The sequence below is a fragment of the Grampus griseus genome (assembly GCF_964374135.1).
Source record: "Grampus griseus genome assembly, chromosome: 9".
Lineage (NCBI taxonomy): Eukaryota > Metazoa > Chordata > Mammalia > Artiodactyla > Delphinidae > Grampus > Grampus griseus.
Genome location: NC_139003.1, coordinates 50,914,777 through 50,986,865, shown reverse-complemented (window position 1 = coordinate 50,986,865; position 72,089 = coordinate 50,914,777). Strand labels below are relative to the sequence as shown.

The 72,089-nt window shown below is 39.6% G+C and overlaps 1 long non-coding RNA gene across 1 annotated transcript; it reads right to left on the bottom strand.

The window, feature by feature from the left end:
* Positions 1–43,552: 43,552 nt before the first annotated feature.
* On the bottom strand, positions 43,553–50,962 carry LOC309826984. The gene is made up of 3 exons (XR_014297159.1): positions 50,791–50,962; positions 47,315–47,430; positions 43,553–43,657 (listed from the first exon to the last, which is right to left on the bottom strand). It is a non-coding gene; the product is annotated as an uncharacterized lncRNA (long non-coding RNA).
* Between the last annotated feature and the right edge of the window lie 21,127 nt (positions 50,963–72,089).

Genomic DNA, 72,089 nt, shown 5'->3' with positions numbered 1-72,089 from the left:
GTCATGTTACCAGACCCATGGGAGGAGAGAACATTCCAGGAAACCTTCTTATATTCCAGCAGTGTATGTTGACTCAATATGGTAAATAGCCACTTGTCTGGGAAATAGTTATGCAGGATGAATAGAATAAACATTGATTGTGTTTTATCCTGGTATCCATACAGCTCAAGGACAAAGGAGACTCAGTACGTGAATTTTAGAAACAGTATACGTGCTGCTCATATTTTCAAGTCTGTATTTGTAATGAATGAACACTTTTCTTGATGAAACAATGAACAAATCATGTGTAAGGAAATGACATAATCTCTATTCCAGGGCAGCATTAAAATGTTTGTGAGTGTTGGGCTTCCCTGGTGGCGCAGTGGTTGGGAGTCCGCCTGCCGATGCAGGGGACGTGGGTTCGTGCCCCGGTCCGGGAAGATCCCACATGTCGCGGAGCGGCTGGGCCCATGAGCCATGGCCGCTGAGCCTGCGCGTCCGGAGCCTGTGCTCCGCAGCGGGAGAGGCCACAACAGTGAGAGGCCCGCGTACCGCAAAAAAAAAAAAAAAAAAAAAAAAAATTTGTGAGTGTATGTGTATGCTAACTTATCTTAAGGTAGTTGACACAGTTGGTTTCATAATGGTGTTATGCAGTCATTACTACAAGACGACTTCTTGCTCCAGTACCACACATTGAACTATTGCCCACCCAGCAATGGATCAGTGGTGAGCCCATCACCACTCTAGGAGACAATAAATGCTCAACTCAAAGAAGACATACTCTACCTTAGAGAGTGCATTTAAAAGCTCTGCTCTACCGTCTAGAGAGTGGATACAGAATGTACATCCTCTTTATAAGTTAAGTCCAGGATTAACTGCTGGGACCTCTTCATGCAGTTATACCAGCAAGTGTATTTGTGGATGTATCTATCTGCCTGCCCAGGCAAAGTAAATTCATGGAATCAAAGGAGTACAAGCCCACCTTGATACACGGAAAGATTTACCCACTTCGAGTCAAGTGAATGGGAATCAGAGTGGAAAGATCAAGGGACTATAACCTGAAATGAGAACAGTATTGGGGTTTGTTTTATTTACAGTGATTCTGAGCTCTTGGAGTCAAACATTTTTTTCTCCCTTTTGCTCTCTTTTTGCACCTTGCTTTGAAGTTGCTTTGGACAAACCAACAGTAATAACCAAATGGAGGGTTTAAACAAACCCATGTAAAACTAGTCTGATATTTGGGGTTCCAGGTACCTGAGAACTGTGCACCAACACAATATACCAGCTTCCTTTGCCCTTCATGAGCGAATGACTTATGTATAGACTTCAGGGGATGTAGTTGAATGGTTATAGGACCCAATTTAAACTTGTTTTTAACAGCAAGGAATGTATACTGGGCTGAAGAATCCATCTTCCAGCTGCCTACAGCCATTTTTTTAAAATCACTCTTTTATGCAGCATCCCTGGAAAGTCATCCACTTACCCAACAGAGGGAGCAGGGGCTCCCGCAAGAAAGCATTTCATTGCTCACGGAACACATACTAGAAGCACTCTTCCGTGGCTTGAAAACCTTCATTCTGTTGCACCCTTCAAATCTTGGCTGGTGAAGACATGGCCTAACAGAGTGCATTCCCAGAGTCTTGCTGGCAGTACCGACAAAATGAAATGAAGAAGCCGGTAAAGCCATACTGCTAGTATGTGGAGCTCAAGAAACCCTTGTCAAAAACTTAATGTTTGTTAAGTAGGAAGGGAAATAAAAGTCTCTCCTTCAGTACCCACTGAAAGCATAATGATTTTCCTGGCAGACTCTAAAGATAGTTCCAAGTTCCATTTCCTATGCCCCCTTGAGAAAGAAAACTGAATGCAGAAAAAAGCAAAAATTCTGATCAGGAGCAAGATTTTTGCTGCTGCTTCTCCTTTTCAGCCCATGTGAGCCAGTGGAAAAAGAACTAATATTAACTTTTTTCTCAGTGCCCATGGGAGGCATTACGAGCCCAAGTGAGGTCCCAAATGGCAAGGCGTTGGCCTTGAAAGTCCAAGCTAAGCACTAGTCGGGTGCTTGGAGACGGGGCTGGCAGAAGCTCAGGTCGACAATGTTGTTGGAAGCCTAAGTTGAAACTTAGATGAGAAGAGGCTGAGTGACCCGCCTATGGACCAGGACTAGATTGAGGGGGCAGGGCGGGGGTGAGGACTGTAGTCAGGCAATAAGAGTTCATTCTTATTGGGTACTAGCTATACACTAGGCATTATACCAAGTACATTACACCGATTATCTTTTTATTTCATAGAGGTTAGTTACTACTATTTCACTTGGTTTACATATGAAGAAACTGAGGCTCACATAGATGAAGAGTCTTTCCCAAGGTTGCCCCTGCAGTGAGCAGGGAAGCCAGGACTCAAGTTCCAAAGCATATGACTCCAGAATTTGGCCTCATCGTATGGTGCTGGATCAGGCTGCTGGGACACACACAGCAGCTGAGTTCCTCAATTGTGGAGTGACAATGGCATCCTCCTCTTCTCTCCCCTTCCTCTTCCTTCTGCTGCACTTCTGCAGGCCTGGCCATCACCCAGGCTCAAATGCTGACAGTGGGAGAACAAAAGCAAGTGGGACAGCAAAGGGAGTCAGTAGATGGGAAAGAGATAGGCAGTGCAGGGCCCGGGGAGAGGAAGGCCAGGCTGCCAGGAACATGACAGCTCATGGGCAGGAGGAAAACACACCTCACCTCCCATGTTGGCTCTTCAGAAATCTGTTCACTTTAACTTTGAGAGAAATATAACATTTTTCTCTACAGTTGTTGAATTATTTCATCAAGAAGTCAAAGTAATGAAACTAGGACAGGATAATAGTCAAATAGTGAGTCAAAATCCATATTATGAAATAGTATATCTAAGAGTTTAATTTAAATTGGCATATTGGGACACAGAAAGGAAAAAGTTACAGTTAATATAGTCTAATATGTTGCAACTTGTCTACTGCCTTCAAGTTTTGGAAGGGCTAGCCAGTGAAGGAGGGAGCTGGTTGGTTCTGTGTGGCTTCCAGAGAGGCATTAATTCCTGTTAATTCTAATAGAAAGGGCTGTCCATCAGTGAATCTCCCCTTCTCACCCCCTCCCCAGCAAAGCAGGGACTCTTCATCACAGGGTACAGTTAAGCAGAAGCTAGATCATTGGTTAAAATTTAGTTGTATGTGACAATCCCCAGGAAAGTTTTTAAAAATACTAATGCGTTGGCCTCATTCCCTAAAATTCTAATTTAATTGATTTGGGATATAGTCCTGACACTGCAGTCTTTAAAAACTATCCCTCTCCCCACTTCCAGTCCTGGTGATTCTAATATGCAGCAAAGTTTGAGAACCACTGAGCTGGATTCTCATCAGGGATGCTGGAGAACAGATTCCCACTCTGAGTAGAGGGTTAGTCCAGATTCTCCCCCACCTCTTTCCCTTCTAAGATCCTAATTTGCTAGCTAAGGCCCTTCACTGTGTGTTTATTGTTTATGATGGCTATCAATCATTTTATGATCAATTATTAGTGAAAGAGGGGTCCCATTTTTAACGTGGAGGAAAGTAACAAGCTGCAAGCAACAAAATACCACATCCACTATATTGGATTCCTTTCTCTTCAGAATTATGTTCAAAGAAAAGAAGCTAATAAAATGCATGATAAATTTAGAATGCTATTACTCTGAAACCACCCCTCTTCCCTGGCCCTATATCCTTGCACACTTGTATGAGAGTTTCTGGAGACTAATAAGAACAGCGCAACGGATACACTTGCATCCTGAACATCCAGTCTAATTGTTTCAAGAGAAAAATGAATTTGGATTTAGAAGAATTTTCCAGAGGAAGAAAAGAGTAAGGGGTATGCCTGCTAGTTGAAAAGCAGAAGAACCGTCCTGTTTCAGTCTGCACTTGATATGCCTGTCACCTGGCATCATTTTTCTCACTCCTAGATCTAAGTATCATATTTGGCAGAAACTGTCAGAATCCCTTCAAACCGCAGTCTGATCTTTACACAGGGTCTGAACTAATCCCACAAAGGGACTTACAATCGTGATTGCCAGTGGTCTGTTTAAAGACAGAAGTACAGGACTGGTATCAACATAACTGTGTCCAGGAGACACGAAAAGATTCAAGGAGTATAGCCTAGTGGAAACAAGCTCTTGGCCTGATTTTTGCCTGCCATGATCCCATAGCGTGACTTTGGACAAACTATGTCCCCCTGGTGCTTCAGTAACCTTAGAAGTTAAACAAACAGAGAAATGCTGACTCACATCAGAGGGATCATTGTGAAGCCAAGAAAGACTCCTAAAGAGGCTCTGCCTTAGTAACAGAAAAAACTAAACTGAGATTTCATGATCCTGAACTAGGATCCCCAGAACTTTTAACTTCATACAGCTTTGTTTCCTGCTGCAGGAAGGACTGTGACAGAGAGTAGAGGTGAAGTGGAGTTATTCGACATTTGTGCACAGGAAAATCCTAAAGCTTGATGTTTGGGGATAAAAAAAAAAAAATACGAGAAACTGCACTGTTCCTCTGTGGGTTAAGAGTTTAATATGTTATACTGATGAAAAATCTATCTCAAACTGTTCATGTTGAACTTGTCAAGCAGCTTTGGCAGGAGCAGAATGGTTTGGCAGACAGACAACTTCCTCATGTGCAGGGGTAAAACCATTTAAAAACCTCTGAGCCTATAGTGGAGAAGGATGCCGGGGAAAGAGGAACAAGACCTGGGCTCTAAAATGCCCACTCCTATATGAAAGTTAAACTATGGCCCCTAAAATATTGAAATCAGCTCCTCAGGCAGGTGATGATAATTGTCAAGAGCAGAAGATAATTGTGGATGAACCATTCACCAGCCTCAGAGAGCAGCAAATGATGGGGAAACCATAGGGCGGCTGGGAAACAGAAGAGGGTGAGCCGTAGTACCACTTATCAAAGAAAAGGGATCATTCCCAATCCTATTATAAGGAAAGAAATGGAAACGTTTATAGTAGGAGATTATGGCACATGAAACCAATTGGCTAAAGAGGATTCTTAAACAGAGAGGGAACTTTATTGAGTGTATTTTCTTAAATGATGATTTGGAACCTGATCCATAATTTCTACCTTCTCTAACTCTCCTGCTATCCTGAGCAAAAGATCTCTGGGGAATGCCCATCTCTCACTCTTATTTGAAAGTTTCTAAATCTACTCACTCCATCTACCTGTGTCTATGGCCTGCTTGAACACCCCACTCTGGTAGCCACATCAGAATCTTGATATGACTCCAAACTATTCCACCGCTGAGACTTTGAACTCTGATCACTTCCCAGCCATATCCCCTTAGGCAAGTACTTCCCTCTTTCTCTTTGCTCTTACTGTACTTGCCTATTGAGACCTCCTAAGTCTTCAGTATATGTATTGTGAGTCCACCCATTGTCCCAGACCCGTCAGTTGTCTGGAGGCTCTACTTCCTTTCTTGCATACTCTGAATTAGATCAAGATGGTTCAAGAATAAAATACCTGAGAATAAATTTAACCAAGGAAGTGAAAGACCTGTATTATGAAAACTAATAAGACATTGATGAAAGAAGTTGAAAATGACAAAAACAAATGGAAAGATCTACCATGCTCGTGGATTGAATGAATTAATACTGTTAAAATGACCATTCTATCCAAGGCAATCTAGAGCTTCAACTCAATTCCTATCAAAATACCAATGGTGTTTTTCACAGAACTAGAACAATAATTCTAAAATTTGTGTGGAATCACAAAAGACCCTGAATAGCCAAAACAATCTTGAGAAAGAAGAACAAAACTAGAGGTATCATGCTCCCTGATTTCAAACTATACTACAAAACTACAGTAATCAAAACAGTATGGTACTGGTACCAAAAAAAGGCATATAGATCAGTGGAACAGAGAGCCAGAAGTAAACCCATGCTTATCTGATCAATTATTCTATGACAAAGAAGGCAAGAATATACAATGGGGAAAAGACAGCCTTTTCAATAATTGGTGTTGGGAAAACTGGACAGCTACATAGAATAGCTGTCCAATAGGATCAAACTGGACTACTTTCTCATATCACATACAAAAATAAAATCAAAATAGATTAAAGACCTAAATGTGAGACCCAAAATCATAAAGCTCCTAGAAGAAAACATAGGCAGTACACTCTTTGATATTGGTTTTAGTAATATTTTTTTTTTGGATATGTCTCCTCAGGCAAAAGAAACAAAAGCAAAAATAAACCAATGGGACTACATCAAACTAAAAAGTTTGGCACAGCAAAGGAAACTACCAACAAAACAAAAGGGCAACCTAGGGCTTCCCTGGTGGTACAGTGGTTGAGAGTCCGCCTGCTGATGCAGGGGACACGGGTTCGTGCCCTGGTCCGGGAGGATCCCACATGCCGCAGAGCAGCTGGGCCCATGAGCCATGGCCGCTGGGCCTGCGCGTCCGGAGCCTGTGCTCCACAACGGGAGAGGTCACATCAGTGAGAGGCCCACGTACCACGAAAAAAAAAAAAAAAAGGGCAACCTATTGAATGGGAGAAGATATTTGCAAAGGATATATCAAATACAAAATCAAAATTTTGTATTTTGATATCCCCCCAAAATACAAAACTCATATAACTCAATATTAAAAAACACAACGACAACAACCCAATTTAAAAATGGGCAGAGGACCTGAATAGACATTTTTCCAAAGAATACATACAGATGACCAACAGGTGCATGAAAAGGTACTCAACATCATTAGTCATCAGAAATGCAAATTCAAACCACAATGAGATATCACCTCATACCTGTCAGAATGACTGTCATCGAAAAGCCAAGAAATAACAAGTGTTGGCAAGGATGTGGAGGAAAAGGAACGCTCCTGCACTGTTGGTGGGAACATAAACTGGTGCAGTCACTATGGAGAGCAGTATGGAGCTTCCTCAAAAAATTAAAAATAGAACTACCATATATGATCCAGCAATTCCACTTCAGGGTGTTCATCTGAAGAAAACAAAAACTCAGCCATAAAAAAAGTATGAAATCTTGCCATTTGTGGCAACATGGATGGACCTACAGGTTATTATACTAAGTGAAATAAATCAGAAGGAGAAAAATACCCTATGATTTCATTTATTTGTGGAATCTAAAAAACAAAACAAATTAACAAACAAAACAAAACAGAAACCAATGCTTAGATACAGAGAACAAACTGGTGGTTGCCAGAGAGGAGGGGGTTCGGGGGATGAACGAAACAGGTGAAGGGGATTAAGAGTTACAAACTTCCAGCTATAAAATAAATGTCACGGGGATGTAATGTACACATAGGGAATATAGTCAATAATGTTGTAAAAACTCTGTGTGGTGATGGATGGTAACTGGACTTATTGTGATGATAATTTCATAATGTATAAAAATATCAAATCACTATGTCATACACCTGAAACTAATATAATAGTATTATATGTTAATTCTAACTCAATAAAAATACATACATAGGGCTTCCCTGGTGGCGCAGTGGTTGAGAGTCCTCCTGCCGATGCAGGGGACACGGGTTCGTGCCCCGGTCCGGGAAGATCCCACATGCCGCGGAGCGGCTAGGCCCACGAGCCATGGCCGCTGAGCCTGCGCGTCCAGAGCCTGTGCTCCGCAACGGGAGAGGCCACAGCAGTGAGAGGCCCGCGTACCGCAAAAACAAAAACAAACAAAAAAAACAATACATACATAGATTTTTAAATTAAAAACTAAAACAGTTCATCTAGTCAACCTCTCCCTTTCAGTGACCCTCCCTTCTTCTACCCTTTGACCCCCTCTCATGAGCCCTGCTCATCTTCCTAATCGCCTGCATCTGTAGTGCCAAACACTGCTTGGGCAAAAAATAACACAAACGTGTAAAGCTCAGCCACCACAGTTTGTGGTTTCCAGCTTCTGCTGGGCTCTCAGTGCTGCCTGGCAAGTTTGCCTGCCCTGTTTACCTCTCATAGCCATCTCACATCCCCAGTGCTCTTGTCAAGCTCCTCTATTTCATCCTCAACCCAACCCATCTATTCTCCATGGATAACCTAGCTCCCACTCCACAGAGAACAAGAAATGCAAATCAAAACCACACCAACTTCCCCCTCATCTGGGAGGACAAAGGAAACTCCCTGGAGTTTGGAACCACTGTCTCCTTCCCTCTGTGTGAGGGAAGGAGCTTGTCCCTCCCTTTCCCCTGGTTTCTTGCTCTCAACTTCACACCTACTCAAGACTCTCCACTCTTTCCCAACAACAAAGGAACCATCACCTTCCCTCCAATTCTGCAGGCCCCTCTAGTTACCCTATATCTCTTCTTCCCTTTCCAGGCAATTGCCTTTAAAATTATTAGTATGTTCTTTGCTTCCAGATCCTTCCCTCCCATTTGAGGCTTGATCCACAGAAAGGTGACTTCTGTCCACTCCACTGGAACTGCTCTTGCTAAGATCACCAATGACCAACTTCTAGATCTGAGGGATAGTGTTCAGTTTTTAGCTCACTGAACTTACTTCACTTTTTTGAAGCCTTTTTCTCCCTTGACTTCAGTTAGCTCACTCTCTTTGGTTCTTCTGACTCCCAGACTGCTCTCATGCCTTAAACATTGCAGCTTGCTAGGATCCTCCCCTCTCTACAGGTCCCCAACCACTGCCCCTGCTTCTGCTAACACCTGCTCTTCATCTCTCCTCCATGAAACCACCACAGTGGTCTTTCTTATCCCAAAGCCGATCATGTCACTACCATACTGAGAATTCTCTAGTGCCTCCCCAGCATACAAAGGATGAAGCCTCTTCTTGTTGCTATACCCAGGGCTCCAGGAAACTTGTCCAGCTTCATCTGTTTTTCTGCTGAAAGGCATCCTGTGCTGCAGCCATTCTGAAAAACTTGCAAGATCTTGAATAAGAACAAAATGTGATAAATATTAATTAAGTGACATTCAATGAGAGGACATTCTAACAGGAATGACTTACAGAAGGTTTGACTTATGTCTCCTTATCTTAATATTATTTAAGATTTAAATGATTTATTTTCTCCAGAAAGGCTTTTCATACCTTTTTGTTTCTGAATACTGTTTCCTCTGCCCAGGGTGGTCCTTCCCAGTTGGTGAATTCCTCAACCTTTAAAATCCAGCCTAAATTCATGTCACGTTCTCTACAAAGCCACTCTTCACTTGCCTCTTTCTGGTTTTCCCCTCCTGGTATGGTAGACTCACCGGCTTCCTCTTTCATCCATAGCATCTTATAGTACTTCCTCTGTAACACTTGTCCACCTGCGTTGCAATGTTTTATTTAAGCATCCATTTCTCACACTGGTCTGAGAGCTACCTGAGGGCAAGGATAATGACTTAATCATCTTCAAATCCTCAGAACCAGCCCATGCCTGATACACAGCAGGCTGGCTGGATGATGAATTTCATTCGGTTAACCTGTAAGAAATTGCCATTTTTATAGGCTCTCACTGGTCATATACCAGCAATTTGACTTATTGCCATAAATATTTTGTGTCTTTCTTCATGCAGCTGAAAGCACCTGACAAGCATTGTGTAGTTAATCCTGGGGAAAATCCTGTAGGATAGTATGAGAAATCATGGTCATCATTTTATAGATGGTTCGGTGGGTTGGTGGCAGAAGTAGAGATGGAACCAGATCTTTTTACAGTCATACCCCTCATCCTAGGGTCTATAGTTCTAGATTCATGAAATTCTAGAATGAGAAAGAAATTCAGAGGCTTACCTACCTGGCAGCTCGAAGCAGCAAGACACATACCTTATCCTTAATGGCTTTCTGTCTTTCCTATCATGTGTCTGAAGTTGAAGATGGTATGCTTTCTCACAATAATAATTTAATATTTTCTCTCACACCCTCACCAGGTAGTCCATTTCTAAGTCATCTCTCTCTCACTGCAATATGTCAATTTCTGACTTTATGGAGATAAAGCAGCTTTGATGTACCTGGCTTATAATAACCCGCCTACTACTTATAGCCACTTCTTCTCCCCTCAGTTTTATTTTACTCCCGAAAAAAAAAATCACTTCTCCTTTCAACTCTATTCATAGGACCTTCACATAATTTTAATCAAAAGGTTTCAGGGTCTTCCATAAAAACATTTCCCAGTCTCATTAGACGATGTTAAAAATGGAGCACGCATTAACGTCTGCTGACCTAATGTTCAGGGGAATAAAATTTAGGAAACTGGGCTCCATGGTGTTTGCACATCCCTTTTTAAATATGAAGATAAAAGCTAGATGTGGTATCCTTGTAAGGGCATCATTTGTATCACACAGTATAAAGATAACTTCCCAGCCTTGCCAAGGCCATATTTCTGTTTACATATTCATGATTGCAATTGTCTCTTTAACCACAGACTCATAATGCTACCTCATGCTTAGAGCATACTTGTGCTTTTATAGTCTTGAATAATAATTGAGCTTTTATATTCTGTCTTGCATAATAATTGAGTTAGGGTATATTTATTTTGTATGCTATCTTCGTTGGGTTCTATCATCCAATATTTTCTCTAATTTTTCTCATCATTTTAAATTCCATCCTTCTGAAGTCTTAGTATCCACCCCCATCCTGTCACCCCCTACTCCTCCAACCCTGAGAATTGGCGATACCTACAGATTCAATTAAGATGCTTTCAAACATACTGTTTTCAGAGTCAATTTTCTTTTATTTTTAAATATTACATAGCTTGAGTTGGAAGTTTCTTGATAAGTTTCAGCAGGCACTTTTTTTGCACACTTGCTATATGTTTAACCCTGTGCTACATCCTGTGACAGCTTTCAGAGCTCATGGTCACTGGGAAGAGGTTCATCCACACAAGTAGTTGACTAAGAATAGAAGGTATTGTCTGATCAAAAAGATAAAGGAATAATAAAGAAGTAAGTGCCCTGCAAGTCAAGAAGAGAGATGTCAAGATTGGACTTGATCTATGATGTGAAAGCCTAGGAGGATTTAGGTGTTTAAAAATAGTAAAGAGGTGGTGAGATGGACCGCGGAAGCAACAGCAGATGCAGATATGGGCATTCGTGGCCTCTTGCTCTGGGGGCTACACACTTGGCTCATTAATCACTTATAGCCCCTATTCCTCTGTACTGCAGTTAGCTGTGTGTAAGTCTGACATCCTCTCTGGTTTACAACTACAATGATAGCAGGGACCATAAGGAACTCATCCTTATTCGAATACTCAATGATTTTAAGAGTGCGTGGTCTATAATACATTTGCAATAAGTATACATTTAGGATTTTTTTTTTAATTGGTTCTAGTGAAAAAGCAAGTTAATATAAGGCATGGTGATTGAATTCAGGTTCTGGAGGCCTCTGAAAGGCAACTGGGCCATTTCAGTTTCATTGGGTGGGAGCTACTGAAGTATGGAATAGGAATGACAAGATAATGTGGTACTTGGGGAATTTACCCGGCAACAGTGTTCAGAATGAATTAAAGGAGGGGAAGGGGGGAATTGAAGGAAACTATTGTTAACTCTGCCTATCACTCTGTCTCTCTCATCTCATTCAAACTTCTAGAAGGATCTTTGGAATCTCATTATCTTCAAGCCCCATTCACTGCACAGCTTGTTCTAACCTACCTTCTGTTCCCACTTCACAGTACTTAACTACTCAATCTCTCTGCAGTATTTAATGTCATTAACATTTTATCATTTAAAACCAGCTTTATTTTTAAAAATTTTATTAGACTTTATTTTTTAATGCAGTTTTAAGTTCACAGCGAAACTGAGCAGAAGGTACAGAGATTCCCTATCTACTTCCTGTCCCCACACATGCAGCTTTTTTTTTAAATTACATAATTATTGTGACAAATTTAAGCAATACTTAAAATGCAAAGAAGAAAGTAAAACTTAACCCAAATCTCCACTTCCAGAGATAATCACCATTAACATTTTGGTGAACGTTCTCCCAAACATCTCTCTAGTCTATGTCTATATGTACAAGCAGATGGCTATGTGTATAGAGATTTACATAAATTAGAACATATAATACTCATCTGTCAGTAACTTGCATTGCTTTTCCTGAACAAAAAGTGTAATTGTCAGCAAGCGTAAATTTGTGTAATTTTGGATAGGGGCATAGTCCTCCAATGACTCTGTGTACTACTATTTGTATGACACACTCCCTAGAGGATGAATGTTAAAGTTTGTTTTCAGTTTTTACTGTTATTCATAATGTTGTAATAAACATTTTTATCTTTTTTGCCAGTTTGCCATTATTTTAGTAGACACCCTCCTTCCTAAAATTCTCTGTTGTACCTTGTACATTCTTATGACCTGTCTCTATTCCACTGGCTCTAATTCTTCCTGGTTCTCCCACCTGTCTGGTGGTTTCTTCTCAGCCTTCCTCATGGGTTCTCTCCCTGACAACTCTTCAAACATTCGTGTATGACTGGTCTTTATCCTGGGCTCACTCTTGCCTCCATTCTCCATCCTATTTCCAACCTATCTCATTTACTCTCATAGTTTACCAACCACATCCAGATGGACAACTACAAATTCAAGATCTCTATGCCTGACATCTTTCCTGAAATTCACGTAGATATCTGCTAGCTGCTGCCCCTGGACGTCTCAGCTAACTCAGTGCAGCTAGTATCTTCACTCCACCCTCAAACCCACTTCAATTCTTCTTCACTCAGCCATTTAGACACTTCATACAAATGCTTGGGTGGTCACTTCTTATTCATTCCTCTCTGTCATTACTCTACATCCAGTCGACCACCAAGTCTCTGAATTCTGCCTCCCCCAAATTTCATGAAATGCCTTAAAATATTTCTCAGGAAGCTACTGGAGGATATTCCACACCAAGACAAGGGAGTAAAACAAGTAGAGGAAGATATGCTAACCAGGGTACAGGGGCTACAAGACGGGAGGGAGGAGAAGGGGATTCCCAGAATGATGAGGGCAACAAGTTCCAGGACAATCGCTCTTCAACAGCCCAGGAAAGAAGCCACCAAAGGGGGAGTAGGATGATGGAGGATTCCTAGAGGGATGCCTCCAAGAAAAGAGTCAAACTGCTGGAACATGTGATGTGTTGGAACACACTGGGAGATGGTATTTCAGTTTAGCAAAGGTTTTGGGATGAATTAGCAACAGCTTCATAAGCATAAATCTGTGTAATTTTTGATAGGGGCATAGTCCTATCAAAAATATATAGCGTATACTTTTTTCTGTGAGTCTGTCGCTAATTCATCCCAAAACTATAAATAGAGAGAACTGTAATCACGCAAACCTACATGGCTCAACTCTGAATGATAATTCCATAATCACAATATTGTCAACGCTGAATATTGATTTAATTGAATACATGGGTATAACTTTACTGGAAATATAGGATAAAGAAAAGTGTTCTGTGTATGTTTGGGGAGAGGAGGGACTCTAAGTGAGCCTGTTTCTTATCTTCCATTTTAGAATATGAATAAATAACATCTAAAATTGAAAAATCAAGAAACAGCACTTAAAATAACCAGGAAAGTTGACAGGAGTTGCCTAAGAAAAGGAGGAACAGGAATAGGGAGAAATGGGATAGGAAACTCCTGTTCTTATCATAACCAAGTAGTGTCAATTGCTTTTTTAAAATAGATATATGCATTACTTTGACTTAGAAAAAAAAATAGAAAGTTGGGAAGAATCCAAATATGTATCAGTAGATAAATAGTTAAATAAAAAATGTTTTATACAGTAGAATATATACAGCTTTTAAAAAAAATAAGGTAGACCTATGGGAGAAGGCAAAAGTGTCCAAAATACATTGAAAAATGAAAAATACTAGTTGCAAAATGATGGTATTATGTGATTTTCACTCCCCTGCAACATGAATAATAAGTCATTTACATAATAAAGCAAATCAGAGGAATTGTAATCAAACCATTAATGATTTGGGGGTTGGGGGGAACGAAATTTCACTTTTCCATGTTATATGTTCAGCAGTGTTTGAATTTTACATAAGGAAAATGTTTTGTTTCCGGTTACAAAATTATACCAAACAGATGTTTCTCATATCCATTATGTCCTCTTCATTCCTAATACCCCTGCCTTGAAAGCTCTTAAGTGGCTTATTGGCAGCCCCAGAGTAAAGTTCAAGCTCATTAGGATGGCATTTAAGGCTTTCTAGGGGGGACCTCTGCTGAGGTGTCCTGCCTGGGCCTCGGCCACTTCCTGCCTGTGTTATGGGGACTGCTTACATAGCACTCTCGTGCTCGTCCCGCTCCGCTCTGGGAGACCACTTTCTGGACCACTGTCCCTCCACTGACCCACTCTCTACCCCCATCAGCCTCCAGCACAGTCTGGGCATCTCCTGCCTGCTTCAGGAAGCCTCTTAACCCTGAGCTAGGTTGGGGTCCCCCTTCTATACCCCTGACAGTGACTTATGCATGATTTACCTGAGGACATTGTACAGAAATGATTATTTTCTGTGCCAGCCTCCTGTCAACTAAAGTATTAATTCCGAAAAACAGAGGCCATGTTTTATTCATTTCTTCATCCTCAGAGCCTAGTGTAGTGTCTGGCATCTAATAAACATTCAATGTATGTTTAAGTTAATTGAATAATTCAGGCGCTAGTCGCTAAAAATCTGCTATATGTCCACTTGGGTTAACCATTGCTATTAATCTCTACTTTAAAGGCCAGAAGGCTTTGAAAAACATCTGTGTACTGGCATTCTAGGCTGTGGGAAAATGGAAAGGGAGCAGGTACCACTGTCTTCGTGCCAACCTTCAAGTGAACAAAGCAGCAATCACATGCGAACTGTGGAGAGGGTGTGGGCAGACCATCTGTGATTGCAAGTGGCAGTGCTCACTCTTTGTTGCCTGTTGCTTTCCTGGGTCTGAGATCGTCTCCTCATGGCACTTTTGCCACCCAGATGTGACATGCTCCAGAAGGTTGCCTTATCTATTCACTGAGGGATTTCTTAACCAGTTATGCATCCACTCAATGGCAATCGGATTCAGCACTGATAGGCCTAAATTCTTTTTATGGTTGTAAGGACATAACCAACGTTCTTCCTTAAGTCCAGGTAGAATCCATCTATAACCATAGTTCCTCAACTTTCACAAGCCTGTGGACTTAAATGGAGTCCCATTAATGGTAATATTCCAGATTTCACTGACCCTCATGCCTACCTTGACAGGCTACTGAGTGTGTTCCCCCCACGCCAGGTAGCATTCGGAGTCTTCGGGTGTTCTAGCACTCACATGTGTTTTTCCTCTAACTCTGTTCTAGCTGCCTCCCTAACTCACATCTCCCTCCAGATGGGCCTTCCCGAGGCAGACAGGCTCCAGAGACCATGTCACATGGATCCCTGCACTGGCATATGTTTACAGGAGTCCCAGATTACAGCTGCTTGGGCTGCAGTGTCATAGAGCTTTTAGTGAAATCGCTCATTTTGTTTTCCCTGTTTTTCCAACTCCCCATTGAGATAAATTTGCTCCCAAGAGGATCTATATTCAAAATATATCCAGAAACCAACCACTTCTCACCACTCTCACTTGCCACCACCTAGTGCAAGTCACCATCTCTCTCATTAGATCACTAACATCCTAACTGGTCTCCCTGCACTCACCCTTCCCCGTCCAGTCTATTCTCAACATACCAGCCCAGTGTTTCTGTTAAAATCTAAGACAGATCATGACACTCCTTTGTGCAAAACCTCCAATGGCTCCCATCTCACTCTGCATAAAAGCCAAGTTCCTCCCCTATGATCCTACCAACCTCATACTATTCTCTCCCTTTCTCGCTCTTTCACAGCCGTATTGAGCCTCTCTCATTTGTTACACATCTACTGTTAGAATCATCTCCTAGAACTTCATAATCTCAAAGATATAAATATCAAATATTTTAGATTTGGGGTTTTTTAAATATTATGTATTCTTGGTAAAAATAGAACATATTCAATCAGTAAAATAAATAAGTCCTAGATTTAAAATAAATAATGGATTAAAAGGAATACCTATAAGGCACTCAGGTAGAAATAATGGGGCTAAAAGCTAAACTTGTAAATATATATCTTGCTTTGATTTGAGTTTTGGACCATGTAAATATTTTGCATAAGTATAAAACAATTTTTAACATCCATAAATAAAAGTAAAATAAAACAGTGAATTTAACTGTGTATCTAATTGGTGGCATAACCACATAGAGTAAAAATTTTCTGAGTGGTTTTAAACATCGTAACTTATTGTACCCCTCCCTAGTGGAATATACCCTAGTAACAAAAGTAACTGCATAAAAAAATATTAAACTGTTTTCAGTATTCTTATTACCAGTGATAGTCTTGGTATCCCTATTCTGAGACAGCTGTATGTATATTACAGAGTAAAACAAAATTAGAAGTTATACTGGTGTAATTGAGAATCAATTATTTTTAGCCTTAAGTAAAAGGAGATACAGATATTAGATTTATGAGATTATGTAAAAGCACTGTAGTCCTGAAACAGAATTACAAGTATTAATATGAGCTCATGATATATTTTATCTTTAAAATAAAAATCATATTTGCTAGCTCTGTCCACTGAAAATAACCAATCCAGTGGCATTGAGCATCCCTATTACTCAGATTGTGGTCTCTAAATACCATTTCCCAATAAAGGAATCAAGGTTCTTGGGAGGGAAGGCTCATTTCTGGCCTAGAATTGAAAAGTACAAAATAAGCCCAGAATATCTTGCCATAACAGATGACTCAAAACCTGTCAATGACCATCAGAGTCATAGCAAAAGGTGTCAGGAGCCGGCTTCAATAAGGAAAATAAGTGCAATGACCTCAAACACATCAAGTATGTTTTTAAATCAATGAGTTCAAAATTATACTAAAATAAGAAAAGTCTTATTGGCTACTTTTGGAGGATGCTTGGGAGCCAACTCATTGCTTGGAAAACTGGTAAATAAAGGAAACTAATTAAGTATTTATCCTTACTTTTCTATAAGAACTATACCTCAGGAAAACTAAATAATTAACGAGAGAACATTACTTTGTGTGCAACTGTTTTAGTTATAAAGAAAGAAAGAATAATAGAATTAGAATATTTTCATTGTGCAACTTTTAATGAATTTATGGATCTAGTCAATAATAATCATAAAAGATAACCAGAAATTAAGCACTGCCCAATGGAAAAACACAGCACTATCTATAAGTTAGTTTTGACCAAAAAAAAAAAAAAAAAAAGAATCTAAATCTAATCAAGCATCTAAATCCCACTACCAATTTCTAAGAAATTCAGGGAACCAAGGACAATATTAAATGAACCACAGCGATTACAGTTAGCGAAAGTCTAAAATTTGGAAAACTCAGAATAAAAAAAGAAAATACGTCTTCTTCAAGGAAATTTCAAGGAAAAGAAGAAAGAAGGGTAACATATAGATAAAAGGGGACATAAGAGACATGTGAACCTATCGCTGTGTAAGAACTTTATTTGGATTCCAGTTCAAACAAATAAACTGTTTAAAAATTTTTAAGATAATTGGAATAATGTGAACACTAACTGGGTTATTGATGATAATGAGGAACTGTTAAATTTCAGGGTGTGAAAGCGGTACTATGGCTTTACCTTTGAAAAGAGGCCTTATTTTTTTTAGAGATACATTCTGAAATATTAACAGAAGAAATTATATGATGTGTGGGATTTGCTTCAAAATAATCCAGAGTAGGTATTGTGGGTAGAGATGTAGGTGAAACATAATGACAAGCTACCAGTTGATAACTGTTGAAGCTGAGTGACAGGTATTCTGAAGTACATTGTACCATTCTTTCTACTTTTTCACATGTTTGAAATTTTCCATGAAAAAAAAAGTTTTTAAAAAATAGGTAAGTACATGTTATCAAAGAGAATGAGTCTGTTCTCAAAGACATATTTGTACATCCACATTCGTAACAGCATTGTTTCCAATAGTCAAAAGGGGGAAGCAACCAAATGTTCACCTGTGGATGAATGCGTAAACAAAATGGGGTGTAATACGATGGAATATCATTCAGCCTCAGAAAGGAAGGAAATTGTCACACATGCTCCAACATGGATGGATCTTGAGGACAAATCCTAAGTGAAATAAACCAGCCACAAAAAGATAAATAGTTTATGATTTTCACTTATATGAGGTATCTAGGATGATCAAACTCAGAGACAGAAAGTAGAATGGTGGTTACCAGGGGCTGGGGTGGGGGAGGAAGAGTTGTTTAAGCAGTATAGAATTTCAATTTTGCAAGATAAAAGAGTACTAGGGCTTCCCTGCTGGCACAGTGGTTAAGAATCCACCTGCCAATGCAGGGCACATGGGTTCGAGCCCTGGTCCAGGAAGATCCCACATGCCACGGAGCAACTAAGTCTGTGCACCACAACTACTGAGCCTGTGCTCTAGAGCCCGTGAGCCACAACTACTGAGCCCATGTGCCACAACTACTGAAGCCCATGTGCCTAGAGCCCGTGTTCCACAACAAGAGAAACTACTGCAATGAGAAGCCCACGCACCGCAACGAAGAGTAGCCCCCGCTCGCCGCAACTAGAGAAAACCCATGAGCAGCAACGAAGACCAAACACAACCAAAAATTAATTAATTAATTAATTAATTAGAAAAGATAAAAGAGTTCTAGAGATTGATTGCACACCAGTGTGAATGTACTTAACACTACTGAACTGTACACTTAAAAACAGGATGGTAAATTTTATGTGTATTTTATCACAGTTAAAAATAAAATATTTTTTTAAAAAGAATGAATCCACACCCCAATGTTCATAGCAGCATTATTTAAAATTGCCAAGATATGGAAGCAACCTGATTGTCCATCAGCAGAAGAATAAAGAAGAGGTGGTACATATAAACAATGGAATACTACTCAGCCATAAAAAAGAATGAAATTTTGCCATTTACAACAACATGGGTGGATTTAGAGGGCATTATGCTAAGTGAAATGTCAGACAGGGAAAGACAGATGCTGTATGATATCACTTATATGTGGAATATAAAAAGTACAACACACTGGTAAATATAACAATAAAGAAACAGACTCACAGATATAGAGAACAAACTAGTGGTTACCAGCGGGGGGAGGGGCAATATAGGGGTAGGGGATTAAGAGGTACAAACTACTATGTATAAAATAAATAAGCCCACCCCAAGGGTATATTGTACAACACAGGGATACAGCCAATATTTTATAATAACTATAAATGGAGTATAACCCTAAAATGGTGAATCACTATATTATATAATTATATAATATTGTACACAACTATACTTCAATTTAAAAAGAAAAGAATGAATCTGTACCATAAAGGTTCTGAAAGAGCAGTCCTGCTAAAAAGGAAATTATAGGGCTTCCCTGGTGGCGCAGTGGTTGGGAGTCCGCCTGCCGATGCAGGGGACGCGGGTTCGTGCCCCGGTCCGGGAGGATCCCACGTGCCGCGGAGCGGCTGGGCCCGTGGGCCATGGCCGCTGAGCCTGCGCGTCCGGAGCCTGTGCTCCGCGGCGGGGGAGGCCACAGCGGTGAGAGGCCCACGTACCGCAAAAAAAAAAAAAAAAAAAAAGGAAATTATATAAGACAGTCTTAGGTTCACAGAAGAAAGAAAGAAACTTAGATGGAGTTTGGGTGTTTACAGAGGGGACAAACATTGAAAGCCCATGGAAAAGCAGTTGAGTTATGGGGGGAAGAGAGGTACAGGAAGCCTGTGGCCCCATAACACCTTAGCGTCTATAGACATTTGTACTGGTGTGTTTGGAAACCAGAGTAATGAGCGACATGTGCTGGGAACCACATTGCCTCACCGGTGCTGACCCTGCAGTGCCTGGAGGGCAGGTCAGCAGAGCTTGTTCTCCTGGGGACCTTTGTAGTTTGATACGGACTGGTGGCTCCTGAGCCAGCTCTGTACCTGATTCTTCTCCCAACTTCCTGCTGTCACCTGCTAAATGTCAAGTCTCCCTGGAAATGGTGGACTAGGTAAGATAGGAAAGATAGGGAGTTAAAAATTGCCTTTAAAGTCGCTGGCTTAATTTTAACATCTTAACTTGACACATGAGCTTTAACACTGAAATGTCTCCCAAAAGTTGATAAATAAGCTTTTATACATAAATACTTTTTTAAAACATCAAGCATTATGTTAAAAGATACTAAAATGTTAAGGCCAAGAAAAGGGTACTTTATATAATTGGAAAAGGGAGACTATTATACAATACCCATTAACATCTTTTAAGACTGGCATGTAGAAAATTTTTATACAATGTAATTAAAAGGAAAAAAATAATACAGTTTAAGCATTAGGACTAAAAAAGGTGTCAGCACTGCTTGTGAAAACATCACGGTGTACTCTATGTTCAGAACAAGTGTTTATAAAACTAATGAACAAATATGTATTCGAAGAGATTTGGTAGCTGAGAAAATTGAAAATGGATTCTGAATTATTTCTATTCTAGGTCATCTCTTCTAGGTCCCTAATGAAGTTAAATAGTGCAACTAAAATAGTAATTTTAGTTGGATGACTAGAAGATTGTTTTGTTTTGTTTTGAAGTATACCTTTGCTGCTACAACAGTTAATTTGCCTGAAAAAGAAGGGGTTGACTGAGGAATATTCAGAAATGAACAGAAGTATTAAAAATAATAGATAATGACTAAAAAGTTTTGAGGGGGCTATAGCTGCATATCTTTTTTTTTTAATTAATTTATTCGGTTGCTTTGGGTGGGTCTTCCTTGCTGCGCACGGGCTTTCTCTACTTGCATGGAGCCGGGGCTGCTCTTCGTTGCGGTGCACGGGCTTCTCATTGCAGTAGTTTCTCTTGCTGCGGAGCTCAGGCTTTAGGCAAGTGGGCTTCAGTAGTTGTGGCACGTGGGCTCAGTAGTTGTGGCTCGCGGGCTCAGTAGTTGTGGCTCGCTGGCTCTAGAGCGCAGGCTCAGTAGCTGTGGTGCACGGGCTTAGTTGCTCTGTGGCATGTGGGATCTTCCTGGACCAGGGATTGAACCCGTGTGCCCTGCATTGGCAGGCGGATTCTTAACCACTGCACCACTAGCTGCATAGGGAAGTCCCCATAGCTGCATATCTTTAATATATTAATGGAATATTTTTTAATATCATCAGTTGTTCATATGTAGTCAAAATCTCTACCTCTGTGCTATTTTATTGTCAATGCCAGACTATAAGAGGCTGCAGAAGGGTTCAGGCCAGTGAAGGAGCTGCATGGAAGTAGCTCTCACAAGGCAGGGGCACAGGATGGGTCCAGGACAAGGACAAATTATAATGATAAGAGCAGAGTAAGGAGGAGGAGCATATCCTATGCAAGTGACAGCCAGGCAAAGGATCTGGAACCACTTTAAGTGCCCTTTCTTTGTATTCCCCTGCTACCCTCAGTAAACCTCAAACATTGCCCTAATGGACATACGATCACAATTATTGACTCATATTAATCCACTGTCTCCTAAAGACTATAAGCTTCTTAAGAATTGCCCCCTTAAATTATTCAACTGTTTAATTCTAGCCCTCGACACAGTCAGGTATATAGTAGGTATTTAATAATTGCTTCTGGTATATCTAATTAAAATATTGAATGAATAATATCTTCCAAATCTACATTCTTTGTCCTAATTTTTATTGTGAATTCAAGACTCATATTTCCAGTTGGGTGTAGGACAACGCCAGCTGCCTGCTCCACTGGTACTTCAAACAAATCCAAACTCAAATTCACCACCTTTCCCTTCCCACCCCACATAAACCAGTTCTTCCCCCCATTCTTCCTATTCCTCTCCTTAAGGAAATCTTAAAGATTCAAGCAGGCAGAGTTTAGACCAGATAATAAGCATCCATGAAAGAAATGTATTTTTCTAGCCTTCAATCTAAACAGACTGACAATATGCAAACAAAGGAGACGGCAACAATAATCTCAAACATTACTAAGAAAAGGGTGTGTGTGGATTTCTCTCCCAGGCTTTTGCTCCTTTAGGGGTCTGCCCTGTCCAAGCCCATGAACTTCTGTTGGGGCTGTCAACCACCTCTTGATCATACTGGCCAGACAGTCTTACTCCAGGGACATGGTGTGTGGAGCAAAGACACACAGTCAGACAGTTGAAGCCAAGTCACTCAATAACCCAAGCATTTCTCAAACTTTTGGAGCTGGCCTGAGTATAGCTCTCCCCAACATCTGGGGCTACCCTTCTTCTATTAAGTCTGTGAGCCCCCAACCCAGTATCCTTTCAATAAATCCTTTTTACTTGCTTCAGAGTCTATTCCTGCAACCTAAAATCAAGGAACCTCAGTACAAAGGAGAATTGAAGCATACTCAAATATAGTCTCTGATCTTTTACGTTGTTTTCAAATGGCTAAAGTTTCATGATGAAACTCAGGACTAGATACTCTAAAAGGGAATAATAGGTCTCACAAAGAGTGGAGGAAAGAAAACTCTGCCTGAATATCTCTCTCTCTCTCTCTCTCTCTCTCTCTCTCTCTCTCTCACACACACACACACACACACACACACACACACACACACACACACACACACACACCGCACACGCACGCACACATGCACAAACCTAAAAGACAAAGAAAGGAAGAAACATCTATAGAAAACATTGTGAATGTCAAAGAGTATTGGGGGAAGTCCTGGAAGTCCTCATTTTTAAAAGACATGCACAAAATGGAAGAAGGGCTTAGAATCAAGGCCAAATGCAAAAGATGCTGCATGAATAGGATCTCAACGCTCAGATCAAGGAGAAGCTTGTAGAAAATGCTGACATTTCCAATTGTGCTTGGAAGATGGGAAAAGAGAATGTAAAGGGGAAAAAAATGAACATTTATTGAGCAGTTACTGTGTGTGAGCCTCTGTTCTAGGTATTTTACATAGACTGGCTCATTTGTTTAATAAAAAGGGTGGGTGGTGAGGGATGTCTGAGGAAATTAGTATAACCCTATAAAAGGAGCTTACTTCCTCTAAACTAGAGGAATTATAATGTCTCATCTGTAACCTGACACAGGCTGAGTAAACAAATATAAATGAAGGCCATTCACCATATGTCTAAATATTTAAAAGTTATAAGACAAGCTTTGCTCATGCCCAGCCCAGGTTTCCACACAGTTCTCCACAGCCATCCTGGGGATTTGCCCTTGAAACCCGAAGGCTGAAAGAGTCGTGCTCTCTCCTACATGGTGGCACAGATCTGCTGGAGGCAGCGACAGGATGCAAACTGGTCCTGAGCCCAGGAGCCCAGGGCAGGTACTAGGGTAGGGACCTGATCACCCCAGTCACCACCGTTGCAGGGAGTCCAACAGATTAATTCCCTAATACACAGCCATGCTTTTCCAACCGAGGTAGTTCTAAGTGCTTCCCAAATCACTCCTCAAAGGAACGCAGTCAGCTGGGAAGCCTGGTCGCCTAGACACCCGCTTTGGGGGATTTGAAGAAGCCAACGTTAAACAGAGCAGCCCAGATCTTTCTCTGGTTTCCAGACAGAGGCCATGATTTTCTCCTAATCAATACCCGCTCTCATACCCACTACCCCATCAGGCTCTGAGTCCAGCATCCTCCATCCTCAAGTGAGGCTGAGGTAGGGTCTAGTTTCACATATGTGTCCCTTCCCAGAGTTCCCATTTAATCAATCAAATCCAAACTTTGAAAACTTTTTCTTGGGAGATATAAAGGGGGAAAAAAGTTTTCCTGTATTGATGTTCATGACATGTGGGCCCTTCTTGACAGGTATGATGATGATAGTGTTTATATACATAAACCTCTTAAAATGTAGCATGGAAAATTGAATACACCGTATAAATATAATCTGATCAAGGCAATATAAATACATTGGCACTATTACTTTCCATGATCTTGACACTGTTCTAGCTGTGCAGGCCAAGACGATTAGCTTTTTTAACAGTCACATCACATTGTTGGCTCATATTAGGTTAAGAATTAATTTAAACTCTCAGGTCTTTTTCACAGGAACTCCTACCAAGCCAGTTCTCACCTATTCTGTAACTGATGTTTTCAATCTAAATGCAGGATTTTACATGTATTGCTATTACGTCTCACCTTAATACCTTTGAATTTTCTCTCTTTCGTTTGTAGTGTTTGCTATCACTTCTATACTTCTATCATGGGAAAAGTTAGTAAGCTTATATTCTATCTCTTCATTCAGGTATTTGATTAAAGTGGTAAGGAGGGTAAACAGCAGATATAGAATCAATGAGAATAGCTTAGAGGTAGCAGGTCGCAACTCAGCTTTTTTGAAATGTTGTTTTTAATAATGAGTTTCCCAACAATGAAATGGACTTCTTAGAAATACAGGGAAAGAGCTCAAGCAAAAGTCAAATGACCGGGCTTCCCTGGTGGCACAGTGGTCGAGAGTCCACCTGCCGATGCAGGGGACACGGGTTCGTGCCTCGGTCTGGGAAGATCCCACATGCCGCGGAGCGGCTGGGCCCGTGAGCCATGGCCGCTGAGCCTGTGCATCCGGAGCCTGTGCTCCACAACGGGAGAGGACACAACAGTGAGAGGCCCGCGTAAAAAACAAACAAACAAAAAAGTCAAATGACCCTCAGCAAAGGAGGCTATAGAAAGAATTTTTGGATACGTGAACTTCTGAGGACACTTCTAATTCTATGATTCTGTGATTATATGATTCTAAGTCCAGAGTTATAGGGGAATATCTCAGCAGTCCTTAAGCCCATCTCAGATTCCTACAGGAAACTTTCCTATGCCCCTAAGCTCACATGATGGCTCCTCTAAATCCCTACCCCCACTCCATTCCTTTTACTGTTCTGGCCATATTCCACCTGTTATTATAGCTGTTGGCATCAGGGTCTCATTTCACCATTAGACTCTTGCATTTAAGAACTACATTTTGTTTATCTTTATTTCCCTTGCACCTGTAGAGTCCAAATTGTAACTGGCAGGTATCAAGTTGCAGGTAGGAAAAAAAAAAGTGTAGGTTAGGGCTGTGATTTAGAGTTCCAGTGGCAAGGGGAGGCTTGACCTTGGTCCCCCCACCACCTGTGACTGGGCGTCCCCTGAAGGCAGAGACCATAGCCTATTCCTACTCCTCAGAAACCAACTGTGTTTAGCGCATGATAGACACTCAGTATTTGTGGAGTGATGAATGAGTTGACAATTACTCCAGGAGGGAATTCACTTTACTCTGTTTTCTGGGAGGACCACAAGAGGAGAGAAAAGGGAGAGGGGTGTGGGGAGACTGAATGGTAGAATCTGACATCCTTTTGAAAGCACAACATATACACCAAGGCCTGAATTGTCCTAATTGTCCTAGGAACTCATCCCTAACCCTGGCTTCAGACTTCCCAACTCAGAATAATCCTCTGATTAAAGAGCCCCTGGTCTCTAACCCCTTCCTCCTACTACCCTTTGGATCAAACCCATTTTAGATTAGGCTTGCCAAATTTAGCAAGTAAAAACACAGTACACCCAGGTAAATTTGAATTTCGCATAAACAACAAATAATTGTTTTTAGGTGCAGTATGTTCCATGCAATATTGGGGACATACTTATGGTAAGAAACTATTTCTCAGTATGTGAAATTATAATTTAACAGGGTGTCCTGTGTGTATATTTTCTGGCAGTGCTATTCTGGGGGCACACGCTGGATTTGCTTTCCATACAAACTGCCTTTTCCTAAGCTGTCAGTGGCCACATGCCCTCAGTCTCATCCCCTTGCACACCATTAAATCCAGGCTCATGGTTCATACTGTGGAAGTTACATCAAATGTCAAAGCACCATTCATTAGCAGGCACACAGTATGTGATGGAACTTCTGATCCAATTTAGCCCTTGCTCTCAGATGAGCGAGGGAACAGAAAGAAATTGAGTTCCTTTCCTTAGTTTTCACAGCAAGTCATGGTCAGAGGCAGAATTCTGATCTAAGGTTGCGAATTTGGAGGCTCACTGAACTATGTTGCTCCCTCTCTGTTGAGGACTTTATTCTCTTATGTAGTCCTTCATCTCTTTTGAGTCTTAAAATTGCTTGAAAACTCTCAGGGGGATGCAGCTAAGGGTTGGGAAAGGGAGAAGCAATGGCATTGTTAAAAGGAAAGCATCTATTACACATAAGCTTTCTAGCAGGCAGCTTATATAACTTAAGACATCTGAATCCCGCCGGAGCCCACCTTGGCATCAGTAGGCTAATTCCAAAATGTTCCTTTAGACAGCACCCGAGGCAAGAGAACAAACACAAATGACTTTCTCACTGTCTGCTTGTGTGTGTCTCTGTCTTGTTCTTGGCTTTAGAGAGATTACAAAGGGAGAAAAAAGGAAAGAAGAAACAACAAACCCCTTGGTTGATTTTTTTCCCTAAGTCTCTTAAACATTCTGAGTGAAACTCACAAATGGCTTAATTTTTGCAACTTTTTTTTGCGCCAAATGATTGGGTGTTTGATGCCTTAACCCTACAGCTCTCTCTCTAGCTCAACCAGGATTGAAATTGCCTTTCAGTAAAACCACCTGCACTCTATACATTTGGACATCTTAAAATACACAAAACTCAAGACCTGTCTTTTATCTAGACTCTGAATACGTTTTCTTTGGGCTGGTTTCCTTATAGAGGATGAATCATAAAATATTGCTTGTTATTTAGAAACTGGTCTCCAGTTGGTCCAGTTTTATCCTTTGCCTGACTCATCATTCTAAAACACGCTGGTATGGAAACAGGTTATTAGCTTCTTAAGCTTCTAGCTGTAATATTGTACAGGAGTCATTCCATTTCGTAGCAAAGCAAAAGAGACATAACCTCCACATGAATGTAGTAGAAGTGTGCATATAGAATTGAACCAATTTTTATTTGTTGGCAACTGTGCTGTAATTGTCTGAACTACAGTACTTTATGAAACCTGTTGAAGACCCAGGACATGGGAACTGTCTAAGAATTGTACCGGAAGATCAAGCCATAAGCACTTGTCTTCTGTGTTAAGTATTGAAATATAGGTACCAACCATGATGCCAAGCCCCCAGAGTGCATCATCTTCTTAGAGTGAATATATTTCAATGACTTGGGACTAGACAGCTGGAAATACCTTCTTCCTTTATGTACATTGACAGATAAAGTAGGTATTGTGGTATAATGATGAGAGCAGCATTTTGAAGTGTAGGCTGACATTTTTGCATTTCTGCCAGGAAGGCAGCACGGGTCAGAGGAGCCTGACTTCCCAGCTGAGAGCCCCTCTGAGCAGGGACCCTTTGGGGTCAAGGTCCTGCCAGTGTGTGTGTCTCAGAGTTCAAGATCTAAATAATCACATCTGAAAGGTCTTAGATCGTACTCCATTTTGGAAATAGAGGAACAATATTTAATATTAATGAGGAAAGAATTAAGACATTCTTAATATAGAGGTATGTGGAAGCTTGGACGCAAACAACGTAGGTTTCTAAAAGGTCTGGTGAGAATAAGACCTCAGGCAGAGAAAAAACATAATGTTTGTAAATTAGCCTGGCTAAATGAAGAATTTCTATTCAACAGCCCTCTGGGGGCTGTGGGACAAAGGGAAACTGCATGATGAGCTCCAAATCGCTTTTCTGCTGAGTCTCAAGAGGCAGAATAGAGCAAAGTTGGGGCTGCTGAGGCTGCCATGCTTTCAAAGAATGACTTCAAAATGGACCCTCTGGTGACAGCTTTGTCAAAGAAGAACGATCAGGTGCACTTAAAAATGAACATCTCCATTCACATGTTTTTGTGGCTATGGCCAAACCTGTCCTGTTCCTGCTTACAGATCAGCAAACTTGAGGAAGGGCTCTCAAAGTAAGAAGCAGTTATATTTTGTATCCACTGAAGGTAGATTTGTATGTGCCTGTGAGTACAATCTAGATGGCAGAGCACGACTCAGCCGGTATCAGGCAAAATGAACACAGAATACAGATGTGGGGCTGAGCAGGGGCTATAGGTAGAGCTGGACTCTGATACCACCTCCAGAAAGAAAATGTTAGCATTCTTCATGGTTTTATGTTTACACAACTCAGCTCAGGGCATATTGATTTTGGGGTAGTTACACCAAGCAAATCAGGGAAATAAAAATCTAGGCAGCACGAAAATCCCTTTCTGGGTAAGATGTTTTAGTTTGCAAATTGCTGTGAGACAGGCTCAGGCTGAGCCAAATCTTATGATGTTGTAGGGCTTTCCACACCACGGTGCCTTTTCTCCTTCTAAACCCTGGCTCCCCGGAAAGCTGGAGGAATGTCTGTCTGTGAAGGCGCTGCACTTGGCGGGAAGCAATCTTAGGCAGGACCGGCACCTGTGGACAGCACTCACTGTAATTGTGTGAGATCCACTGATCTCAAGTTCATCTTGGGGTCTGTCAGAAGCAGAATAGGTCCCTCACATTGCTATTCCATCCTTGCCAAGACAAATGCTGAATTGTTTGTTCTCTTCGAATGATATCCTGAGTGCTTAAAACTCCACGATGAAAACAAGTTCCCCCCATGCTGGGTTCAGCTCACACACAGCAAGGTGTGCCACCTCCTGGGACCACTACTCTTGCCAACAGAAAATTAAAACCCATTTGGTTAGACAATAAGGAGCCACAAACATAACTCTTTTTTCTTCATTTGCCAGGAATTTGATGCTCCCACAGGGATGAAAGTGAGGCATTCAGAACCATTGTGAGAGAAAAAGAGTTAAGGGAGAAAGCATGCTATTTCATTTTCTTTTCACTGAAGAATTGCGATATTTAATTCAGTCCTACACCAAAAAAAAAAAAAAAAGATTCATGGAGTGAAAAGGTGTACAAATTGTACGTGCTACCAAAAACACACATCCATGGAGCTGAAGAGACACAGAGGTCCCACATAACAGAGTCTAAGTCAGAAATATTTTGAGTTGTAAAATGATTTTTGTTTCCATGTGCTTTTAATAAAGGCCTTAGAATTTTTTTAAGTCTAAAATAAAGGTGATCAAATGAATGTCAAATGATAGAGATTTGAATTAGGTTGTAATAGTTTGTATTTACTGAATGCCTGCTACATGCCACGTGTGCTCTAAGTGCTTTGAATGTATTGGTATATTCTTAATCCCGCTTTACAGATACAGAAACTAAGAAACAGAGAGGTGTGTGACTTTCCCAAGATCACAAACCTAGCAAGTGGCAACACCAGAATTTAAACCCATGCAGTCTCCAGGTGTGGCCAAGATGACAGAGTAGGAAGACCCTGAGCTAAACTTCTCCCACGGGCACATCAAAATTATACTATTTACAGAGAAACTATAAGAATGACCTGAAGACTAGCAGAAAAGATTTTTCCACGACTAAAGATATAAAGAAGGAACCACAAGGGGCTTCCCTGGTGGTGCAGTGGTTGGGAGTCCACCTGCCGATGCGGGGGACACAGGTTCGTGCCCCGGTCCGGGAAGATCCCACATGTCGCGGAGCGGCTGGGCCCGTGAGCCATGGCCGCTGAGCCTGCGCGTCCGGAGCCTGTGCTCCACAACGGGACAGGCCACAACAGTGAGAGCCCCACGTACCAAAAAAAAAAAAAAGAAGAAGGAACCACAATGAGACAGGTAGGAGGAGCAGAGATGTGGTATAGTCAAGACCCACACCCCCAGGGAGGTGACCCACAAACAGGAGGATATTCACAACTGCAGAGGTTCTTCCCAAGGAGCAAGGCATCTGAGCCTCGCATCAGGCTCCTCAGTCCAGGGTCTTGCCCTGGGAACAGGAGCCGGCAGAATGTCTGCCTTTGAAGGTCAGCAGGGCTTGCATACGGGAGAGCTGGAGGGCTATAGGAAACAGACACTCAGTCTTAAAGGATTTTGCAAAATCTCACATGCTCTGGGTCCCAGAACATAGGCAGTAATTTGAAAGGAGCCTGGTCAGACCCACTTGCTGATATCCAGGAGCCTTCTGGAGAGGCAGGAGGTAACTGAGACACCCCTGGGGACACAGACACTGGCAGCAGCCATATTGCAGAGCTCATTCTACCACAAGGACACTGGGGCTGATAAATGCTATTTGGGAGTCCTCCTTCTAGCATATTAGTGCCAGGGGCTTACCTGCCTACCAGCAGGCTGGTACCAGCCCCAGGACCTCCTGGACTGTGCAGCCAGTTATGCAAAGAACCCACCCAGCCTACCATCAGGCTTGCACCAGCCCTAGGCCCCCTCAGGCCCCACAGCCATTCACCTTAGGGCTCAGCCCTGGCCACCAGTGGGCCAGCACCAGCCCCAGGATCCCCCAAGCTGCATGACCAGCAAGGACCCAGCTTCACTCACCAGTGGGCCAGGAGCCACCACACTAGACAGGGCTTGGCAGCCAATTGGGCCAGGTGCCAGCCCTGCCTGCCAGCATGCCCACAATAATTGGCCCAACCACAACAGAAGGATCCATGCAGCCCACATGGGGGCAGCCCTGGATGATACAGCTCTGATGACCAGAGGGGAATGTGCTACTGGGCCCCACAGGACATCTGCTATGTAAGCCACTTCTCTGAGATTAGGAAACATAACCAACCTTCCTAATACTTAGAAATAAACACAGAGAATTGGGCAAAATGAGGAGACATAAAAATATGTTCCAAATGAAGGAACAATACAAAGCCCCAGAAGAAGAACTAAGCACATTGGAGATAAACAATCTACCCAATTAAGAGTTAAAGGTAATGATCATAAAGATGCTCGATGAACTCAAGAGAAGAATGGGTGAACACAGCGAGAAATGTAAGAGTTAAAAAAAATAAAGAAGAACCAGACAGAGCTGAAGAATACAATAACTGAAATAACTGAAATTTAAAAACACACTAGGAAGAATCAATAGTAGATTAGATGATACAAAGGAACAGACCAGCAAACTGGAAGACAGAGTAGTAGAAATTACTACTTTTTTTTTTTCAAAACAAATAAAAAGATTTTTTAAAAAATTAGAATTGTTTAAGAGACCTTCAGGACATTGCATTATAGAGGTCCCAGAAGGAAAAGAGAGAGAGAAAGGGGCAAAGAACTTAGTTGAAGAAATAGTAACTGAAAACTTCCCTAACATGGGAAGGGAAACAGACATCTAGGTCCAGGAAGCATAGAGAGTCCAAAAAGATGAACCCAGAGAGATCCACACCAAGACAAATTATAATTAAAATGACAAAATTTAAAGATATAGATAGATAGATACAAACACATGCACTCACACAATGGAATATTACTCAGCCATGAAAATAAATGAAATCTTGCCATTTGTGACAATGTGGATGGACCTAGAGGATGTTATGCTAGGCGAAATAAGTCAGAGAAAGACAAATAACATATAATTTCACTTATATGTGGAATCTAAAAAATGAAAAACATAGCAAAACAAAAACAGACTCATAGGTACAGAGAACAAACTGGTGGTTTTCAGAGGGGAGAGGGGTAGGAGATGAGAGAAATAGATGATGGAGATTAAGAGGTACAAACTTCCAGTTATAAAATGAATAAGCCATGGGGATATAATATACAGCATAGGAAATATAATAAGTAATACTGTTTGGTGATAGATGGTAACTAGATTCATCATGGTGATCCTTTTGTAATGTATAAAAATATCAAATCACTATGTATACACCTAAAACTAATATAATATTATGTCAATTATACTTCAGTAAATAAATAAATAAATAACCCATGCAGTCTTGCACCAAAACCTGTGCTCTTAACTACTAGATTTTATTGCCTCTCAGAAGCCCTTAATCTTATTATTTCCACTCTGGCAGATATAATATGATACATACAAAACACAACATTTTAAGGCATCCTCATTTTTGGACCCCCTCCCCTCCGATTTTACAGTGAAATCAATTAAATAGTTCTACACACTTTTATTTTTATCATGGCATCTGTTAAGATACTTACATATGAGCAATGCAATCAGTCATTTAAAGACTTTCAATAATAAATACACCTAATATAACTATTTAATTGAACATTTTTTAAAGACCTGATTTTTTCTCTAGACTTCTCCTCCCAAGGTAATATTAATAAAGTCAGTGAATACCACTAAAGAATAAATATAAAGACATTGTATTCTATTGTTAAATATAGAAAATAAAACATACAGTTTAATGTTAATATGAATAATGTTTTTGCAAATTCTACTTGCATCACTGCTCTACCTTTGATTCAGGGATCATAACTCTTTTGTCATTAACAGATATGTTCACAGAATCATTTTTGCTCTCCTGCAATGCAGATATAGATGTACTTTACATATGCCCTTCATCTACCCTTGCTTTCTTGCTGGCTGAAAATTTATTCATGGGTAAAATTTAAAAATAAACAGAAGTAGCTATGATCACAATTCCACAGTCGTTTGTAAGAATGACTATAACAGCATATCAGTAACTGTCAAAAGAAATCATATTAGAATGGAAAAGAATAGAGCAACATCATTATAAGCATAACCTTAAATTAGCTCCATTTATTTTTTTTCCGCTTTTATTGAGGTAAAATTGACATACAGCACTATATAAGTTCAAGGTGGACAGCATAATGATTTGACTCATATACATCATGAAATTACCACAATAAATTTAATGAACATCAATTGTCTTGTATAGATACAAAATAAAAGAAAACAAATTTTTCCCTTGTGCTTAAAAACTCTTAGGATTACTCACTTAACAACTTTCATATATAACATACAGCAGAGCAGTGTTAATTATATGTATCATGTGGTACATTACGTCCCTAGTACTTATTTATCTTATAACTGGAAATTTATACCTTTCGACCACCTTCATCCAATTCCCCCTCCCCCACCTCCCACCCCCACTTCTGACAACCACAACTCTATGAGCGTGTTTGTTTGTTTGGTTTTGAAGTATAATTGCCTACAATACTGTGTTAATCCCCGGTACACAGAATAGGGATTCACTATTTCTGTACATTTTTAAATGATCCACCTGGGCCTTGGCATTCCTTTTTTTTTTTTTAAGATCTTTATTGGAGTATAATTGCTTTACAATGTTGTGTTAGTTTCTGCTGTATAACAAAGTGAATCAGCTATATGATACGTAATCCCCACATCCCCTCCCTCTTTTTTCTTTTTTTGTATTTTCATCACTTTAGGTTTTTTTTTAATATCTTTATTGGAGTATAATTGCTTTACAATGGTGTGTTAGTTTCTGCTTTATAACAAAGTGAATCAGTTATACATATACATATATCCCCATATCTCTTCCCTCTTGCATCTCCTTCCCTCCCACCCTCCCTATCCCACCCCTCTAGGTGGTCATAAAGCATGGAGCTGATCTCCCTGTGCTATGCAGCTGCTTCCCACTAGCTATCTATTTTACATATGGTAGTGTATATATGTCCATGCCACTCTCCCACTTCATCCCAGCTTACCCTTCACACTCACCATGTCCTCAAGTCCATTCTCTATGTCTGTGTCTTTATTCCTGTCCTGCCCCTAGGTTCATCAGAACCATATTTTTTAAGATTCCATATATATGTGTTAGCATACGGTATTTGTTTTTCACTTTCTGACTTACTTCACTCTGTATGACAGTCTCTAGGTCCATCCACTTTACTACAAATAACTCAATTTCACTTCTTTTTATGGCTGAGTAATATTCCATTGTATAAATGTGCCACATCTTCATCCATTCATCTGTTGATGGACACTTAGGTTGCTTCCATGTTCTGGCTATTGTAAATAGAGCTGCAATGAACATTGTGGTACATGACTCAGTTTTGAATTATGGTTTTCTCAGGGTATATGCCCAGTAGTGGGATTGTTGGGTCATATGGTAGTTCTATTTTTACTTTCTTTAGGAACCTCCATACTGTTCTCCATAGTGGCTGTATCAATTTACATTCCCACCAACAGTGCAAGAGGGTTCCCTTTTCTCCACACCCTCTCCAACATTTATTGTTTGTAGATTTTTTGATGATAGCCATTCTGACTGGTGTGAGGTGATACCTCACTGTAGTTTTGATTTGCATTTCTCTAATGATTAGCGATGTTGAGCATTCTTTCATGTGTTTGTTGGCAGTCTGTATATCTTCTTTGGAGAAATGTCTATTTAGGTCTTCTGCCCATTTCTGGATTGGGTTGTTTGTTTTTTTGATATTGAGCTGCATAAGCTGTTTGCATATTTTGGAGATTACTCCTTTGTCAGTTGCTTCGTTTGCAAATGCTTTCTCCCATTCTGAGGGTGGTCTATTCATCTTGTTTATGGTTTCCTTTGCTGTGCAAAAGCTTTTAAATTTCATTAGGTCCCATTTGTTTATTTTTGTTTTTATTTCCATTTCTCTAGGAGGTGGGTCAAAAAGGATCTTGCTGTGATTGATGTCATGGAGTATTCTGCCTATGTTTTCCTCTAAGAGTTTTATAGTGTCTGGCTTTACATTTAGGTCTTTAATCCATTTTGAGTTTATTTTTGTGTATGGTGTTAGGAAGTGTTCTAATTTCATTCTTTTACATGTAGCTGTCCAGTTTTCCCAGCACTCAGAACCCTCTCATTTTACAATTATTAACCACTTATTTGCTACATATTTTATAACTTGTCACAGCACATCGGTGTGTCCTGACTTTACAGTTAAGAATAGCTGAGCTGGATGAATTTTGCCACAGTCCAGTTCAGCTATTCACTCACTTATTCATTCATTCAACAAATATTTACTGAGTAGCTCTCATGTGTCAGGATCTGATTATCCTCTGGAGGCATGCTCATCAAAAATTGAGTTCTCTACACCTTGTGCTCAGTAAGAATGTTCTATGTGTTGAATGATATCATTTTTATTAAATCCTTTGCACTTCTAGCTTTCAGTTCTCTCTCCTAGCAGCCTCCCACCCAAATGACTGGCTTTCTCCAGGAGAGCACAGTGGAAGTTAAAAACCTTTTTATCTTTGTCCAAAGCAACCTCTGCAGATTTTGTTTCCCTCCTCGATAAATCAGCTTAATAATTTCAAAATCTCAGTGATAAAGCATCGTGAGGCTGGCGCTCACTGTCACTTGTCTCTGTTTGTCATCAGCACACCAGAAAGAAAGCCAAACTATCGTGCCTGTCATTGCCGGGAAGCCGATGGAGCAGAAATGAGCAGGGCTGATCACCGTTAGTGGAAGGAATCAACGTTCTTAGTAAGAGGCAGACTACTTCAGAAATGATTCAAGGGCTTTTCACTCCAAAAAAAGAAAAAAAGATTAGTGGCTGTTGACTTCTGACTCTAAAGTTCATTTTGGCTACAGGGAAGTCAAAGTCTAAAGCCAAGGTGGTGAACCCTGAGAAAAAAATTATACAATAGTTCTATCATGACTGTATTCCAAGTACCATAATTAGAAACCTCTGAAAGCCTCTCTCTCTCCAGCTATGAATTTAAAAAAATATGATGGATGTATTCTGCTTGAAAATAACATTCTTAAAGGTAAAAGACGCTTAGGAAATCCTAGAACAGGAAATTATCCAACCTCTACAAGGCAATTAGCTGTCCATCAAAATATATTATTTTACTTTTCATTAAAAAAACTTCATTGTTTACATGACTGCATTGAATTTTTATGAAGCCCATAATAGAAACTTCCTGACTCATCGACAGAGCTTGAATTGATTCAGAAAATGCTGTGATAAAAATCTCAGCTTGGTATTTTTGGCTTCCTTATAGAGGAGAGGATTTCAGCAGTTCTTTAAAACAAATCCTAAAAATACAGTCCATCACTCGAGAGTTTGGGTTTTGTTTTTAGCCATCCTGTATCTAGGTTTTCTTCTGTGGTTAATCATATAGTGGCATTCTTTGTTCTACCTTGAAATAACTGGCAACAATGCAGATCACAACTGCAAAATTCATTTCACAGATACCTTGGTGCAAATGAATCATGGGACTATTGGGAGATGGATTTTTAACTTGTTACTTAAGCACAAAACAAGACTTGTGTCTAAGCCAGCAGCCTTTTTTTTTTTTTTCAGAGCAGATGTGAAATGTGTTCTCTCTTATTGGCAATGAGCCACAGAGGTTGGGGGAACTGGTGTGGTTTAATTCAAAGTCACCTGAAGTCTTGTTTGAAGTTCATTAAGGCAGTTGAATTCAATTCCACAACATTTACAGCGCTAACTCATGTGAGGAGGTATGTGTGCTAAGGGCTGGGGAAGGCACAGTGATGCTGAGACACCAGCACACCCCCTCAGCACTCAGAAGCCTGGCATCCCCAGCAGCATCATTACACAACCTTTTTCGAATTGGCTTCAGTGATCCTAAGAAATTTACTAAGCGTTGAACTACCTCGAAAACCAAAACAAGTCTAAACAGCCTATTTCCTGGAATTTCTGGAACTTATACATTCCAGATCAAAACTGGGAAAGGGGGCTTCCCCGGTGGTGCAGTGGTTGAGAGTCCGCCTGCCGATGCAGGGGACACGGGTTCGTGCCCCGGTCAGGGAAGATCCCACATGCCGCGGAGCGGCTGGGCCCGTGAGCCCTGGCCGCTGAGCCTGCACGTCCGGAGCCTGTGTTCCGCAACGGGAGAGGCCACAACAGTGAGAGGCCCGCGTACCAAAAAAAAAAAAAAAAAACTGGGAAAGGAGAAGTTAAGTAGTCAATGCACCATTCACTTTGGAAACCCTTTTCTCACACATCAGTTTTTATAGCTATGTGATTTTTATGCCAGTGTATTTTCCCTCCGATAATTGACTAAGCTTTGTTAAACTTGTTTAGATTTATTTAGACTGAGTTAATTTCATTTTTTAACCTAAGCATTCCAATTTTTAATTAGAACTTTGAAGTGTTCATTTTTAATTCTCTCTCACTCCTGTCATTTTTTGAAAGCCTAATAACAGAAGCTAACATTTATTGCACTTGCTCTGATCCCAGAACTGTAAGAAGCACTTTAATACACTACCTTACCTAATCCTCACTATACCCCTGTGAGGTAGATATGATTACTATCCCACTTTGACAGATGGTAAAATAGAGGTTTAGTTAATTAAGTAACTTGCTCAAAATGGTACCACCGCTGAGCCACAATGGATTTGAACATTGGTTTATTTCTTTCCTCCTCAACTTACTCCTTCCACATTATCCATCTGTTTCATTCTCCATCCTTTCAGGCTTCAGATTTATTTGCTTCCTTTACACCTTTTTCTCCACATGAACCAACCAGCAGAGCCCTTCCTTGGATTTTGTGAGTCACAAGCTTCTGCCCAACTCTGAAGTCTCCAGACCATAATCCGTCATTGTCTACATTAGTGGTTCTCAACCAGGGGTGCTGTTGCTACCCTGGGGATGTTTGGCAGTGTCTGGAGACGTTTCTGGTTGTCACAGCCAGGGGTGGGAAGGTGCTACTGTCATCTAGTTGGTGGAGGCCAGGGATGCTGCCGAATATCCTAACAATGCACAAGACAGACCCCCACAGCAAAGAATTCTCCAGTCCAAAATGTCAGTAGTGCTAAGATCGAGAAATCCTGATCTACATGATACACACAGTGTTTACAATAGGCTCTCTTCTGTTGTGAATTATATGTTTTTGACATCCCATTTCACTAACTAAGTTACCCATTGGAGCTAATACAACGCTTCCATAACCCCAGTGGCCTAGAACAATGCTTTGTCCAAAATAGGCACGTAATAAATATATCAGTACTGATGAGTCACTCATCTCTTCATTCACTCACTTCCATCACTGTTTATTGGATATCTGAGAGTAAATGTGAGAAATATAGACATGCCCTCCCTTCAAGAAGCTTATAGTCTACAGGGGAATTCACACCATAGAACAAGTGCTGCATGCTGGGGTGGAAGATGTTTGGGGGCCAGGGAAGGCACAGCAGGAGCAAATAACCAGAGAGGATAGGGTGGTGAAAGAGGCTTCCTGGAGGAAGTAACAGTTAAACACACACCTGAAGGATGAGTAGGAGTTAAACCAGTGAAGAGGAGAATGATCTAGGCAGGGGAAACAGCATGTACAAAGGCCAAGAGATGAGAAAGCAACACAAGAATGAGGCGGGCACTCATGCTGCAGGGAGCAAGTAAAAGAAAATGAAGGACCTCAAAGCCATGTACAAATGTTTGAATTTTATGTCAAGGATAATAGGAAGTCATTGAACGGCTTTAAGCAAAAGAATGACAGAATCTATTTTGCTTTTAAAAAACCACTCTGGTTCCACATTATATGTCATCAGGGCAATGCAAATTAAAATAATAATGAGATACCACTATGCATCTACTATATGGCCAAGATCTAAAATACTAACAACACCAAACGCCGGCAGGGATGTGGAGCAACAGGAACTTTCATTCCTTGCTGCTGGGAATACAAAATGGTACGGCCACTTTAGAAGACGCTTGACAGTTTCTTACAAAGCTAAACATACGCTTACCATGTGATCCAGCAGTAGCCCTTCTTGGTATTTGCCCAAAGGAGCTATAAACTTATGTCCATACATAAAACGTCCACATGGATATTTATAGTGCTTTGTTCACAATTGCCAAAACCTGAAAGCAACCAAAGGTCCTTCCAAAGGTGAATGGATAAATAAACTGTAATATACCTGGACAATGGAATATTATTCAGTGCTGAAAAGAAATGAGCTATCAAGCCATGAAAAGAAGTGAAGGAAACTTAAATGCATATTACTAAGTGAAAGAAGCCAATATGAAAAGGCTACATATGGTATGATACAATTATGACACTCTGCAAAAGGCAAAACTATGGAGACAGTAAAAAGATTAGTAATTGACATGCATTGGGGGTAGGGGGATGGAAGAATAGGTGGAGAACTGAGGCAGAGAAACCACTCTGTATGCTACTATTATGGTGAATACATGTCACTATACATTTGTCCAACCCCATAGAATATACAACACCAAAAGTGAACCCTAATGTAAACTATGGACTTTAAGTGATAATGATGTGTCATGTCAATGCAGGTTCATCAGTTGTAACTGATGTACCATTCTCATGGGGGGTTTTGGTAATGGGGGAAGTACACATGTGTGGAGTCAGAGGGTATATGGGAAATCTCTGTACCTTCTACTCAATCTTGCTGTGAACCCAAAACTACTCTAAACAAATTCTATTTAAAAAAAAAAGAAGAATGACTCTGGATGCTGTGCATAGAGATGGGCTGAGAGGTTAATAGGTAAATAGTTATGACAATCACAGGGACGAATTTCTTTGGGGCCACAAAGTGCCCCTACAACTTGATGTTAAAGTTTTGAAAAGTGTGAGGCATGACTGAGGAATCCTCTAAATCCTAATCAAGGAAGGTGATTACAATATACAAAAGTTGAAATCTTTTCAATTGTATTACACCCAGTCTGAAGAAAGACCACATTACTACAAGGGCATGTCAGCCTCGGGGCTAAAACAGTAGGTGCAAAAAGAGTGAGCATTTAGCAGTGTGTCTTCAGCACCAGCATCCAGGCTTGGACATGCAGCTCAACGTTATAAATTAGTATATTAGTCTATAATAACTCGATGACACTAGCTGTTAATTTCATCCTGCCTAGCAGACATTCAATAAATATTTGTTTGAAGTGAAATGGATTAAATTGGATTCCATGCTCACCAAACAACTTTCTGATCTGATCACAATTTGGCTTTCTGTGAATCTTTTCTATGAGCATAAAATGTACTGATGAGCTGACACAAACTTTCTAGTGTGGTTTACCTTTCTACTTTTGCCATAAATGATTAAGTTGGCATTATGATTGATGTATCTATCTCCTTTGTGTTTGGTCAGTATAGTAGATACTTGGGGTGGTTTATCCAGCATCCATCTCCCCTTCCCCCTTCAATCAGTAAAGGTTTTTCCATTTAGTTACCTGTCCCTCCATCATGTAGTGCAAATGCTTCTGGGCTAACTGACCCCACCTCCAGCTGAAGTGAGCCCTGACTATCTTAAGTCAATCATCACACTTAACTGGGGCCACAGTGATTAGTTAAAATGTTGGTACATGACCTAAACCAGTCTAAGTGAAATTCAAGAGTCTTTCTTATAAAACTGGGACAGAGGTAATCTCCTTCCTGATGATAAAGAAGGAAGCATGTAGCTCCTGGACACGGCTGGGAGCCAGTTTGCTAATGTGATGGTTAAGTTTATGTGTCAATGCGGTAAGGCTATGGTGCCCAGTTGTTTGGTCAAACACCAGTCTAGATGTTGCTGTGAAGGTATTTTTTAGTTGTGTTTAGCATTTAAATCAGTAGACTTTGAGTGAAGCAGATTATCCTCCAAAGGTGGGTAGTCTCATCCGGTCAGTTCAAGGCCTTAAGAAAAAAGACTGAGGTACCCCCCAAAAAGAAGGAATTCTGCCTCCAGACTGCCTTTGGACATAAGACTGAAACATCAGTTCTTCCCTGGGTCTCCAGCCTGTCAGCTTATCCTGCAGATTTTGGACTTGCCAATCTCTACAAAGCCATAAAATAAATTCTCTTGACAGGTAGGTAGGTAGGTAAATAGATAGATAGATAGGAATGTCTCCCATTGATTCTTTTTCTGTCGAGAACCCTAACTAGTACAGCTACCATCAGGGAACAAAGAAGACATACAGAAGAGAGAAGAGCCAAGACAATTAAAAGGGACATAAGCCAGAGCCTGGATCAAACCCAGTCTGAAGCCCACATGTAACAGTTAGGATGATTTCAGCTGCAAGTAACAGAAAACCCAACTGCCTGAAACAATATGGAAATGTACGATTTACAAAGTAGAATTCCAACGGTAGAACAGACTTCTGGCCTGGCAGGTCAGTGATGTCATCAAGGAACCAGGTTCTTTTCTTTTCTCTGCTCCACTCTCCACAGTGCCTCATCCCAAATATGATACCCCCATAAGTATTGGCTAACACTGATAACAATCAGAGCTACCCACTTCCTCCTTCTCATCCAGTGGAAGCGATTGGATTTCCATGATTCTGTCTCTCAAAAATAAAGATGATTCTTCCTTCACATCACATTAGTCCAGATTGGCATAGGTTTGCCCATAGCTGAATCAATCATTGTCAAGGGGTCAGGAAGAGGGAGGATTATCCTGATTGGCTTAAATTAATCAAGACCAACCCTCAGGGTCTTGTTAGTCCCTCAACTTACACTGCTGCTACACAATGAGGAGAGATGGAATGAACGTTAGGCAAGCAACGATAATGTCTACTGCAGAGCCCAATTGCTGTATTTTCTGATATATGAGCTAACAAATTGCCTTTTCAAGCCATTTTGAACTGTATTGTTAGTGATTTACTACCAAAGTTACCTTAACTGTTATAGCAGCCATTGAACTCTTCCTCAAGGCCTGATGGTCTCTGAGCATCCTGACAAAATCAACTTCTGGGCCTTCAAGATTGAAGACTAGGCCCTAAGTCTTGGTCAGCTCCCTGGGCAGTACCACTCTGAGGCCTTGTTTCTCTAGTCCACGTGTCTGCACTACATGCACCCTCCCATAGCTCATCCCACACCTAAAACTCCCTGGGTCTGTCCCTCACCCATTCATTAGCATCCTCTGAGTGCTAGACTCCGTAACTAACCATGACAGGGCATCCCTTTCTCCCTGACCCCTGACCATCTCTCCTGTCCTATGTACAAGTCATCAGTTCAGGATTTTACCCACTGCCTGCTTCCCTTGGTGCTATTACTTGGTTCCCAGAGGAAAAAATTAATGTTATCTGTTACCTTACTTCAAACTGGGTGAGATGCTTTCTAATTTAAGTCTTATAATAACCTGAAGGAAATGGTATTAAAATCTTTATTTCACAAATGAGAGAACTGTGTCTCAGGAAGATTATATAACTTGACCAGAGACGAGCTGCTAGGAAGGGATAACAGACCCTAGCTGGTCTCCTCCCAAGCCTGCACTTTCTCTACCACACCATGGAGGATCACACTGCCCTCATCTGTGACTGAATTTTGTTATCCCAGTTTGGGTGTGACCCTTGCTGGTGCTTCTAGTTCATCTTTGATGGAGTCCCTATCACACCATTCATAGCTGGTATTCCAGACCATCCTTCATTCCTCATGACCCTAATTGCCATGTTTCCTGTCCATGGAGTGTGGGGGAACCTCTACGTCACAGAGAAATTTGAGCTCATCTGACCTAAGCCCCATTATGTATCCATGACTTCAACTCACCCCATCACATCTTTCCTCCTAATCTTATCTACAGTCTCAGAAGTCGAGATCCATCTTCCCTGTAATGCTGTCTTAATCATTCTTTGAATCCCCTTCCCACTTCCTGCAATGAGCCCCTCTTTATCTACCATCTTTAATTCTTGTTCACTGGCCCTTTTCATTACACCTTGAAATATTCTAAAAAGCTAACAAGGTATTGATTGACCCTCCTGGACCCTTCGAGTTCTCATCAGTTCTCTTCTCTGACTTCTGCTGCAAAACTCTATCTACGCATTCCTGTATTTATCCCTCAGTATTTGATTTATTTTAAATCTTCCACCCTACCCTACTATTAACATCCCCACACACAAAAAGAACTCTCAAGGAAGTTAAAAATGACCTCCTTCTTCCCAAACCATCGAGTCTTTTCAGTACTTCATCTTCCTTAACTGTCTGCAGCATTTGACACTACAATCCACCCACTCCTGGAAATTTGGCCTCAAATTGATTTCTTTTTACACATCTTTATTAGAGTATAATTGCTTTACAATAGTGTGTTAGTTTCTGCTTTATAACAAAGTGAATCAGTTATACATATACATATAACTGTATACATACATATACATGTATATGTATGTATAGTTATACATACATATACATGTTATGTATATGTAACAGTATACAACTGTTACATATACATAACAGTTATACATATCAGTTATACAGTTATACACATATACACATGTCCCCATATCTCTTCCCTCTTGCATCTACCTCCCTCCCACCCTCCCTCAAATTGATTTTTGTGACAGTGTTTTTCTTCCATCTCTCTTACTACTCCTTGGCCTCCTCTCTTGTCAGGCCCGTTTCCTCCTCATCCTCTCCTCTCTGACCACCTGATCCACTCCCTTGTCACTCCCTCCATGGGAAAGTGCATCTGTTGTTAGTTTCCAATCTCACATCTTCGTTGGTTCCTAAAAGTGCATCTCCGACCTTTAATTTCAACTACCTCCAGTAAGGCCTACCTATCTGCCCCCAACTCATGTACAACTCAGTGCATCCAAGCGTAATTTATTGTTTCATTTTCCAAAACTGCTTCTCCTTCCAACTACTGCATTTCTTGACAATGTGTGGATGCCCAGGCCAAAAATCTCAGAATCATCTTTAATTTTTGATTTTCTTCTCTCCTCCCTATTTATTCAGTCACCACAGTCTTCTTTTTTCCCTTTAAAACTTATAAAAAATATACCTTTTTCTCTCTAATTATTGTATTGCTAAGAAAGCTGTTTCTCCCCGCCCACCTCCCTGCCTCCAGTCTCCCTACTCCTTACCATTTCATTACCTAACAAGGTCCTCTAGTGCTTCTTTATGTCCTATTCAAGAACACACTGTAGTTCCCTCTTGTCCCCTGTAGCAAGCCCAAGACTTGCAGCTGTTGTCAGGGGCTTCTCTGATGAGGTCCTACCAATCTCTTCTCCAGTTGGATCTGTCTTTCTGAATCTCACATCCCAAGATATCAATATCTCAATATCTCTGCAGTGGAAAGACTGCTTATTCTGTAAATGAGCTGTTCAGGGCTAACCAAACAACTTTATTGCAAATGTTAAAGATTTATTGATTTTCCCAATTAGCAACTTGCATTTATTTGATTCCTTCTGTGTACCCAGATGCTGTGGGAAGCAGGAAGAAGTAGTAAACTGAGTCCTGTCCTTTAGCAATTCACCATCTAGTGGGAAAAAGAAAGATGAGCATTTACAAACAATAATCACTCCATCAAAAATAGTGGTTTTTAAAAATTAACCCCCAGAACAAAAATTATCCGTCACAAAGGTTATATATGCATATATCACATACATTTTTAAGAAAAATTCTAACATTACAGAAGTATGTAAAATAAATGTTGAGACCCCTGCTGTTCCACCTTCCTAATTCTCATTTAGTAAGAGTAACATCTTAATAGATATCATATAATATATATGTATATATACACACATATATATATATATGTTCGATTACTTTAACAAAAGATAGCATTGTACTATATATATTATCCTGAAATATTTTCTCACTTGACAATAATGTCCTTCGATAATATACCTGATTCTTTTTTTCAATGGCTGCATAGTGTTCTTTTGAAATCAGCAGTCCCTTATAGTTAATCATCTACCTCTCCTATCTTCCTTTATCACAAAGAATGCTTCAACAAGCATTCTTCCACACAGGTTCAGTGGTAGGCTGGTAAATGTTTTAACAGTTAGCTCTCTGAATTTAAAAAAAAAAAAAAAAAGTAGCCCTGCTTTGTAACATCTGCCAATGTCCATGGTGTAAATACTCTTCACTATTGATGATTTCAAGCTACCAAAGTGACACCAGAAGGCAGAGTTAGAAGTGCAGAGCAGCTCTCGCTAGCCAGTCGGGTCTGCTCCAGCATACCACGGTATATTTTTTTATGCATATTCTTTTGAGTGTTTTACAACACAAGAAAACAAGATATTAAAAGGCAGTTATCACCTTGCCAGACTGGAGAAACAGAACTACTTTATTAGCTATAAAAAAGTTGAGGGCTTCCCTGGTGGCGCAGTGGTTGAGGGTCCGCCTGCCGATGCGGGGGACTCGGGTTCGTGCCCCGGTCCGGGAAGATCCTACATGCCGCGGAGCGGCTGGCCCCGTGAGCCATGGCCGCTGAGCCTGCACGTCCAGAGCCTGTGCTCCGCAACAGGATAAGCCGCAACAGTGAGAGGCCCGCATACCGCAAAAAAATGTTGAACCATGAATTAAATGCATTCCTTTTGGATTCCAAAGAAGGCCCTTTATCTGTTACCTTAAATAGATTCTGTTTAAAAACCAAGGAAATTTCAAAGCATTCCTTTTTATTTTGCCACCTGAGAAAATCACTTTAAGGAAAGTAGAGTGAATGTATGACTAAATATATTTTAAAGATTTAATAGGAATCCAATTAAATTCACCAGTTAGTATATTCGGGCACAAACACACATGATGAGAAAATGCTGACCTTTCCTGTTTGGGACACTCATATCAGGGCTGAATTACACACAGGTGCACAAAAGAACCACCTCAAAACAGGCTGCATCCAAATCACCTGGAGGGCTTGTTAAACAACTGTTTGCTGGGCCCCGCCCACTCGGTTTCTGTATTCCTTAGGCCTAGGGTGGAGTCAAAAATTTGCATGTCTTTCACGTTCCCAGGTGATGCTGAAGCTGCTGCTCTCCTGGAGACCTTACTTGGAGAACTACCGTCCTATTGGAAGGAAAGCTCAGAGAATATTCTACCCTACTCAGGTATTGTAGACATTTCTATCAAATTTCTGCAGCTAGAGACTTTCTCCTGTTAAACCACAGATAAATGTAGAAATATAGTAAGCTGAGTTCTTAACAGTAATCAAAGCATTTGAGAACAGGTTTAATAGGGGAGTGGCACAAATTCCTTGTTACAGAGAGAAAAACAGGCTGAGATCGGTTTTCTGAAAATGAAAGGCATGGTTAATGATTGCTGTTAGTGCTTATAGAAAGGTTAAACTTTCAAAGTTGTATCGTTAGTTAAGGAGCTCAAACTTCTCATTCACAGACATCTGGGTATGAATACTGTCCCTGCCACTTAATTGACTATGTAACCTTGAACAATTATCTCTATGCCTCAGTTTCCTCATTTGTAAAATGGAGGTCATCAGGGTAATAGTTACCTTATAGGGTTATTGAGAGGATGTGATAGGTACTGGACCAAACATATGGGAATCACTCAATGAGTATTGGCTGTATTATAAATTAGAACTCCAGTTCTTTAAGAAGAAAGCATTCTTTAGGCAAGTAAATTTGGGAAATACTGAGTTAAAGTAAATAAGTTTCTTTGTTGCTGGACTTCGAGGTACCTTTTATAGGCCGGGGCACACTGTGAATCCTCCAGAGAGCGTATAAATAGTGTTTCCAAGCGTTATTCAGCCACAGAACTTTTTTTTTTTTTGCAAGCAGCATTTTGAGCATAACAATTTTGATAATAAATTTTTACATTTATGGTAATAAATCAGTATTTCTTGACTTATATATACAACTGAAAGAAACTGGCATGTGGCCCCAGTATATCTACACCATAGAGGCAGGATCGGGATGGAGCAAAAAAAAATCCTTGTTACCCATAAGAATTTTCTACAGCCCTTCTGAAGTGATAACATTTCCTCCATCTATTCCTTTATTCTTGCCTGCATTCAATATTTCCAGCAAATATTTATCAAGTGCCTCTAAGTAACAGGCACTGTGAATACTGGAGATTGAATACTGAATGAAATACAAACAGCTCTTGACCTCATGGAGTTTACCTTCTAAAAGACAGATAATACATAAATAAACAAATAAAAATATGGTATGTCAGATGGTGATAAGTACTCTGAAAAAAATGAAGTGGAGGAAAGGGGAGAAGAAAATATGAAGAGTGGTGGGCCATTTAAGCAGGGACCTGCAGGAAATGAGGGAGCACGCTATGGGGACATGAGAGGGGGAAAGTCCAGGAAGAGAGAAGTAAGTGCAAAGAAATATCCTAAGAGGGGAGCATGGCGGTGAAGCCCAGTGAGTGAGTGAGAGAAAGAGAAGCTAGAGGTGAGGCTGGAAGGGTTACAGGAGGTCACACAGGGAACACTGTACTAGCTATCTTTTGCTGCATAATAAATCACCCCAAACTGTTGGCCTAAAATGACAATGACTTGTTATTGCACGAACCAGTGTCCCCTGCATCGGCAGGAGGACTCTCAACCACTGCGCCACCAGGGAAGCCCCCAGCTGTTTGCTTTTGAAGAGACTATACAAGTATTCAAAATGACTTTCTCTCAATAGAAAGGAAAACAGAACATGAGTGTGTGTGAAATATTCCTGGGCTGTATTCAACTTAGCGTTTATATTAGTATTCTAATTTAAATTTTAACCAGTTATTTTCACTAGAATTATTCATCTGATTGATTTCAGTTTCTGGTAAAGACAAGCTATGATTTGGGGTGCGCTGCTTCTGAACATTGCGGTTGAAAATTGCAAAAAAATTATCTCCTTTCTCTTAGAGGGGAAGGATTGCAGAGAGTCTTTGAAAACTTCTCTACTGTAACCAGTTGTGCATCTTTTAACTTCAAAAATATAATACACAGGTTTCCACTTGAGGTGATGAAAAAGTTCTGGAACTAGATAATGGTGATGGTTGCAAAACATTGTAAATGTACTTAATGCCACTGAGTTGTTTATTTTAAAATTTACATAAATGTAAATTTATATTATGTGTCTTTTTGCCACACATACAAAAATTTAACACAAAACATGTGTTTCCCAGCATCAAGGGTCTGACCACCTTACGCAACTTAGATATTGTAGAAATGTAAGATTCAGCCCACCTGTGAGATGCTTCTAAAAAGCACAGCAGCACAATGCTGTGGATATTTTTTCCAGAACGAAGATTTGGAGCCCAGTGTCTGAGAAAGGAATGAAATCCAGGTTGTGCGTGACATGACTTTGAAAGTAAGAGAAAGAGAGTCTAAGTAATAACAGAAAACAACTGTTCCCCAACATATAAGAAAAGGGCTGTCCTTGATTCTCTCCCTGTCTAATTCTATTTGCTTCTCAAGAGTTGTATTCTTAGAGAATGTGAACTCCCAATGCAATTCTGTGCTTAAGAAATCCAAGGATGTGGTCCTTACAGTAGTTTTCAGCTTTCTCACCAACAAGAACACATTTATTTATTGTTTTCCTTCAGGGATTGCACACTTGGAAAGATAATATCTATTAAACAATATCAAGCAAACTTCCCTTGTTAAATAACATTAATTCACTTTCTATTTTCTACTTATCAGTAATATAATACATGTATACCTATCTTCCTGTGTCTCTGATTAGCAGGAAGGAGGCAGTGTTACCATAGTCAGTTGACAGAACTCCAGTAAAAGTAAAGAACTGACTTTCAGGCTTATCTGCCAGCCTTTTCATCTATAACTGCCTTTAGACATTTTAAAGTACTGAAAATTCATTAGGTTCTTTAAAATACTGAAAAATAGCTTGGGCTCCTCCATCGGTACCTTCCAGGATCTCTAATAAGGAATCACAACTCGAATAATTAGTGTTTATATCAGTGTATCTCAATGGAGAGGAGGCAACCACCTTAATCAGGCTTATCAAAATCACCTGAGGGACTTTTTCAAGCTACCGGTTTCCCTGAGCCCCTGCAGAGAAACTGGTACCCCTTCTGAGTAGGGGCAGGTGGATGGGGATGGCTTTTTCTTGAGAATTACTGCTGCTATAGTGAGATGCTCTTACCGATGACAGTATATAGTACTTTTCAAGTGTATGAAGGCCAAGAATGGTAAGACCCAAACACAGAGTTATATAGGCCTTCATGTGAGACTTTCACAGCAAAACAAGTTTCTAATGGCAAATCATTCTCATTGCCTGGACTGAATAACATGGGCCAGGAGAAAATACAGAAAGTGCTCTAACAAATTCATGAGAAAAAATATTAAACTTCCAATAAAAAACAAGAGTAACAACAATAGACAATTCATAGGAGGAGAAACTAAAGTTACTAGCAAAAATGGGGGGAAAGGGCTTCCCTGGTGGCACAGTGGTTGAGAGTCCACCTGCCGATGCAGGGGACACGGGTTCGTGCCCCAGTCCAGGAGGATCCTACATGCCACGGAGCAGCTGGGCCCGTGAGCCGTGGCCGCTGAGCCTGCGCGTCCGGAGCCTGTGCTCCGCAACGGGAGAGGCCACAACAGTGAGAGGCCTGTGTACCGCAAAAAGAAAAAAAAAAATGGGGGGAAAAATGTTTCGACCTGACTAGGAACTGAAAAAGGTAAAAATATAAGCTGCACTGCAGGCTTCATTTCTGCTTCCAACCAAGATGGAGTAACAATGACCAGATTTATCCTCACACCTGAAGCAACTGAAAAATGAACAAACTATAGGAAATAATGATTTGCAAGACAGTGGACATCAGTCAGTGAGGAGAGTGATTCCTGAGAGATGGAGAAAAATGAGGTGAGTCACATGATTGCCCCACCTTCTGCCTTGACAGAGTTTCCAGGTCATGGCCTCCCTGAGTTGAAAGATGGAGCAGAGTTTGGGAAGACTAAGGCATTTAGAATTTGCAGGATAGAGTCATGAGATGGGGAAAGCTGCACAGAGAGAGAACCCCAGAAATCTGTAGAAATAGGGTCTCCATGAAGTCTTTAGCTGAGGACTGATCAGCACGTGCATGTGAAGAAGCCACCAGAGGGCAGAGAAAGAACCTCCTGGAAGGACTGAAGTAAACAGTGCCTGGGGATCACACAGGGCCTGACCCACCAGCCAGACTGGAAAACCTCATGATTCACAGGACATGGTGAAGTATTCAGGAGGGTCCTGCCTCACTATTAGGGATTTAGTCCTTGAATGAACACTGGTCTGCTCCCACCTAACAAATCTTAGAAGCAAGACCCGAAAGGATCAAACTATTTCCTAGAACAAACCCCAAGACCATTACGTGAATACAAAAATATTTACTAGTCAGCAAGGTAAGATTCATAATGTCTGGAATGCAATCAAAAAATTAAACAGACATGCAAAATATATATATAACATAATGGGGGGATAAATTAATCACACAGGTGATTAATGTAAGATAGATGGTAGAATTTGCAACTAAAGACAATAAAGTAATAAATTATAACTATATTCTGTACAATTCCATATAAGTTAAATAGTGACATAGAAGACATAAGAAAGATCTATATCAAATTTGAGAGATGAAAACTACAATGTTTGGGAATAAAAATACACTGGATGAGATGAACAGCAAGTTAAACATTGCAGAAGAAAAATAGTAGTGAATTTGAAGACACAGCAATAGAAACTTTCCCAAATATAATGAGAGAACAGAGAATCAGAAAAATAAACAGAGCATCAGAGAACCATGGGACAACTTGAGGCAGCCAAATATACATGAAAATGGAGTTCACTAAGGAGGGGGCGTAAGGCAAAAAAAAAAAATTGCTGGAACAATAGCCAAATTTTTTCGAAATTTGATGGAAACTCTCAGAAACATCCACAGATCTAAGAATACCAGTTAACCCCAAGCACTAGAAATATAAAGAAAACTACAACCAGGTATATCACAATAAATTTGTTCCAAACCAGTGATGAAGAAAATAATCTTAAAGTCAGTCAGAGGAAAAAAATATCTTACATGCAGAAGAAGAAACATTAGTATGACAGCAGACACATCACTGGGAAAAACTGAGAAGACAGTAGAACAACATCTTCAAAATACTGAAAGAAAAACACTATTAAGCTAGACTTCTATACCTAGGAAAAAGTATCTTTCAAAAACAAAGGCAAGATTGGTTCAAGATGGCAGAGTAGAAGGATGTGCGCTCACTCCCTCTTACAAGAGCACTGGAATCACAACTAACTGCTGAACAATCATCGACAGGAAGACACTGGAACTCGCCAAAAATATACCCCACATCCAGAGACAAAGGAGAAGCCACAATGAGATGGTAGGAGGGGCACAATCACAATAAAATCAAATCCCATAACCACTGAGTGGGTGATTCATAGACTGGAGCACACTTATACTACAGAAGTCCACCCACTGGAATGAAGCTTCTGAGCCCCACATCAGGGTTTCCAAACTGGGGGTCTGGCAACAGGAGGAGGAATTCCCAGAGAATCAGATTTTGAAGGCTAGTGGGATTTGCTTGCAAGATTTGCTTGCAAGACTTCAACAGGACTGGGGGAAACAGAGACTCCACTCTTGGAAGGCACACGCAAAGTAGTGTGCACATCGGGACCCAGGAGGAAGGAGGAGTGACCCCATAGGAGACTGAACAAGACCTACCTGCTAGTGTTGGAGGGTCTCCTGCTGAGGCGGGGGGTGGCTGTGGCTCACCGCTTGGACAGGGACACTGGCAGTGGAAACTCCAGGAAGTACTCCTTGGCATAAGCCCTCCCGGAGTCCACCATTAGCTACACCAAACAGCCTGTAGCCTCCAGTGCTGGGTCGCCTCAGGCCAAACAACCAACAGGGAAAGAACTCAGCCCCACCCATCAGCAGACAAGCTGATTAAAGTTTTACTGAGCTCTGCCCACCGGAGCAATACACAGCTCTACCCACCACCAGTCCCTCCCATCCGAAAGCTTGCACAAGCCCTTAGATAGCCTCATCCACCAGAGGGCAGACAGCAGAAGCAAGAAGAACTACAATCCTGCAGCATGTGGAACAAAAACCACATTCACAGAAAGATAGACAAGATGAAAAGGCAGACGGCTATGTACCAGATGAAGGAACAAGATAAAACCCCAGAAAAACAACAAAATGAAGTGTAGATAGGCAACCTTCCAGAAAAAAACCTCAGAATAATGATAGTGAAGATGATCCAGGACCTCGGAAAAATAATGGAGGCAAAGATCAAGAAGATGCAAGAAATGTTTAACAAAGACCTAGAAGAATTAAAGAACAAACAAACAGAGATGAACAATACAATAACTGAAATGAAAACTACACAACAAGGAATCAATAGCAGAGTAACTGAGGCAGAAAAATGGATAAGTTTTTCCGTTTTTCTTCTGACCTGGAAGACAGAATGGTGGAATTCACTGCTGTGGAACAGAATAAAGAAAAAAGAATGAAAAGAAATGAAGACAGCCTAAGAGACCTCTGGGAAAACATTAAATGCAACAACATTCGCATTATAGGGGTCCCAGAAAGTGAAGAGAGAGAGAAATCACCAGAGAAAATATTTAAAGAGATTATAGTCTAAAACTTCCCTAACATGAGAAAGGAAATAGCCACCCAAGTCCAGAAAGTGCAGAGACTCCCAGGCAGGATAAACACAAGGAGAAACATGCTGAGACACATAGTAATCAAATTGACAAAAATTAAGGACAAAGAAAGATTATTAAAAGCAACAAGCGAAAAATGACAAATAATATACAAGGGGACTCCCATAAGGTTAACAGCTGATTTCTCAGCAGAAACTCTACAAGCCAGAAGGGAGTGGCATGATATATTTAAAGTGACGAAAGGGAAGAACCTACAACCAAGATTACTCTACCTGGCAAGGATCTCATTCAGATTCAATGGAGATATCAAAAGCTTTACAGACAACCAAAAGCTAAGAGAATTCAGCACCACCAAACCAGTTCTACAACAAATGCTAAAGGAACTTCTCTAAGTGGGAAACACAAGAGAAGAAAATGTCCTACAAAAACAAACCCAAAACAGTTAAGAAAATTGTAAGAGGAACATACATATCAATAATTACCTTAAATATGAATGGATTAAATGCTCCAACCAAAAGACACAGGCTTGCTGAATGGATACAAAAACAAGACCCATATATTTGCTGTCTACAAGAGACCTACTTCAGACCTAGAGACACAAACAGCCTGAAAGTGAGGGGATGGAAAAAGATATTCCATGTAAATGGAAATCAAAATAAAGCTGGAGTAGCAATATTCATATCAGATAAAATAGACATTAAAATAAAGAATGTTACAAAAGATAAGGATGGACACTACATAATGATCAAGGGATCAATCCAAGAAGAAGATATAGCAATTATAAATATATATGCACCCAACGTAGGAGCACTTCAGTACATAAGGCAAATGCTAACAGCTATAAAAGAGGAAATTGACAGCAACACAATAATAGTGGGGGACTTTAACACCTCACTTACACCAATGGACAAATCATCCAGACTGGACACTAATAAGGAAACATAAGCTTTAAATGACACAATAGACCGGATAGATTTAACTGATATTTATAGGACATTCCATCCAAAAACAGCAAATTACACTTTCTTCTCAAGTGCATATGGAACGTTTTGCAGGATAGATCACATCTTGGGTCACAAGTCAAGCCTCAGTAAATTTAAAAAATTGAAATCATATTAAGCATCTTTTCCGACCACAATGCTATAAGATTAGAAATAAATTACAGGGAAAAAAACGTAAAAAACACAAACATATGGAGGCTAAACAATACGTTACTGAATAACCAAGAGATCACTAAAGAAATCAAAGAAGAAATCAAAAAATACCTAGAGACAAATGACAATGAAAACACGACAGTCCAAAACCTATGGAATGCAGCAAAAGCAGTGCTAAGAGGGAAGTTTATAGCAATACAATCCTACCTCAAGAAACAAGAAAAATCTCAAATAAACAATCTAACCTTACACCTAAAGGAACTAGAGAGAGAGGAACAAACAAAACCCAAAATTAGTAGAAGGAAAGAAATCATAAAGATCAGAGCAGAAATAAATGAAATAGAAACAAAACAAGAGCAAAGATCAATAAAACTAATAGCTGGTTCTTTGAGAAGATAAACAAAATTGATAAACCTTTAGCCAAACTCATCAAGAAAAAGAGGGAGAGGGCTCAAATCAGTAAAGTTAGAAATGAAAAAGGAAAAGTTACAATGGACACCGCAGAAATACAAAGCATCATAAGAGACTACTACAAGCAACTGTAGGCCAATAAAATGGACAACCTGGAAGATACGGACAAATTCTTAGAAAGGTATAACCTTCCAAGACTGAACCAGGAAGAAATAGAAAATATGAACAGACCAATCACAAGTAATGAAACTGAAACTGTGATTAAAAGTCTTCCAACAAACAAAAGTCCAGGACCACATGGCTTCACAGGCAAATTCTATCAAACATTTAGAGAAGAGCTAACACCCATCCTTCTCAAACTCTTCCAAAAAATTGCACAGGAAGGAATATTCCCAAACTCATTCTACGAGGCCACCATCACCCTGATACCAAAATCAGATAAAGATACTACAAAAAAATAGAAAATTACAGACCAATATCACTGATGAATATAGATGCAAAAATCCTCAACAAAATACTAGTAAACAGAATCCTACAACACACTGAAAGGATCATACACCATGATCAAGTGGGATTTATCCCAGGGATGCAAGGATTATTCAATATATGCAATTCAATCAATATGATACACCATATTAACAAACTGAAAAATAAAAATGATATGATCATCTCAATAGATGCAGAAAAAGCTTTTGACAAAATTCAACACCGATTTATGATAAAACCTCTTCAGAAAATGGGCATAGAGGAAACCTACCTCAACATACTAAAGGCCATATACGACAAACCCACAGCAAACATCCTTCTCAATGGTGAAAAACTGAAAGCATTTCCTCTAAGATCAGGAACAAGACAAGGATGTCCACTCTCACCACTATTATTCAACATAGTTCTGGAAGTCCTAGTCATGGCAATCAGAGAAGAAAAGAAAGAAAAGGAATACACATTGGAAAATAAGAAATAAAACTGTCACTATTTGTGGATGACATGATACTATACATAGAGAATCCTAAAGATGCCACCAGAAAACTCCTAGAGCTAATCAATGAATCTGGTAAAGTTGCAGGATACAAAATTAATGCACAGAAATCACTTGCATTCCTATACACTAACAACGAAAGATCAGAAAGCAAAATTAAGGAAACAATCCCATTCACCATTGCAACAAAAAGAATAAAATACCTAGGAATAAACCTATCTAAGGAGGTAAAAGACCTGTACTCAGAAAACAAGAAGATACTGATGAAAGAAATCAAAGATGACACAAACAGATGGAGAGATATACCATGTTCTTGGATTGGACGAATCAATATTGTGAAAATGACTGTACTACCCAAAGCAATCTACAGATTCAGTGCCATCCCTATCAAATTAGCAATGGCATTTTTTACAGAACTAGAACAAAAAAATCTTAAAATTTGTATGGAGACACAAAAGACCCTGAATAGCCAAAGCAGTCTTGAGGGAAAAAAATGGAGCTGGAGGAATCAGACTCCCTGACTTCAGGCTGTGCTACAAAGCTACAGTAATCAAGACAATATGGTAGTGGCACAAAAACAGAAATACAGATCAATGGAAACGGATAGAAAGCCCAGAAATAAACCCACACACCTATGGTCAACTAATCTATGACAAAGGAGGCAAGGATATACAATGGAGAAAAGACATTCTCTTCAATAAGTGGTGCTGCGAAAACTGGACAGCTATGTGTAAAAGAATGAAATTAGAACACTTCCTAACACCATACACAAAAATAAACTCAAAATGGATTAAAGACCTAAATGTAAGACCGGACACTATAAAACTTTTAGAGCAGAACTTTTCTCTTTGACATAAATCACAGTAAGAGTTTTTTTGACCCACCTCCTAGAGTAATAGAAATAAAAACAAAAATAAACAAATGGGACCTAATGAAACTTCAAAGCTTTTGCACAGCAAAGGAAACTATAAACAAGACAAATATACCACCCTCAGAATGGGAGAAAATATTTGCAAACGAATCAATGGACAAAGGATTAATCTCCAAAATATATAAACAGCTCATGCAGCTCAATATTAAAAGAACAAACAACCCAGTCAAAATATTGGGAAGAAGACCTAAATAGACATCTCTCCAAAGAAGACAGACATACAGCTGGCCGGGAGGCACATGAATACCTGCTCAACATCACTAGTTATTAGAGAAATGCAAATCAAAGCCACAATGAGGTATCACCTCACACTAGTTAGAATGGACATCATCAGAAAGTGTAGAAACAACAAATGCTGGAGAGGGTGTGGAGAAAAGGGAACCCTCTTGCACTGTTGGTGGGAATGTAAATTGATACAGCCACTATGGAGAACAGTATGGAGGTTCCTTAAAAAACTAAAAGTAGAATTACCATATAACCCAGCAATCCCACTACTGGGCATATACCCAGAGAAAACCATAATTCAAAAAGACACATGCACCCCAATGTTCATTGCAGCATTATTTACAATAGCCAGGTCATGGAAGCCACCTAAATGCCCATCAACAGACAAATGAATAAAGAAGATGTGGTACATATATACAATGGAATATTACTCAGCCATAAAAGGGAATGAAATTGGGTCATTTGTGGAGACGTGGATGGACCTAGAGACTGTCATACGGAGTGAAGCAAGTCAGAAAGAGAAAAACAAATATCGTATATTAACGCATATATGTGGAATCTAGAAAAATGGTACAGATGAACCGGTTTGCAAGGCAGAAATAGAGACACAGATGAAGAGAACAAACATATGGACACCACAGGGGCAAAGCAGGGGCAGGGGGTGGTGGTGGTGGGATGAATTGGGAGATTGGGATTAACATATACACACTAATATGTGTAAAATAGATAACTTAATATGAACCTGCTGTATAAAAATTTAAATTAAATTTAAGAAAAAAACTAAGGCAAATTAAAGATTGTTTAAGATATGAAACAATAGAAAGGTTAAAAGAATTAATTAGCAGGAGACCTACACTAGAAGAAATGTTAAGAAAGTCCTCATCTAAAATGGGAACTATGTGGGTAAATGTAAAAGGTTTTTTTGTTATTACTTAGATCTTTTTAAAAGACATAGACTGTTTAAACAAGAATGATAATAATGGAGTCTGGGCTTATACCATTTATACAAGTAAAATATATGGCAATAATAGTACACAAGTTGGAAGGGGAGAAATGGAACTATAATATTTTTTCTTATGCTATATATGAAGTAGTGATAAGTGAAAATCAGTCAGAATATGGAAAATTTGAACAACACCATTACCAACTTGACCTAATTGACATTTCTAGAATATTCCATTAATATTTTATGATGAAGAGCAATATAGAGAGCAAATACACATTCTTGTCAAGTACATGTGGATTATTTACCAAATTAGATCATTTTCTAGGTCATAAAACAAATCTCAATAAATTCAAAAGGGTTCAAATAGTTTCAAGTCATACTCTGATCACAGTGGAACTCAAGTAGAAAACAAAAATACATCCTTGGAAAATCTCCAAATGTATGGAAACTAAATAACACACTTCTAAATGTGCCATGGGTCAAATAAGAAATAAAATGGAAACTTTGAAAGTATTTTTCGTGAAATGAAAATGAAAATACAACATACCAGAATTTTTAGGATTCCACTAAAGCAGAGCATAGGAGGGAATATATAGCATTTATAGTAGTGTTTAGGGGAAAATTTTAACCTATATTAAAAAAGAAAAAAATGTCTCTAATCAGTGACCTCAGCTTCAACCTTAAGCAGTAAGAAAAAAAGCAAATTAAATCCAAAGTAGGGGGAAGAAAGGAAATAGTAAAGATTAGAGCAGTGATTGATTAAACAGGAATTGGAAAAACAATAGAGAAAAATCCATAAAACCAAAAACTAGTTCTTTGAGATGAATAAAATTGATTAACCTCTAGCCAGCCTGATCAGAGGAAGAAAAGTTGCAAATGACTAATATCCAGAATGAGGAAGGTGGTATTTACTACAGATTCTAAACATACCAAAAGAATAATAGGAGAATATTATGAACAATTTTATGCCAGTAAATTCAACAACTTAGATTAAATAGACAAATTCCTTGATAGACACAAGCTATTAAAGCTTACCAGGAATAAATAGATAACCTGAATTCCTCTATATCTATTAAAGAAATTACAATTATAGTTTAAAAACATTCACGCAAAGAAAACTCTAGGCTCAGACGACTTCTCTGGTTAAATCTACCAAACATTTAAGGAAGAAATAACACCAATTCTACACAGACTCTTCCAGAAAACGTTAGATTAATACTAAAACCAAACACATTACAAAAAGAGAAAACTATAGACTAATATCCCTCATGAACACAGATGCAAAAGTTTATCAAATTGAATCCAATAAGTTTTGTTAAGAAAGATAATATATCATGACCAAGTGGGGTTTATCCCAGGTATGCAAGGTTGGTTTAACATTTTTAAATTTTTTAATGCAATTCACCATAAAAAAAATGGAAATAAAACATTTTGATCATCTCAAAAGATATGGAACAAACATATGGACAAAATCCAATACCCATTTCTTTTTTTTTTTTTTTTTTTTTGCGGTACGCAGGCCTCTCAGTGTTGTGGCCTATCCCGTTGCGGAGCACAGGCTCCGGACGCGCAGGCTCAGTGGCCATGGCTCACGGGCCCAGCCGCTTCGCAGCACGAGGGATCTTCCCAGACCAGGGCACGAACCCATGTCCCCTGCATCGGCAGGCGGACTCTCAACCACTGCGCCACCAGGGAAGCCCCCAATACCCATTTCTGATTAAAAAAAACAAAAAGCTCTCAGCAAACTAGGAGTAAAAGAGAACTTCTTCAACCTGATAAAGGGCGTCTATACAAAAACCTAGAGATAAATATACTTTATGGTGAAAGAGTGATACAACCTAAATACTCAATTATTGGGATGATTGAAATCATCACCATGCATCCGTGCAGTAGAACATTTTAAGGGTATTAAAAGTCAGGTATTTAAAGAATATTTAGAAGCAAAGAAAATTGTTTATGATATAATGCTGAATGAAAGAAAGACCTATATAAGCACATGATCCAATTGTGTTAAATACAGAGAGAGAGTAAAATCAAAAGGAAATAGTATACACATGTTAACAGTGATTAACTTCTGCTGGGGAGAGGAAGAATGATATTATTATTAACTTGTTCTGTATATACTTCTCTGCATTTCTAAGTTTTTCTATCTTTAAAGTTAGGAAAATTAATGTTACTGACTTTTAAGAAAAAAATGACAAATAGTAGAGTGGAAAAAGAAAAATAGGTAAATTTAATGACTCCAAATTTGTATCTTCAATCAGTTCCCCTCAGCCTCTTCCAATATTCACACCTGGATGTAGCTCTTCTCAGATAGCTACAGATATTGAAATTTAAGAGGTCCACAATCTCATGATCTTGTTTCATACAGTTACTAATTCATTAATTTATCTATTCAACAAATATATTGAGTGTGTACTATGTGTTGGGCACTGTAGTAGGCAGTGGACATATAGCAACAAATAAGGTATGGACCCGGCCTTCAGGAATCCTCTGACATTGTGATGGAGATAGGCAATCATGCTTGTATTGCAGAGTCAAATGTAAGTGTTACATAATGGGAATATGAACAAGGTGCCACAAAACTATAGAAGAAAAACAATTAACCTAGCCTTTGGTGGTCAGGAAAGTCTTTCCGTAGCAGAAAATATATGAACTGAGTCACAAAGGATGAGAGGAATTAGGCAGGTAGCATGTAGTAACTTATGCTCCAGGAAGAGATCTGTTTACACAAAGGCCAAGAGACTCACTCAGAGAACTGCAAGCAAACACTTGAAAATATAGGATCCTGATCATAAAAATCCTTGAAAATCATCAAGGAATTGGGACTTTATTCTATGGCAATGAGAAACTATTACAGGCTTTTCACTAGCATCGAGTACCCATACATTCATGCAGTTTTAGATTCTGAGAAGCAAAGCTTCCTCTCCTTCTAACACCCTACTATTTTTGAGTCCATTAAGTAGGGCTAGATGGCTCATAAATGGGTCAAGTTATCAGCAGAGTGTGCCACCATTACTGGCCTCTGCCATGTTGAGGGTATGGTAACTGTGCCAAAGATCTGTAATGTCACCGCCTGCTTTGGGGCACCCATCCCTGTTGATCACACTAACCTCTGATGCATTCGACCTTATAATAGCCCTAAGGCTGGACAGTCTATTGTGAAATGAGGGAGAAAATTTCTCCCCTCCATGTGATGCTTTGGTGGGAGAGGGAGGGTTATCCTCACAGCAGGGTGGTCCGAAGATGTCACAGACTTTAGTAAGACTGCTTTGTTTGTTTGTGCACATGGCCATTTTGTCCTGGGAAGCACTCCCACCACAGAGCGCTTGGGTCAGAAAAGTTTCAAGTAACAGCTGTCGTTATGTTCCCAGCACAAGTGGCTGTCTTCAAATGCTTAGAACCTACTGTGGAGTCTGGATATATATGCCACACTCTTTCTTCCATCAGGTGGCTCTCTCTCAGGTAACCTATTCCTCATTTTGATTTGGCTTGTTTTAGACATCCAGGGTCTACCATATGGGATATATCTGAATGTAACTTGCAAAAACCCTCTAAATACTTTCCCTAGCAGTTTCCCTAGCCCCCTTGGATCAATAGAGCTAAATAGATACCAGAAATTAGGAGTGGAGGGACTCTTCTTGATCCAGGCTGCATCTGTGTCTCAGCTATGGCCCCACCAGGACACAAGTTGATCCTTACACAGTGAAAACTATAAAGGTTACAGATCAAATGCTAATAATAGACAACTCTGTGCAGTGGAATTTAGGGTGATATTTTTGTTCTAGCTTCTTCTTTTCATTTTCTAAGTTGTTTCTCTAAGACCATAATTACTTGTGTAAGAAATTTCATAAAAATGAATAATTACTACTATGATCAACCAGGAAAGGTTGGGGTGGCTATTGGTGAGGAGTGGGGGGAATAAGCACTCTCACATAAGTTAGAAGGGAGTGACTTTTCTTTGAGAGCCATTTGGCAATAGCAGTCAGATCTTTGCCACGCTCTATGACCATCAATTTATCCTGCAGATATATTCCCTTAAAACTGTACAAATAGATGCATAGAGATGTTCAAGGCAGCATGGTTTGCAACAGCAAATAACTGCGAACATCCTAAATAGTCATCGACAGAAATGATTAAGTAGATTTAGGTACATCTATATCAGGGACGTGGTGCTAAAAATAATGAAGGAGATCTCTATCTACCGATTTGTATTGTATTCAAGAAATGTTGAGAAAAGGTAGGTTGCAGAATAGTTATATATAGTGTGATACCACTTGAGGAGAAAGATGGATAGGTGGATGAATAGATAGATTGATAGATGACATGATACATTGATAGATAGGTAGATAGGTAGCTAGATAATTTGAATATGCATAGCAAGTGTCTGGAAGAATTCAGAAGGGTGCTGTGACTTTTTACTCATCATCTTGCACTTTTTATACGGTGACTCATTTGTACTCACCCCATGAACCCTGAGTTCAGGCCAGTATTCTCCAAGACACCAGGTCTTTTCATGAACACTTACACATGCTGTTTCTTCTCCCTGAAGTGCCTCCCATCTCCTCCATCCTCTCACAAACTCCTTTTTTTCCAGTAAGGGTCCAGCTCCATGTCACCTCTTCCAGATGCTGTCTTCAGAGCTCATACCCTGCTTTCATTATCTGTTAGCACTTTCCACATCTTAGCATCTTTTTTTTTTTTTTTAACACGCCCATTTCCCTCACTAAAAGGGAAGCTTCTCAAAACAGGAAACCCATGACTTTCATTTCAGAATCTAGATTTGTATTTCAGAATCTAAAGCCATGCCTGGTACCTAATAAATACCTGCAAAATGTTTGCTGTTAAAAAAAAAGGAGTGACCTTTCTACATATGAAAGTCTAACCTCCTAGAAAAAAGGGATTAGCCTCAGCACCCTAATCTGTTTATAAATTTGGAATTTCTTTTAAAATAAATGCCCGTCTAAGGAAAAAAGGAAAAAAAAGCCTGAAAGTCAGGAAGATATTGAGGTCTAATATTATTGAAGTAAGGTTTAATCAAAACGGATGCTTTGAATTAAGTGAATATCTTGAGTAAATGTTCAGACTTAGTCATTACTTTAAAGAAATTATTTTGTGTTAAATCTCAAGAATTTTCCATTTCAGCTAATTTCTCAACTTTTATTTATTTACATATATATATTTATATACAAGATAAAGATACAAATGACTGGATTTTATTGGCATTTATCATTTCTAATTATAGATCTTATTTTTAAAAGAAGCATATAATCACAGCTTTGGTTAAAGGTTATATATCCTGTGATCCTTTCTTTGAAATGTCGAAACTTCTATTCTTGTCTTGTTCTCTACTGTAGTTCAGACATTAGGAAAGGGTGATGAAAGGAGCAAAATTTGATTGACAGCAAACACGAATGTTAACCAACCCTCCCCAAAGAGACTACAGTGAAATGTGAATAATGATATACAAATCATAATAGAAAGTGAAAATCAGTCAGTTTCCGCATATGGTATGTGCCGCTTGGTTTCCTGAATGCAGGAAGTGTTGGGATGATTGATGGGTATGTGTGTGTGTTGTGTGGATCAAAGTGAAATGTCTCAGTCACCTCTGGCTTTTACAAATCACAGTGGAGTCCTTTTGTAATGCTAATAATGCAGTGATACAGATAAATGACAATGGGCCCTGAGATTTCACTGGACAGTTGTGATTTCATGTATTTTGTCCAATTGACCCCTGAATATATCTTTCATACCATATGTCCCAACTTTTATTTCTGAGAACATAGCTTACTGGAGTTACAAACTAAATTAATACATAGTTTCGAAGGATATTGTTTTGTTTGGGGAGATAAGATTAGATCTGTTCTATTAAGTCTTCTAAATAAACTGGGGGACTCTTCTGTAATAAAAAGTGACCTTCATGGAAGAAATGGACTGTCCACAGATGACGGTCACTCCTCATCACTGCATATACCCTTAGTATTTAGTACCATTCCTTACACAAAATAGACTTTCAGTAAGTATTGCTGAATTAATTAAAAGACCGGAATTAAGGAGAAATGTCTCAAATCCATGAAGTGAAATTAATCTTCTCTTCTAATACTACTCTCAGCAAATGGCATTTGCTGAGAGGTGATGAATTTCTGGGGTTGTCATATATCTACCAGGACTTAGGCATTAGGTCCTGCTCAACTCATTTCAAAGCCAGCTGAGAAGTGCTTGGAATTTCAACATACCAACACCCACAAACTCTGCCACCCACTTCCCACCCTGCTCACTGGGCCTCAAATAATTTCTTTGATACTCCATCCTTTTGCTTTTGTGGCGTTTGTCCTAGAAATTAAAAAGTGTCTTTGTTCATGCTTTTATTTGATTTCAAAATTCAAATGTCTGGCATGGGGAAAAATATTGCTGAAAGTAAACTTTCTCTGCTTTGTCCCTAAATAACCCAGGGAAGAAATAGGATCGGCCGAATGTGACATTTGACTTGTCATTTCTTACAAAGAAATTGTAAGCTTCCTCTGAGTTTTGGAAATTAAGAAAATTTTGGAGTGAAGATGTGTAATTGAATTTTTTTTAACTTTCTGTCATGATATGCAGATTTGAAAAGTGTTTCACACAGCAGCCCAGGGGATCTCTTTAAAAATCTGATCACAGCTCTCCACTGCTTAAAGCTTTTCAGTGGTTTCCCATTGACCCAACAATATTCTCAACTTCTCACTGCAGCCTTGAAAGCCTGTGTGTCCCATCCCCATTCAATTCACTGGTCTCATCTTATACCCTTTCTCCTCAGCCGGTACACCCAGCCAGAGAAACCTCTTGCTGCTAGACATCCCTCTGCTAAAACCTCTGCCACCACCTCCAGCCACCTTCACACCTTCCCCTGACTGACTATTCAGCCTTCACCTCCTCACATAAAACGCTTTTGTTTCCACAGATTTGCAGTTCCCAACGCATCTAGAAGTTTCCCTTCACAATTTCTGTAATGTCTGTCTTCCTCACTGAATCAGATATTCTCTGAAACTGGGGATTGTGCCTAACCTTGGCCTTAGGGTGTCTTTAACTCAAGCGAAGTGCTCAGCACATAGCTGTGTAACAATGAATGAGACAATACTACTGCAGATGAAATACTAGAAACAATCGGGGTTTGGATGTGATACATCTGTGTTTTCATCTAGATCTAAGTGACGGACAAACACTAAATAAGATTTTTCATCTGCCCATGACTCAATGCTTAAGGTCACAATTGACTGAAAGGGGCTAAAGTTCTTGAAGCTGTGGAAAAAAACAAGCCAAAACAAAAGATTAAAATCCTCCTTTTAAAAAAATTTAGCCATTGTCTACCTGCTGAGAACCCACAGACTTCAGCCTTGCTTTCTAGTTTTTATTTAACTTTATGATGAGCTTAGTCACTTTAAATATTTCAATATTTGGGGGACGAAGGAGAGGAGGGAAGTAACACTCTTCAAAGTGAATGTTGAGTCTGAGTCACCTTGAACCAAAGACAGCTAGGTCTGTTGGGGACACAGCAGCCACACGTCTCTCTGTGGGTATGGCTTCACCCATGGCTCTTACAGAAAGCCATAGATCTACCTGCTAGTCTGTGCACTCCTAGGACAGGAAGGGTTGGGGCATTTGGTCTCTGTATCCATATGACTATCAAGGAAGCACATGGCAAATGCTTGGGGAATAGTTTTTACTATACGGTATATCTGTTTCTTAATTTTAAAAGTATATAGAGCTTGTGTGAGTAATGTATATATAAAGCATATATACCTGTATGTATATCTTATATAGTCACAGTTTATCAAGATAGAATTCACAAACCATACAATAGATCTATTTAAAGTATGTAATTCAAAGGTTTTTAATATCTTCATAGAGTTGTGTAACCAGTATCTCAATCAATTTTAGAATATTTTCATCACCCTACAAAGCAACCCTGTACAGATTAGCAGTCACTTCCCATTAATTTTCAACCCCCCAGCCCTAAGCAACCATTAGTTGACTTTCTGTCTCTATAGATTTGCCCATTCTGGACATTTCATATAAATGGAATCATACAATATTGTGTACTTTGTGACTGGTTTCTTTCACTTAACACAGTGTTTCATGATCCATCCTTGTGGTAGCATGTATTAGTACTTCATTCTTTTTACAGCTGAATAGTATTCCATTGCATGGATATGCCACATTATATTTATCCATTCATCAATTTATAGACATTTGAGTTGTTTCACTTTTTGGCTATTATGAACAGTGTAGCTCTGAACATTCATGCACATGGTTTTGTGTGGGCCTATGTTTTTAACATGTCTTAGATATATGCCTAGGAGTAGAATTGCTGGGTAATATGGTAATTCTATGCTTAACCTTTGGAGCAACTGCCAGACTTTTCCAAAATTGCTACACTATTTTACATTCCCACCAGTCGTGTATGAAGATTCTAATTTTTCCATGTCTTCACCACTACTTCCTACTGGTTGTCTTTTTGACACATTCTACTAAGCATGAAGTGGTATCTCACTGTAGTTTTGATTGTTTTTTTTTCTGATGGCTAATAATGTTGAGCATCTTTTAATTTGTTTTTTTTGTCATTTGCATATCTTTTTGGATATACCTATTCAGATCCATTGCATATTTTTTAACTAGGTAATCTTTTTGTGGAGATGTAAGAGTTTTTTATATATTCTACATACTAGTCTTTTATCAGCCACATTATCTGTAAATATTTCCTCCCAGTCTTTTCACTTACTTGATGATATCCTTTGAAGCACAAAAGGTTTTAATTTTGATGATGTCCAATTTATCAATTATTTTTTTTGTCACTTGTGCTTTTGAGGTCATATTTAAGCAGACTTTGCCTGACCCAAGGTCACAAAGTTTTACTTCTAGATCTTCCTCTTAAGAGTTTTTTTTTTATTTTTAGCCTTAAATTTAGGTCTTTGATCCATTTTGTGTTAGTTTTTGTGTATGGTGTAAGAAAGGGGTACAACTTTGTTCTTTTACATGTGGATATCTAGTTTTCCCAGTACCGTTTGTTGAAAAGACTATCTGTCACCATTGAAAAATAGTACCCTTGTTGAAAATGAATTGATCACAGATGTGAAGGCTTATTTCAGTACTCTCAGTTCTATTCCATTGATCTATATATTATTCTTATGCCAGTACCACAATGTCTTGATTACTATAGCTTTGTAATAAGTTTAAAGTCAGAGAATGTGAATTCTTCAACTTTGTTCTCCTTTTTCAAGATTGTTTTGGATATTCTGGGTCCCTTGCATTTTCATGTGGAGTTTAGGATCAGCTTTCAATTTCTGCAGTTCATTTTGAATTTTGAGAGGAATTACATAAAATCTGCAGCTCAAATTCTGAATCTGTACTTCTAAGAGTATTGACACCTTAGCAGTATTAAGTCTTCTGCTCTGTGAACATGGAATGTCTTTCCACTCAGTCTTCTTTAATTTATTTCAACAATGTTTTGTAACTTTCAGCATATAAATTCTGTACTTTTTTCATTAAATTTATTCCTAAGTATTTTATTCTTTTCAATTATATTGTAAAGGATATGGTTTTCTTGTTTTCTTTGGTTTTATTTCAACTGTTGTATAGGAGAACACTGGAATATAAAACCAAGTGTCCAATGGTGTTATTCTTATTCTTCTAAAATTTTATATGATCTTTTATTGTCCAAAAATCTATACCCTCATAAAAAATAAAAATAAAACTCACTGAAACTGAATGCATTACTCAATGAGAGGAACAGAACCACTGGAAAAGACCAATTTTTTCTTATTATTAGATAAGATCCTAGAATTCTAGTGACTAGATTACAAAAATTAAAAGAGACCATGAAGGGCTTCCCTGGTGGCGCAGTTGTTGAGAGTCCGCCTGCTGATAAAGGGGACGCGGGTTCGTGCCCTGGTCCGGGAGGATCCCACGTGCCGCGGGGCGGCTGGGCCCGTGGGCCGTGGTTGCTGAGCCTGCGCGTCCGGAGCCTGTGCTCCGCAACGGGAGAGGCCACAGTGCGGGGGAGGCCCACATACCGCAAAAAAAAAAAAAAAAAAAAAAGAGAGGCCATGAATTAATTGTTCAGAGATAGAATGGGCCACCTCAGGAATGATGACTCAACAAGAATGATTAGAGACAATAAGTCTTTTTCAACTTCTAGATTCTACCCTATTCATTAGCATGACCTGAGCAAGTATTTCCCTGGACCCCAAATAAATCCTCTACAAAATAAGAGGATTGGACCAAGAGATCACTAAAGTCCCTTCTAAAAATGTTCCTGATGATTACTTTATTAAATTTAAATGACAAAAAAATTAATGGCAAATGGTCATTTCTCCCCCAGAATAGGCACAGTCTTCCAAAGAAAGCACTGTGCACAGAGGGTTTTTCTCTCTCAAGGTTATATGCTAACGCTTTCCCATTACATATGATACATATGGTCAAAATCCGTAAGTATACTTTGGCCTTCTTTCCTAATTTTATCTACATTTTCTACAAACTACATATTTATTTTGAGCACCAATGTTATATCTCCTTCCTTATTGCTCACTTTAGTGTTTAAATATCTTTGGTGTCCAGCTTGGCCCCTGACTATTTTCCATTTCAGAACACTGTGTGGGGAAGGCAGGGTGTACTACTGCCTAAGTATTGATAGTAGACTGTGATATCTAGCAGAGAGAGATAGTCTCCTTAGTTCCTAATGTCCCTCACTTGTTTACCAATTCCAGAAAATTGTTTACAAAGGACCGAGATAGCATTGAATACAAACAGGAAACATGTTTGACTTTAAAGTTACTGTTAACTGGAGGTGCATTTAGGTGAAATCCTTTAAAACTGTAAAGTATAATAAAAATAGTTTTTAAGGTACACAAAAACTATAATAAAGTATAATAATAATTTTTAACCATTAACTGTAGACACATTGAGCATCTGACATGGAAGGTAGTGAAAACATATAGCAAAGAGGGGGCAGAATGGACATCTGTGTGATGGGGGAGGTTCGTGGAAACAAGCAAAATATATAGGCTGAGGGTCCTAAAGATAATCTTTGACTAAGAAACCAATTTGCCTAGGAGACTAGATAGATAGATAGATAGATAGATAGGTAGATAAGTAGGTAGATAGATAGAGTCTCCTAGGCAAATTGGTAAATTTAAATTATAATGTGTTATGTTATATTATTTTACTTAAGCAGTAGTCCACCCTGCCTTTCCCAAAAGATGTTCTGAATAAGAAAATAGTCAGGGCCAAGTTAGATACCAAATGTATTTAAATGCTAAAATAAGCAATAATAAAGGATATATATATATATATATATATATATATATATATACACACACACACACACACACACACACATATTCTTTATTTATTTATAGATACATATTTCATGAAGATAATATTTATGATTGTCTACTATATGCAAGGCACTATTCTTGACACTGGGGGTATAGCAGTAAACAAAACAGAGAGGTTATATTATATTATTATATTATATTATATTATATTATATTATATTATATTATAGTGGGAGTATAATGTTATATTAGATTTTACTGACCACCTAGCACAGTGCTACATCCTCTGATTCTAATATGGAATGTTATCTGTATCAGTCAGGGCTTGGTGAGGGGATCACCATTCCCTGAGTATTATGGAAGAAGAGACTTCATAGAATTGACCTAATACAATTGTGAAGAGCTGGGGAAATGAAGGTCTCGTGGTGGATTTAGTCTAAGACACCAGACTCCTGGCCAAGAAGCGGAGCTGACCGGAAGCTACGGCCTTTGTGCAGCAATTGCCTCTGCAGGCTTTAATCGGCCTCTGGTGATGGTCCTGGGGCAGCTGTTGGTCAGCAGTTGGAAAGAGGAGCCAGACCAGCTGGAACTGGCCAGGCAGTTTCACATCAATCCATCATCGATCTGACCATGACATCCAGCAGAAAGTAATGGCCACTCCATCACTTGTGCAGCTTAACTAGGTTGACACAGCACAAAACTCCACACCTGCCATCAAGATAACAATATGTTGTATGGATGTATCTCAGGGTGGTCTTCATGATTCCTACCTCCAGATGTCCACACCTTTGTATAATACCCTCCACCTGAGTGCAGGTGGGACTTGTGACTTGCTTCTAATCAATAAAATACAACAAAGGTGACGGGTCGTCACTCCTGTAACTATATTATCTTACACAAGACAGTCTTAGCAGACTGGAGTGAGAGAGACTCTCCAGCTAGCCTTGGAGTAGCAAACAGCCCTATGTTGTGAACTACCCGTAGCAATCATCCCTTGCAAGGAGCAGGAAATCACGAAAGAAAAGTCAATCACAAGCACCGCAAATTCTCACTTTTCAGCTTCTAATTGCACCTTTCTTGTTTCATCCTAGTACAGGGCTTTTCCTTCTTGGCACTGTTGACATTTCAGGCTGGAAAATTCTGCGTGTGGGAAGCTGTCCTGTGTGTTATAGGAGGTGCAGCAGCTCCTCTGGCCTCTACAAACTAACGCTATTATCTCACCACTCTCCCCCAGTTATGACAACCAAAAATGTCTCCAGACATTGCCAAATGTACCCTGAGGGGTAAAATTGCTCTGTAACTACCATCCTAGTATAAGAGCTATTGTAGCACTAAGCTCTGTGTAGCCAAAGGGAAATCTTAAAAAAGAGAAAGATAAGCCTTGGGCACAGTTAATTCACACACTAGAAAATCTATTTTCTAACCACACACCCGCAAAAATCAAAGCTGGTGCTTGCAGCCCTAGGTCCAACGGCTTTTTCATTTTGCTTGCCAGCTGATAATGAAGAAAGTGCTCATGTGAACACATTACAAGTAAAATTTGTTTGGGAGAGAAAACTATATTTTTAACAATGCCTTTACAGGCATTTGACTCAAGCGTTAAATAGCACAGTATAGATGTAAGTTTTATTCCAACAGCTCCTGTTCTGTGGGAGAATCTATGAAAAGACAGAACTTGGGAAACTTTTTATAAACAACTAATTATACAGTAGATCTTTCTGAAATATTTGCTTGGGGTTCCAGAATCTATTCTCAACATTATATTTTGGCATAAATTGTCGTGCTTACATTAAGTATTGTGGCCCAGGTAATGTTGTAGGATATTAACGCTAATATGAAATCCTAAGCACAGAATTATTTTGAAACAGATGCCCAAGATATAGTGCTATTAGCATAACAAGCCCTCTGGTAATAGAGCTTTTTTTTTTTTAAATAAAGTTGACCAAAGTATGGATGAATGAGTGAATGAATTCATTCTTGCAACCTGCCTTTCTTGAGAAACTACTACACATCAGGCACTGTTGTCATTGCTAAAGACATAATAGATAAGGGGAGAGATTTAATGGTTAAGGTTACAGGAATAACAGGCTCCTTGTTTAATGGAAGAGACAGAAGAATAGATGAATGAATAGCTGTGGTATTATGATAACATCATGTATAGGGCACTGGGGTAGCAGGGAGAGAAGGCACCTAACTCAGCATGGAGATCACTGAAGTTTCCAGTCAGAAGTAAAGAATTTATTTGCATCTGTCAAGGGAAGGAGCTAGAAAAGTGTGCTCCAGCTGAAAGAATGACAAGAGTGAACTTGAGAACTGTGACACAAAAGGTGTATCCAAGCCATCGGAAATGAGCCTGTGGATTTCACGCAGGGCTGTGACATGGTGGCAATTTGCGTTTCTGGAACAACTAGTCTCTAATTGGAGCACGGACAGGACCTGGACAAATCCTGAGTCAGGAAGACCGTTAGGCAGCTAAGGCACAAATAGTGTCAAAGATATTCATGGAAGCTAGCACGGAGGCAGCAGAAATGGCGAAGAGAGGATTTGGGCACGTTCTCGCCTCCTGGGGGTGGGTCTGTAAAGAGCGTCCCTCTCAGAAAGGGAAGAAAGGCAGAATGAGTTAGCCTACTTGGGTTCTACAGGAGGCAATACACATATAAAACAGTCCTACACATCTTAAGTACTTAGAAATACACATCTAGAACACCTTCCTAAATGTCTTAAATAATTACTCATATGATAGAGAGTATAAATTTACTATCCCCGTAAGAAAAGATGTCGTTTGGAGCACATGTTTATTAAGAAGGAATTATCATTCTTCATGAAGTCAATCTGTCTGCGATTGTCAAATGTTGCCCTTTCTCTGAGGAAAATCACCAATGTAGATACGCATGTACACCACACTTCATTTTTCTCTCCTAAGTCTAGTTTGGAGACATCATTTGGTATAGCAAACAATAAGTAATCTATTTTATACATTCGTGCCGAATAAAAATTGCTGGATTCAATTATATTTCAAGTGGCAGAGCAATAACACATAAACGGGGAAAGTAGCAAGATGTTCAAACGATGTTCAAACACAACTTTTCAGGAATATATTTATTGTGGATGTTAAGGTGCTCTTCCGCTACAATAAAAATGTTGCTTAGGTATATCATGCTACTGACTTGGCACCAGTCTGTAATTTTAAGCGAAGAGTTATTCCTCACCCATTTCAGGTCCAAGAAATGGACTCATTTTAAAATGATGGGAAGCAGAGATAGAATGTGATAGCCTTGCTTATATAAATATAGCCCTGAAAGATTCAAGCATTTAGAGTTGGTTTGCCCAGAAACCACTAGAGCTATATTTACCAACACCTAAGTCATTAGAAATGAAACACATTCTAGATCAAGCCTGAACTGGCAGAATTGCCCCACTTGTTTCTATTTTCAAGTTATCTGGGCTGATCTAAAGTTTAAGTACTTTTCAAGCTTAATTAGATGAAACACTTAAGTTATACAAGCATTTAATACTGAGTTGGAAATTGAAGAACAGATACTATGAAATCCCTAGGTAAAAAGAAAAATCAAGCAACATCTGCAAGTCCCATTTCTCTATCACTTGGGATGGATGTGTTTATACAGATCCAAATCTTTAAATAACCAAATGCCTCTGAAATGATTTTTTTTAACTTTTTGCACAGTATTGCTGATCTGTGGAAAGGCCTGAAGATCCTCACACAGCTGTTGTCAAAGAATGATTTGCAAAGGCATCAGGAGGAGGTAGTACCCACCCCAGGTGTTCCGATTATCGCTTCTTAGAATTTGGAAACTCTGGGAAGGTAGGAGAGCACCTAACTCATGGGGCTGTGCCAGCGTCCAAAGAGTGCTTGCTATTTTGGTGTGAGTTTTATAGGGATCCATTTATGAAGATTTTTCTCCCTGACATTTAGCAGAGCTGTTTTATAGTCATGAGAAATGAGAGTGATTTTAACAAATTACGGGAAAATTATAGCACAGTGACTTACACTCACTCAATGCACGTTGCTGAATGAATACATGAGAGCACCCCTCCCTCCCAGTAAAGCATAAGAAACAGAATTTGAAAACTGTAAGAAACTTTAAAGATCATCTATCTTGGCATCCCATGGCACCCACAGATACACAGTTTTACAGATAAATAAACTGAGACCCGGGGACTTTAAATAATTTGCCCGAGGTCATACAGTTAATTTAGTAGTGAGAACAAGAGACGCCCAACAAATAAGAGGATATTCGTTTATTTGCTCACTCACCAGGGAGTCTGCTAACTTATTTACTTTTATAGATCACTAGGGCCTTCCTTTAGCCTGCACATTATAGGTACTCAGTAAAGTCCATGAAATTCATTCATTCATTGTTTATTCACTCGTTTGTTCA